This window comes from Mytilus californianus, unplaced genomic scaffold (assembly GCF_021869535.1).
Source record: "Mytilus californianus isolate M0D057914Y unplaced genomic scaffold, xbMytCali1.0.p SCAF_3, whole genome shotgun sequence".
Classification (NCBI taxonomy): Eukaryota; Metazoa; Mollusca; class Bivalvia; order Mytilida; family Mytilidae; genus Mytilus; species Mytilus californianus.
The window spans coordinates 24,542,891-24,614,979 of NW_026262679.1; the positions used below are offsets into that span (position 1 = coordinate 24,542,891).

Here is a 72,089-nt window from a genome sequence, read left to right on the forward strand (position 1 = left end):
AACCTGATACCAGCCTCATAAAGAGATACTTCTGCTGGTGGACTATCAGTCCCCGATGGTATCATCAGCTCAGTAGTCAGTACTTCGGTACTGACATGATTTATAACAAACCTTTCTAAAATTGTCTGTTTATAAATTTTGAAATTATAAAGAAACTAAGGTTTCAACTCCCTCAGGCAAAGTTGACCTTATATGAATTTGGCTATTTGTTTTAGGTATTTTTGTCATATAGCTCTTCAACTGTTTCGGTACTTATACATCCCTCGGATTTCAAATGTTTGGCTTTGAGCGTTCCCGATGAAGGTAAATCCAGAAAAGCGCTTCGGACGCATGAAATTATTTAAAGTGTTGTTTTCAATTTTTTAGACAACAACAGATGTAGTCTAATACTAAGGTAAGGTACATGAACCTGATACCAGTATCATAAAGATATACTTTAGACAACAACAGATGTAGTCTAATACTAAGGTAAGGTACATGAACCTGATACCAGTATCATAAAGATATACTTTAGACAACAACAGATGAAGTCTAATACTAAGGTAAGGTACATGAACCTGTGGCTGCGTTCAACTAAATTTTTAACACCGAACGCTCCATATTTTAATCTCGATTAGCGGAATAACCATCAGGTACAAAGTAAAGCTCAAAATCAAAATGCAGAAAGAACGCTTTACTCTATAATACCTGATTAATAGACAGCTAAAAAATGAAACTATACTATTTCATACCATATTAAAGCATGGATTTGCTTCAGATATGTTGAACGCGTATTTCTGATAATCGGACGTATGTTCTTCAATAACTTCAGTTATAATACTACATTTTTGTCATTAACTGTCTTGCCATCTGTGTAATATGCTTAGAATGTTTGATGTTGTTTGATTGTACTATGTGTTGAGCTGTTTTCCCAGTTTTCTACATGCGATGTTTAATTGTCATTTTAGTCCTTCTAAGTTTCATACAACATACCGTCTATAGATATAAGAAGATGTGGTATGAGTGCCAATGAGACAACTCTCGATCGAAGTCAAAATTTAAAAAAGTAAACCATTATAGGTCAAAGTACGGTCTTCAACACGGAGCCTTGGCTCACACCGAACAGTAAGCTTTAAAGGGCTCAAAAATTACTAGTGTAAAACCATTCAAACGGGAAAACCAACGGTCTAATCTATATAAAAAACGAGAAACGAGAAACACTTATGAACCACATCCACAAACGACAACTACTGAACATCAGATTCCTGACTTAGGACAGGTGCAAACAAATGCAGCGGGTTTAAACGTTTTAATGGTACCAAACCTTTCACCCTTTTTCTGAAACAATAGTGTAACATCACAACATAGAAAGACACACTATAAAATATCAACTGAAATAGCTTAACTCAATCAAAAGACATATTAACACCAGCGAACATACACTGAACGAATAAATTTGACCTATGATACAATGTAAATACAAAATAAATAAACTAAGGGAAGAATAATAAAAGTAACATGTTATATCGGTATGAAATGTTAAACAAATGAAGAAAAACAATATGCTCGAACAAAAATATCAGCCATTTACAATATCTTTAAACACAGGTAAATGAAAATAATTGTGTTGTTAGGTATACGTGTACAGTTCCAATAGAGAAAGGAAATATTTTTACAAAATAAATAATTTTGTTGTCCATAGTACGAAGTGAAAATTTATAGTAATACCAAACACTTATCAAAGCTGGTATATAGACCAGATATAACCCTGAATAACATTAAATAACAAAAAAGCATTACAATTAGTATCAACAGGTCGAATAAACAAGAAAGTTCGATTTGAGAGTACTCGCAGTTACAGCTAGTTGAAAGCCAAAACAATTAATAATAAAAAATCATGCATCAGAGACTAAAATCAACTAAAACACATCCCAGGGATTTAGTATTTTAACGTCATGGACAGTCAAAGAAGACATGACGTGTGCAATGCCAAGTATTCTTCAGCTCCTCTGTGACAAAATTCAGTTGAGCCCTAAAATATAATTAAAAATTACCTGATCATAATATTCCAGATTATGTCTACTATTATTTTTGAATTACAGGCAACAGTTGCTTACCGATGTTCAAATCTCATAAATCGATTTGGAAAATTCCAACCAAAGTGACAAACAAAAACTATGGAATCACATGAACTCCAAAATGTAGCGAGACCATGTTCGTCGACAGGGAAACAAATGTCTCCTGTTACCAAGGATCACCCGCCATGCGAATTCACACTAAGTCGAAATGTCACAATCGGGAATAAGACCCTACTGGTAAATTATTATCCAGACGACTATTCTGGTATCAAAACATCTAAGATCGTATAAACATGTCGCAAGTGAGTTAGACACAGACCTATCGTATCGGACGATGATCGTTAAACTCATGAAGTGTCGAAATCAGCAGTTCTTCCGCATAACACTATTGGGGCAGTTTTGTGTAAGAAGCACATCCCCGCAAATGATATGATATCAGGATAACTGAATATGCAAGACTATACCGTATTAGTTGAGATACAAGTATGTAAACGCAATACGATAGGGCAGAAGGTATGCTACTGAAACTCAACATATACCTCCACGACACTTACCAAAAAGGAAATTCTGAACAATCATAGATCTGTTTTGTGTTCCTTTTGAATTTCAACAAAAGATGCAGAACTAAACCTTATTTGACTGTATTATATACATAAGCTACATAAGTGTCCTTGCACTTACTTTATATTGCTAGGTCTGTCAAATGCCCAGTTTCTATGTAGCAACATTCCAGCAGAGCCTGCATATGGAGTATATACATGTATCTCCAAGTTGATGCGATATGCCAGAGTTTGCTTTTCCTTTCACTATTTGCTTGATAGAGTGTTGCTGCATACAAGGAAGCTATTGAAGTAGGGGTTTCATATGCTAAAGTTGAAAAGAAAATTACACGGACTCAAACACGAATTGATTGACCGTTATGGAACATTTATGTCACTGATGACCACGGATATGTTCAAATTGTCGTTTCTACAATCCCGTCCTCTTTTCATCGACTGTGACATCAACGAATAAGACTTCTCACCGAATTTGTACATAAATGATCAACACGATGGGTGCCACATGTGGAGCAGGATCTGCTTACCTAATCCGAAGCATATGATATCACCCCCGGTTATTGGTAGGGTTGGTGTTGTTCAGTCTTTGGTTTTCTATGTTGAATATTAATAGTTTATTGATTTATCTTGTTGCGTTACAAAACCAAAGAACAAAAACCAAAAAAGACCAACGATGACTCATGATCCTCGAAAACAGTTGTAAACTTAGTGTGTATGATTATGATAATATTTCGCTTACATTCCCACAGAGGCAACGATTATGCATTCATCAACATCTTACATATCACTTAAACATTTATGACAATCAATTTACATATCAATGTATATGTGTTGTCTTTTTTATAGATTTTAAATTGAAGTAAATATCTAATTGATATGTAAAGTACCACCCGGCTTCAGTTGATGTAGTATTGATTAAGGAATGCACCATTGGAATTAAGAAACTCATGTGCTATTCATTGTTGTAAATGTTGATCAAGACTATAAATTGAAAGAAATGATTGAAACAAATAATGTTACTCTGGAAAAAGACGCTGTCATATTAAAAGAAGATTAGGGTTCTGTAGTGGAGTGGCCCTGATAGTCGGTGGAATAATAGGTAATGTACTGTTCTTCTCAGCGAGTATATTGATATGTCAAAGAAGTATTATTTTTTTTTCGACATATGAACATAATGTGACCAGCCTTGGCATTTTTGGGCTCGTGAAATTGTACGTTATTGTTAGAAAGCGGACCTACAGGGTAAACAATACGTCAAATGATGTATGGGGCCATTTGTTATATCTTTATTACAAATTTGAAGTGTGGACATTTTTCAACTTTACATTATATATATAACCAGCAAATTTAATGTGTACCGGATCGACTAGAATAGACGATGCTGCGCAGATGGGGAAAAATATATATAAGTCTAAAGATTTGCACAACGGTACTAATATAATATGGTAATATACGAAGATGATGTAATAAAATCGTGTTGACAAATATTTTGGCTTAACAAATAGCCTTCGTCAGTGTCAATAATTTTTACAAATTGGTAAGCCGAAATATTTGTCAACACGATTTTATTACATCATCTTCGCACATTACCATCTTATATTAGTAATGTTGTGCAAATCTTTAGACTTATATATATATATATAGATCTAACATTGGTTGGCTAAATTTGAGACAAATTATATATATATTATGGTGTTAGCCCTGTATAACCACGTATTATCCGATGGAGAATGTCTGTCATAAAGTTGTGACATGTTAAGACGTGTATAATAAAATTAAAATTTGATGTGGCGGCATGATAATCAACATTATCATCCTTTACGACAGACAAAATAGCTGATCTAAAAAGGTACACCATCTACTTGCCACTATACATCATGATCTGTGTTACAACCCTAGATAAAGCCGACGATGAAAGGCATTACACCGACCACCTATATTTTTATGTAGCCTAGGTGGTCGAGTGGTCTTGTTGGAAGTAACGCATAAACGTAATGTTCTCGCTGCCGCTATTCATTGTAACGTCACCTAAGTGTGACGTATTGAGATCAGATTTTATATAGAGATCCATACATGCTAGACGCCTTTGTTGCATTGTTAGCCTTATAGTTGCCCGATCTACCCACTAAACAATAGGTCTAGGGCGCTGGATACGGTGCAGGCGATGTGCCACGATGTCACAGAAGCAAGGGTTCGAATCCCGCTGAGGGAAGAACAAAAATTTGCTAACGCAAATTAAAAGATCTAACATTGTTGGGCTAAATTTGAAACTTTGGCACCAAATGGGATCAATGAAATTGTGTAGTTCTAATTCGCGCAGTTCTTTTCATTTGGGTTATATTACATATTACTACGCAGTCTCTGTTGCAGCTATTCCTTTACCTTTGTCTACTCTAAAATTGCAGAATTATACCAATTTAAATCGCAGGGTACAATATTCATTTGGGATGGATAAGTACGCAGTCACGTTCAATTACTTAACCTTTGTCAAAATTATTATTATTATTCTCTTTTTTAATCATTATCAAACTGCTATTTATTTGGGATGTTTAAATACGCAGCCTCTGTTGTAATTACTTTACCGTCGTCAAATTTGAAATATTATACCAGCTCAAATCGGTCAGTGCTGTTCATTGGGAATGTATTTGTACGCAGTCCTTGTTGTAATATCTTAACTGTCGTCACCTTTCAAGTTTTAGAAATGTACCAGTTCATATCGCACATTACTATTTTTCTTAGAAGCATTTCTATGCAGTCTCTGTTGTAAATACCTATATAACCTACGTCATTTTTGAAATTTTAGAATTGTACAAGCGTTGTTGTATTCGGTTTTAATTGTATAAATTTCAAGATTGTTATAGTTAAATCAGAATACATTGATATGATTCATTTTACATCATAATCATACTGATGAAGGATATCTGTTATCCGAAATATTTATAGATACTTACATTTATTGTTTCCTTTTTTTTTTTATTGATGTTGTTTTGTACACTTTTTAGGAGTTTATATATATATATATATATATACATATATATAAGATTTAGAAACTTAAGAAAAGAATTATACGGTGGCATGTAGTTGTGACGTTTTGAAACATGAAAAGTTCAGCAACGAAAAAAACATATTGTTTTCACGTTATCTGCATAATATTATTTAAATAACCATCAACATAGCTATAATGCTGATGATTGTAGAATTAGATCTAAGTACAGCGATTTATTAATTTGTATTGGACATAACCAGCTCGTGTTTCGTCAACCCGAAGAGTAACCAACCTGTTTGATTGTAATTAACTGTTTGCTTTTACAGATTGTAAAGTGTTTCTTTTATAAGTTTTTTTTATTTTCGAGTACCTTCTAAAATAATAAAACCAATTGCAACTTAATAAGTTTAACCAACGAATGGCAATCCGAGTGTGTATACATTAAATGATCCTTCGAGATTTTAAACAGAATGTAAAATGTTTAAGTATTTGCAGAAAAGGTGAAATAATTCTTATTTGGCAACTATTTTGCCTTTCTTGCTAACCGTTGTATACTTTTCTTATATTTTCAAGTCTAATCATTGGGAAAAAAGTAGAGAAATTATCTTCCCACAGAAAATACTAATAATACATGATGAGCCATTCTTTATCCAACCGTTAATTTTCGTATATCATATTTTTTATGATTATTTATGTAGGTTCTGGTATCTTTGTATCACCTAAGGGAATTCTAGCAAATACCGGGTGTGTTGGTCTTAGTCTGGACATATGGTGCGTATGTGGATTTATATCAATACTTGGTAAGTTCTCGTTTTAGTCGGTTTTTTAAAAAAAGTTCTTTTTAAAAAAGAATGTAATACAAAAAATAATTTTAAATCAGAATGAATACATAGGATTCATAACTCTCATATTCAACCATTTCAACAAATATTTTATTTCAATTTGCCATTACTTGCTTCCGTCTTTCGGTCTCTTAAATCAAATATCCTTTGCATTTCAACACTTGAATGTTATGGTTTAACCGGCGTTCTTACCTGTTATATATACTAGTACTTTATGTTGAAAAAATTATCATGCTCCTATTACAGCGGCGTTAGTGTTCGCAGAGTTGGGTGCGCTTGTTCCAAAATCAGGTGGCGACTTAGGTTATTTGTTGGCTGTCTTTGGCAGGTTTCCAGCCTTTATGTATATGTGGTCCCAATTAATCACAGGACCATCGGGACAAATAATTCTAGGTCTTACAGTAGCAGAGTACATGTCAAAAGCTATATTTGACAACTGTGGTCCGTGTTTTCTGTTCAAACAGATAGTGGCCGTAGCAGTGATAAGTGAGTAAAATGACTACCTCAGAGTAATATGTAAATAATAATGTAAGATTATTTAACATCAATTAGTTTGGTACACAGCAAATGTTTTGAGATTGTCTAAATTTCTCATTTGTTCTAAGTTTTTTGAGATTTAGCAGTGACCTTAACGTTAAACCCAAATTCTTCACTAATTGTATTCACTGATGAGATTTCTGAAATGCTAAAAACCAAAAATTATCGAATTAAATACCAGATGTCTCCACTACGCTGTCTTAATATCAAATACACGTTATGAAATCTACAATCTTTTACCTGACCCTAGGTATTCTTTTATTACAGTGACAGCTGCTGTATCAAACTGTATCAGTGTAAGACTTGGAGAAGCTACACAAATTATTTTTACTGTATTCAAAATTTGTGGTCTGGTCGTTATAGTCATTGGTGGATTCGTCATGATGAGTCGAGGCATGTAAAGTCATTGGCGGATTCGTCATGATAAGACGAGGTATGTAAAGTCATTGATGGATTCGTTATGATATGTCGGGTTATGTAAAGTCATTGGTGGATTCGTCATGATAAGTCAGGGTATGTAAAGTCATTGGTGGATTTGTCATGATAAGTCGAGTCATGTAAAGTCATTGATGGATTCGTTAAGATATGTCGGGTTATCTAAAGTCATTGGTGAATTCGTCATGATAAGTCGGGGTATGTAAAGTCATTGGTGGATTAATCATGATAAGTCGAAGTATGTAAAGTCATTGGTGGATTCGTCATGATAAGTCGGGGTATGTGAAGTCATTGGTGGATTCGTCATGATAAGTCGAAGTATGTAAAGTCATTGATGGGTTCGTTATGATTAGTCGAGATATGTAAAGTCATTGATGGATTCGTTATGATATGTCGGGTTATCTAAAGTCATTGGTGGTTTCGTCATGATAAGTCGAAGTACGTAAAGTCATTGGTGGATTCGTCATGATAAGTCGGGGTATGTAAAGTCATTGATGGATTTGTCATGCTAAGTCAAAGTATGTAAAGTCATTGATGGATTCGTCATGATAAGTCGAGATATGTAAAGTCATTGGTGGATTTGTCATGATAAGTCGAGGTATGTTAAGTCATTGGTGGATTCCTGATGATAAGTCGAAGTATGTAAAGTCATTGATGGATTCGTCATGATAAGTCGAGATATATAAAGTCATTGGGGGATTCGTCATGATAAGTCGGGGTGTGTAAAGTCATTGGTGGATTCGTCATGATAAGTCGAGGTATGTAAAGTCATTGGTGGATTCGTCATGATAAATCGAGGTATGTAAAGTCATTGGTGGATTCGTCATGATAAATCGATGTATATACAGTCATTGGTGGATTCGTCATGATAAGTCAAGGTATGTAAAGTCATTGGTGGATTCGTCATAAGTCGAGGTATGTAAAGTCATTGGTGGATTTGTCATGATAAGTCGAGGTATGTAAAGTCATTAGTGGATTCGTCATGATAAGTCAAGGTATGTAAAGTCATTGGTGGATTCGTCATAAGTCGAGGTATGTAAAGTCATTGGTGGATTTGTCATGATAAGTCAAGGTATGTAAAGTCATTGGTGGATTCGTCATTATAAGTCGAGTTATGTAAAGTTATCGGCGGATTCGTCATTATAAATCGAGGTATGTAAATTCATTGGTGGATTTGTCATGATAAGTCGAGGTATGTGAAGTCATTGGTGGATTTGTCATGATAATTCGAGGTATGTAAAAAAAAGAATTTAAATTCTTTATTAATGGTCCTTAACAATATTGAGAGCTAGAAATCAAATGGGATAGTTCTGATCATAACCATCAAATGTTTTCAGTAAAGAATGCTTTCAAAAAATGTAAATTACAAGGCATGAAGTTCTTTTTTTAAAATTAGTAATTTTGTCAAACCTTCATGGAAATTTGCGAAACTTGGACAGAAATGTTTTCAAGATCAAGCAAGAAACATCTAGATCAGATTTGAAAATAGTTTATTTCTTCGTATTTTAATGAGAAATGAACTTAGTGTTTCTGACAATTAACATTTAGATACAGTTTGGGGTTACAGTTTTTTTTAAGACGTCAATAACTTTATCAAACCTTCATTTAATATTATGAAACGTGGACAGAAGCTTTTTCGTGATTAAAAGATAGCATCTAAAGCAAAATTTTGTTAATATTTTCTTTTCTTTTTCCGTATTTTATTGATGGATGAACTAACTTTTTTTGCAGTTAATATATCTATACAGTCTAGTGTTGAAGTTTTTAGACATCAGTAACTTTGTAAAACCTTTATGGAATTTTACAAAACTTTTACACATCAAGAGATAAAATAAAATTTAGAATGTATAGTGTGTGTGGACCATTGTTTGTCTATTCGTCGTTTTTCTTTTGGCCGGGGTATTGTCTGTTTTTCTTCTACTTGTGATGTCTGATTGTCTGCTTTGTATATTCGTTACCTTTTTTCATTGCGAAATGGAGAGCTCCAGCAAGTCATCTACCTTCAACACTGTAAAAGCGTCGAACCATAACATGACAACTTCAAATCGACTCGGAGTGAAGATACATTATGAATTATTATAATACGTTATTCCCTAATAGCAAAACATACACGGAGCAAAAGTGACTGACGAAATTCCTATCTTTGGACATGCACCTAAGGGTATCATTCGACAGAGTATATACAGTTTGTGAGGACTTACCCTCACACAGTTAAAAAGCACAATAGCAAATGAAAAAAAAAGGCCATTTACTAAAAAAATATCGATGATATCGTCTATAATCCTATTAAAGAGTGCTTGCAGTAAATAAAAGCAAGTTGTCATCACTGTATCTGATGATAATCAAAACATTGCCTTCCTGATATCAGTGCTTCTACATAGGATTGATAAATGTCATAAACATTGTCATAAAAAGTTATTGTGTAATGCCCTAAAAAATTTCTTTTGTTTTTGCCTTCTTTTTTATTATTTTGTTTGTTTAAAATGTTTTTATCTATTCATTTGATTTGGATTTTTCATTTTCTTATATGTTTTTCCATTCATTGATGAAATTGATTTTTTTTTTAATTCTACAGGTACATATGGTAGTCTAGCGACGGGTTTTGAAGGATCAGAGAAAAATCCGTTGGTATAGGTATCAGCTATATATAGCAGAATGTGGGCTTTCGGTGGATGGTAAAATCATATGCATCTATGTTTGAGGGCTTGTATCTCTAAATAAAATAAACTAAAACACATAAACAGAATTGTAAATAATTATTGGGCTTCTACCTTTTCTACAAATATTCACCAAAGTTTAAATGAAGTTGATGTAAGCAATTATAGGCAACCGTACGGCCTTCAACAATGAGATAAACCCATACCGTACGGTCGGCTATAAAAGGCCCCGACATGAAAAATAATTGCTTACATCAACTTCATTTGAACTTTGGTGAATATTTGTCTCATTGGCAATCATACCACATCTCCTTATTTTTATATTGAATTTTAAAGAAAATAATCTAGTATAATGTGTTTTTAATTTATGTCAGAAAAGGTAGAAGCCCAATAAGGTTCTGCTTTACTAGGCTGTATTGTATGTGGTTGGCCATCTCGACATTGAAAATTGTAATAAATAGATAGTTGTGTTACAATAACAAACGGCATGGTTCTTTTTATCAAAACAAATCAACATTTAAGGATTGTTGTGTTGCAGTAAAAAGATAATTATTTACAATTCTGTTTGTGTGTTTTAGTTTACTTTTTTTAGGGATACAAGCCCTCAAACATAGATGCATATGATTTTACCATCCACCGAAAGCCCACATTCTGCTATATATAGCTGAGACCCATACCAACGGATTTTTCTCTGATCCTTCAAAACCCGTCGCTAGACTACCATATGTACCTGTAGAATTAAAAAAAAAATCAATTTCATCAATGAATGGAAAATCATCAGAAAATGAAAAAATCCAAATCAAATAAATAGATAAAAACATTTTAAACAAACAAAACAAAAAAAGAAGGCAAAAACAAAAGAAATTTTTTAGGGCATTACACAATAACTTTTTATGACAATGTTTATGACATTTATCAATCCTATGTAGAAGCACTGATGTCAGGAAGGCAATGTTTTGATTATCATCAGATACAGTGATGACAACTTGCTTTTATGTACTGCAAGCACTCTTTAATAGAATTATAGACGATATCATCGATATTTTTTTAGTAAATGGTCTTTTTTTCTTTTGCTATTGCGCTTTTTAACTGTGTGAGGGTAAGTCCTCACAAACTGTATTTACTCTGTCGAATGATACCCTAAGGTGCATGTCCAAAGATAGGAATTTCGTCAGTCACTTTTGCTCCGTGTATGTTTTGCTATTAGGGAATAATTTATTAGAATAATTCATAATGTATCTTCACTCCGAGTCGATTTAGAAGTTGTCATGTTATGGTTTCGACGCTTTTACAGTGTTGAAGGTAGATGACTTGCTGGAGCTCTCTATTTCGCAATGAAAAAAGGTAACGAACATACAAAGCAGACAATCAGACATCACAAGTAGAAGAAAAACAGACAATACCCCGGCCAAAAGAAAAACGACGAATAGACAAACAATGGTCCACACACACTATACATTCTAAATTTTATTTTATCTCTTGATGTGTAAAAGTTTTGTAAAATTCCATAAAGGTTTTACAAAATTATTGATGTCTAAAAACTTCAACACTAGACTGTATGGATATATTAACTGCAAAAAAAGTTAGTTCATCCATCAATAAAATACTGAAAATGAGAAAAAATATTAACAAAAATTTTGCTTCAGATTCTATCTTTTAATCACGAAAAACCTTCTGTCCACGTTTCATAATATTAAATGAAGGTTTGATAAAGTTATTGACGTCTAAAAAAACTGTAACCCCAAACTGTATCTAAATGTTAATTGTCAGAAACACTAAGTTCATTTCTCAGTAAAATACGAAGAAATAAACTATTTTCAAATTTGATCTTGATGTTTCTTGCTTGATCTTGAAAACATTTCTGTCCAAGTTTCGCAAATATCCATGAAGGTTTAACAAAATTACTGATTTTTAAAAAAAGAACTTCATACCTTGTATTTTACATTTTTTGAAAGCATTCTTTATTGAAAACATTTGATGGTTATGATCACAATTAACCAATTTGATTTCTAGCTCTCAATATTGTTCAGGACCATTAATGAAGAATTTAAATTTTTTTTTACATACCTCGACTTATCATGACAAATCCACCAATGACTTTACATACCTCGACTTATCATGACAAATCCACCAATGACTTTACATACCTCGACTTATCATTACGAATCCACCAATGACTTTACATACCTCGACTTATCATGACGAATCCACCAATGACTTTACATATCCCGACTTATCATGACGAATCCAACATTGACTTTACATACTTCGACTTATAATGATGAATCCACCAATGACTTTACATACCTCGACTTATCATGAGGAATCCACCGATGACTTTACATACCTCGACTTATAATGACGAATTCACCGATGACTTTACATACCTTGACTTATCATGACAAATCCACCAATGACTTTACATACCTCGACTTATCATGACAAATCCACCAATGACTTTACATACCTCGACTTATCATTACGAATCCACCAATGACTTTACATACCTCGACTTATCATGACGAATCCACCAATGACTAAAACGACCAGACTACAAATTTTGATTACAGTAAACATAATTTGTGTAGCTTCTCGAAGTCTTACACTGATACAGTTTGATACAGCAGCTGTCACTGTAATAAAAGAATATTTAGAATCAGGTAACATATTGTAGATTTCATAACGTGAATTTGATATTAAGACAGCATAGTGAAGACATCTGGTATTCAATTCGATAATTTTTGGTTTTTAGCATTTCAGAAATCTCATCAGTGAATACAATTAGTGAAGAATTTGGGTTTAACGTTAAGGTCACTGCTAAATATTAGAAAACTAAGAACAAATGAGAAATTTAGACAATCTCAAAACATTTGCTGTGTACCAAACTAATTGATGTTAAATAGTCTTACATTATTATTTACATATTAACTCTGAGAAAGTCATTTTACTCACTGATCACTGTTACGGCCACTATCTTTTTGAACAGAAAACTCGGACCACAGTTGTCAAATATAGCTTTTGACATGTACTCTGCTACAGTAAGACCTAGAACTATTTGTCCCGATGGTCCTGTGATTAATTGGGACCACATATACATAAAGGCTGGAAACCTGCCAAAGACAGCCAACATATAACCTAAGTCGCCACCTGATTATAGAACAAGCGCACCCAACTCTGCGAACACTAACGCCGCTGTAATAGGAGCATGATAAATTTTTTAACATAAAGTACTAGTATATATAACAGGTAAGAACGCCGCTTAAAACATAACATTCAAGTGTTGAAATGCAAAGGATATTTGATTTAAGAGACCGAAAGACGGAAGCAAGTAATGGCAAATTGAAATAAAATATTTGTTGAAATGGTTGAATATGAGAGTTATGAATCCTATGTATTCATTCTGATTTAAAATTATTTTTTGTAACTCATTCTTTTTTAAAAAGAACTTTTAAAAAAAACCGACTAGAACGAGAACTTACCAAGTATTAATAAAAATCCACATACGCACCATATGACCAGACTAAGACCAACAGACTTGGTATTTGCTAGAATTCCCTTAGGTGATACATAGATACCAGAACCTACATAAATAATCATAAAAAATATTAACGGTTGGATAAAGAATGGCTCATCATGTGTTATTAGTATTTTCTGTGGGAAGATATTTTCTCTACTTTTTTCCCAGTGATCAGACTGGAAAATATAAGAAAAGTATACAACGGTTAACAAGAAGGGCAAAATAATTGCCAAATAAGAATTATTTCACCATTTCTGCAAATACTTAAACATTTTACATTCTGTTAAAAATCTCGAAGGATCATTTAATGTTTACACACTCGGATTGCCATTCATTGGTTAAACTTATTAAGTTGCAATTGGTTTTATTATTTTAGAAGGTACTCGAAAATAAAAAAAGCTTATAAAAGAAACACTTTACAATCTGTAAAAGCAAACAGTTAATTACAATCAAACAGGTTGGTTACTATTCGAATTTACGACACACGAGCTGGTTATGTCCAATACAAATTAATAAATCGCAGTACTTAGATCTAATTCTACAAACATCAGTATTATAGCTATGTTGATGGTTATTTAAATAATATTATGCAGATAACGTGAAAACAATAGGTTTTTTTCGTTGCTGAACTTTTCATGTTTCAAAACGTCACAACTACATGCCACCGTATAATTCTTTTCTTAAGTTTCTAAATCTTATATATATGTATATATATATATATATATAAACGCCTAAAAAGTGTACAAAACAACACCAATATTAAAAAGGAAACAATAAATGTAAGTATCTATAAATATTTCGGATAACAGATGTCCTTCATCAGTATGATTATGATGTAAAATGAATCATATCAATGTATTCTGATTTAACTATAACAATCTTGAAATTTATACAATTAAAACCGAACACAACAACGCTTGTACAATTCTTAAATTTCAAAAATGACGTAGGTTATATAGGTATTTACAACAGAGACTGCATAGATATGCTTCTAAAAAAAAAAGTAATGAGCGATATGAACTGGTACATTTTTAAAATTTCAAAGGTGACGACAGTTAAGATATAACAAGAAGGACTGCGTACAAATACATTCCCAATGAACAGCACGGACCGATTTGAGCTGGTATAATATTTCAAATTTGACGACGGTAAAATAATTACAACAGAGGCTGCGTATTTAAACATCCCAAATAAATAGCAGTTTGATAATGATTAAAAAAGAGAATAGTAATAATAATTTTGACAAAGGTTAAGTAATTGAACGTGACTGCGTACTTATCCATCCCAAATGAATATTGTACCCTGCGAATTGGTATAATTCTGCAATTGTAAAGTTGACAAAAGTAAAGGAATAGCGGCAACAGAGACTGCGTAGTAATATGTAAATGAAAAGCACTGCGCGAATTAGAACTACACTTTTTCATTGATCCCATTTGGTGCCAAAGTTTCAAATTTAGCCCAACAATGTTAGATCTTTTAATTTGCGTTAGCAAATTTTTGTTCTTCCCTCAGCGGCATTCGAACCCTTGCTTCTGTGACATCGTGGCAACACCACCTGCACCGTATCCAGCGCCCTAGACCACTCGACCACCTAGGCTACATACAAATATAGGTGGTCGGTGTAATGCCTTTCATCGTCGGCTTTATCTAGGGTTGTTACACAGATCATGATGTATAGTGGCAAGTAGATGGTGTACCTTTTTAGATCAGCTATTTTGTCTGTCGTAAATGATGATGATGTTAATTATGCCGCCACATCAAATTTTAATTTTATTATACACGTCTAAACATGTGACAACTTTATGACAGATATTTTCCATCGAATAATACGTGGTTATACAGAGCTAACACCATAATATATATATAATTCGTCTCAAATTTAGCCAAACAATGAAAGTTCTATATATATATAAGTCTAAAGATTTGCACAACAGTATTAATATAAGATGGTAATATGCGAAGATGATGTAATAAAATCTTGTTGACAAATATTTCGGCTTACCAAATTGTAAAAATTTTTGACACTGACGAAGGCTATTTGTTAAGCCGAAATATTTGTCAAAACGATTTTATTACATCATCTTCGTATATTACCATATTATATTAGTACCGTTGTGCAAATCTTTAGACTTATATATTTTTTCCCTATATGCGCAGCATCGTCTATTCTAGTCGATCCGGTACACATTAAATTTGCTGGTTATATATATAATGTAAAGTTGAAAAATGTCCAGATTTCAAATTCGTAATAAAGATATCACAAATGGCCCCGTACATCATTTGACGTATTGTTTACCCTGTAGGTCCGCTTTTTACCTGACAAATCAATATACCCGCTGAGAAGAACAGTACCTTACCTATTATTCCTTCGACTATCAGGCCACTCCACTACAGAACCCTAATCTTCTTTTAATAGGGACAGCGTCTTCCCGTTCTGTAATCACTCTCAACTCTTTTTCCAGATTAACAGTATTTGTTTCAATCATTTTTTTCAATTTATAGTCTTGATCAACATTTACAACAATGAATAGGCACATGGGTTACTTAATTCCAATGGTGCATTCCTTAATCCATACTACATCAACTGAAGACGGATGGTACGTTACATATCAATTAGATATTTCCTTCATTTTAAAATCTATAAAAAAGACAACACATATACATTGATATGTAAATTGATTGTCATAAATGTTAAAGTGATATGTAAGATGTTGATAAATGTCATAATCGTTGCCTCTGGGGGAATGTAAGCGAAAGTATTATTATAATCATACACAAGTTTACAACTGTTTTAGAGGGTCATGAACATAGTTGGTCTTTTTTGGTTTTTGTTCTTTGGTTTTGTAATGCAAAAAGATAAATCAATAAACTATTAATACACGAAAAGGAATTGCTAAGTAAAAAACTGTTTGATTTGTTTCACATTTTTTATGTCGGGGGCTTTTATAGCAGACTTATTCGGTACTAGATTTTCTCATTGTTGAAGACCGTACAATGACCTATAATTGCTTATATCTTCACCATTTGAACTCTGCTGGATAGTTGCTACATTGGTAATCATATCACATCTCCTTATTTTTATATTGATAAAAAATCTTAAACACACACATTTTCTTGAAGGGGTGCTTGACCAAAGCGTCTGGCAAGGATATACAAGAGTAAACTATATTGTCAATAAACGTTGTTATTGAGTTGCTATTTCATAACTGTCTATCATTATGTATTAAGGTAACAACAACAATCGCAGAACTGCACAAAATTCACAAAATTAACATGATTAAAGGGAAAAAATTTCAAGTTTAACAATAGTTTCAATAATAAAATTTTTAAATGTAGATGTTTTTGCATTGTTAAAATATGTTAAAAGATATGTTAAAAAAAGTCGCAGAAGATGTCTGGTGTGTCTTGATAATTCGTATTTCTATCTTGTGAAAAGGAATTAAAATTGTAATATGATATGTTTGATAAACCTGCTGTGTACTCTCTGACAAATCAACAACCAGGTATTTATCAACACATTATTACCTACCCATTCCTGGCAACTTAATTTGAAGAAAGCAAAGGGAACGTAGAGAAAAACTCCTACGGCCAAAAATCCAACTGCATACCAAAACTCAGTCTTTACAGGTTCTAGAAACGGTGCTACCACTAAATATATAGAAAAAACAAGCACCACAACCGAAACCACTATTGGAACCTGAAACAGTTAATTATTACACTTATTTCATATAACTTGGAATTTAAAATTGTTTTGTTCTTGGTTTATGATATTGGATATATAATACACGAACTTAAAAACAAATAAGTAAACGAATAAACAAATAGAAATACATAAAATTGAATAATCGAAGGAGTAATCAAAGAATCTCTTTTCCTTCATTAACATATAGAGTTTTTTATTTACATTTTGCAATTGGGGGAAATGTATTTCTGACTTACTTTCAATGGTCTATCTACATCTTTCATCCTGTATCGGAGCACAATGTGAACTATCATACTAAGACCATAAAAGAACCACCTTAGAAACTCCAGCATGTTCAGCAGAGACTTGATATCTGAGGGCATGATCAGCGCAAAGCTGATATACTCTGCAGTAAAAATATCAAAGATGAATTTGATTTTATTTTCGTATTTAGTATAAGCTTGACTGAATATTGTATCCTTTTCTTCTTAAAAAAAAGATTGACCAAAGGCTTAATATATAAATAATTATATTACATATGATGAAGCATTCTTCTTTTTTTTTGTGTTAATATGAGCACGTAATTCAAAGGGTATACCATGTACCTGAAGCCTTGTTTCTATTTCTACGTATATTGAAGCTATGTTCTATTTATATATATATTGACGGTCAATATTAAAAAATTTGCAAAATACAATGTATAATAGACAACAAGAACATTAGAGTCCATTTCCATAATACACTATTTAAATATGTAATATATAAAAGACTTTCACTCAGTCAATACATTATATATGGACATGTTAGATTATATTGACCCTCGGACTTCGTCCTTGGTCAAAGTAATCTGAACAGGTCCATATATAACGTATTGACCTCGTCAAAAGTCTATAGTCGATCAATAAGCCCTGTCACTTTAAAGAAAAGCGAAATACATTTCTCGAGAAGGCAATTCTGAAAAATGTCCAAAATCAATCTGATGAAATACGGTACTTGATGACGCGAAATCACTGATTGGAAGTTGATGATTTGATTAACATGACCAAGATCATAAGAAAAATACAGACACATTATAATTTTCTTGTATCTTGATAGGAAAGAGAAAATGCAATACACCATTTCAAACAAGTCTGCCGTTTACTTGTGCGATGTACACAATAGTTTCCTCTTTCGTTCTTACCAAACTTGCAAGATGCATTACTCCCCTGAGAAAAAAAGTTCATGTTCAATTTTACATTCATCTCTCAAACAAGTCATGCTTGCTAAACTGTATCTCGCGAACAGTTGACATATTTTATTCTAATTTGTAATCAATGATAAAATAACTGTTTACTTGTTATGCAGGGTGCTGTAAACCCTTATTTTTTTGGATTCCAAAAGATGTTTTTATATCATTTGAGGTCTTTAAGGAATGCAAATAAAATGAAAAGCCATATCAAATTGTTTTTCCCAATTGCATAGATACCAGTTCCCTTTCCGACCAACCGGTGCATGAATATTATGCGATTATCGTTCTAAAAGCGTATTTATTGATTGGTAAAATGGTTCTTCAAACCTTATGTAATGCTCGATTTCTTGACCGTTCTTGATATAGCAAATAGTTGTCATCTAAGGGATTCATACTTCTCGTAGCATCTAAGACGAACAAAACAAAGACATAAGTGTTCAAAACTTACTATAAGTATAGTTGATGGTACCGGGATATTTGTGTTGATGTTAAGGTAACTAAGACATTCTGGAAACAATTGTTCACGCGCTGTTGCAAAAACTATTCTGAAATAAAATAATAGAAACATTTGCACCAAAATGGCGTAATTCTTTTTTGCGACGAAAAAATATGATTTGAAATGCCGGTACATTTGTACATATACAAGATTTAATAAGTTAAAAATAAAACAAAATTCAAAAATGGTCTCAATCTATTCTAAAAACTTTGATATGTGTATCGTTCGAAATCAGAACTCAATTTGTAAACATACCTTCCGACAACCAACCCTGCTCCATTCATTGAACCATATACAGTGCAGGCTACAGTGATGGGAATGATAACAACTGCTCCAGGCAAAACATACTACGCCCAAGTCTATATATAAATGTAACACTATGATTTATATACTGAAACTTATAAAAATATATTAAAGAAATCATTGCAGATTTTCTAATTTTATTGTGATAAAGTCCAACAGTAGCTCCTTATGTATTCATATCCTAGTTGTTAGGAAATTCCAGTGCACGATTTTCTTAAAATAGTAGCTGTTTACCAGGGTTCTTTGATAGTCAACCTGAAGTCATTTTCTCGAAAGTTTTTTTATCACCGGTAAACTACTGTCGCCTTAATGACAGTCGCTATCATGATTTGGTTGACCGTTATGGAAAATCATTGTTTAAGGTGGTAACGGCATGTTCCAATTGTGATTTTCCACAGTTCCCCTTGCATTCCTCCTTTATAACACATCAAATGTGACTTACTATCGAAATGTTGCTTGTCATGAGTAGCAATGGGTGTCACTAATGAAGAGGAAATTGCTTACCATTCTGGAGTATAACCTCGGTTTAATGTTGTTCAATCCTTAGTTTGTCCGCTTGTCTTTTTCGTGTTGTGTTGTCTGGTTACCTTCGTCCATTGATTTAATTGCCCCCCCCCCTTTGGAATCTTAATCTCCTCTTTCTTTTCCCAAATTAAGCACACCAAAGCACATTTCACACGAAGCGCACAGGCGCTTTTTGCAAACAAATGTGCTGATATTAATTGTTTCATTAAAAGATGCCATAACTATTATTATTGATGGTTTTAATTATAAATCAGGCCGTTGGTTTTGTTTCAAATAGGTGGCCTGTAATTGTTCACATCTTTGTTCATAGGCCTTTTATAGACATTTGTCTCAATGGCTATCACATCTCCTTATTTTTATATCAGTATAATATAACGGTTAACGCATACAATAACAGTCTGGATACGCGTACACTACCGGAGTCTCATCTCATTTTTGGTCACAACTAAATTTGATGGGTATGTATACAGAAGTATAGTAGCAGATAATACCAAATACTTTGTACAGATGGAAAAGAAATCAGCTTTTATGTGATACTTATGAACCAATACTAAGTAAATTATGATAGTTCATACCGCTGCCACAGCCCATGACGATACAAATTCCCCCTTGGTTAAAACCGTGAAGTAGGACACATTCACCATGAAGTATACAACAAGTACCAGAAATACGGATGTTATAATCCATAATGGCAAGTTTCTGGAATGAAAAAAAAATGTTTCTCCGTTAAAGTGCCTGTACCTGGTAGTAAATTGGTATGCCATAATGAGAATCGTGATCTATTTTTTATTAGATTAGTTTGGATATTAACTATCTGTAGAAATAGGAGTCTAATACCCACTTTTAAAGTGTATTTATGATACTCATTTTCTATGAAGATATTTCAAACTGAAAATACATATTAGTAGAAAACTATTTTTGTAAACTGTCCTGTAACTAAATTCTTTCTCTCTTGTCAAATCATTGCTGATTTATGATTCAATGTCAATTATATGTCCATATCATGGTACATTTGCCTCTTTTAAACACACGAATGAGGTTCAAAGGGGGAAAACTTACCTTCTGAAGTTTTTCAACTACAGATATTTACATGAAATTCCACTGTTGAATGAAATTAGCTCCTCCATGGGTACCCCTAGAGGCTTGGTTTTGGTATATGTTGTTCATGTGCCTATTATCTGCAAAAGGGTGTCTCAGATTTTAAATAGAATGTACAGAACAGATGTTACACCCAATTAAACATTGTATACTTTATGATGTTAGAATGGTTACACTAATTAGATATTTAAGAGGGAATGAAACATCACAGGAAAAATCTGAGACACCCTTTTGGAGCTCATACTGTGTTGAATCAGATTGGGTTAAAACTTTCTGTATGAAGATAAAGAGGATAAAGCTAAATTCATTCAAGTGAACTGACTAAGATTTTGTCACTAATTACATCATAATTGATTACATAATGGTTGCATATCATAAAAATTGCAGTCATTTGAAAGATTAATCTTTTATTTATCCATAAATACCTCTTTTATTAATTTCCATGCATCCGTTAGAAAGTTACAGCATTTAGAAATTGGGAGATTGGAGGTATAAAAATCTTTGTATTGTGCTACCTTAAATGATTGCAGAGAAAATAATGTGAAACCTCAAATATATCTGCATTTAGCACAAATTACAAAGTTCATAACTATAACTGGAAAGTAAACAACTATATGCTAAAAATGTTTGATAGGTAAACAGATAGCTATAATATTCATAAGCTAAAGTCATGGAGAACGACAAAAGTGGAATACCAAATATAGACACGGTTCCAGTGACACACAGACTTGGATTTTCAGTGGTGTTTCCATTATTGTTGGCTCAATAATTGGTAAAGTATTAATCATGTTTAAACACTGTAAAAGCTTTTCCATAAAACACTAAAGAATTTGACCTAGAAAAGAATTTGTATATCATTTGAAACATGCTATTGTTTGCAAACATGTTTAGAAGAAAATTCTCCTGCTAGTAATGCAGTATTAATTGGATAAATAAGCTCGAGATCGAACAAATCTCTAATAGCACCAAATGAAGTTCGAAAGACTGCATTTAAATTTCGTGGTTAAAACAGTTAGTTTTAACATTTATGGACAATTGAAAATAAATCGTATATAATGATAAAGGGGTAGGTTTCACAAAGTGTTGAAATTGACCATAATTGTTTTAGCTTTTAAATCTTACAAATTTTACATAGAAATAGTTATATTTTACAGCACTGGGTCGATACCTCTACTGGTGGACTGAGTCCCCGATGGTATTGTCAGCTCAGTAGCCAGTACTTCGGTACTGACATGATTTATATCAAACCTTTCTAAATACATCCTTTTCTTCCACATATTCGGCTCTGAGTGTTCCTGATGAAGGTTAATCCAGAAAAGCGCTTCGGACGCATGATTTTATAACGTGTTGTTTTCATTTTTTACAGCACTGGGTCGATACCTCTGCTGGTGGACTATCAATCCCCGAGGGCATAATCAGCTCAGTAGTCGGAACTTCGGTACTGACATGATTTATAACAAACCTTTCAAAAATTGTCCGTCTATAGATTTTGAAATTATCAAGAAACTATATTATAAGATTTCAACTCCCTCAGGCAAAGTTGACCTTAGATAGATTTGGCTATTTTTTTTAGGTCTTTTCTAATCATATAGCTCTTCAAATGTTTAGATTTTTATACACCATTGGCTTTCAAATATTAGGCTTTAAGCGTTCTTTATATAGGTAAATTCAGAAAAGCGCTTTGGACGCTTGCTTTTATTACGTGTTGTTTTCATTTTTTTGGTGATGAAAACTTGTAATACAAAATAACATCTTGAAGGAATATTAAATAAACCGTTTTTTTATTTTATGAGATTTTCATAACTTACAACAGTTTTTTTGCATAGATAACTTTGGCCTAAACCCCTGATCCAGGAGTTTGTTGTGTCCCGGGATTCAACATAAACCCTGGCATCTTATGGGAGCAGAACCTTTTTTTTGTAGCGACCAAAATGTTCTGATTTTTTTAAAGTAAAAAATTGCACAAAATCATCGTGTTTTGACAATATTCCAAAAACATGCTGCCTTTTGAGAATATAATGTACTCTTATGAAGATATTTGTTTTACTTAGCAATAGGTTTTTTGAAATAGACCTAAACTTTGTTCTATCGAATTATTTGTCTTCGTCACAGGAAAATACTATATTCTCTTCTTGTATGTTAAATATGAATGGAATAAGTATTTATAGATTTTTTTTCATAGGTTCAGGTATATTTGTATCACCAAAAGGAGTTTTGGTAAATTCTGGGTGTTGGACTATGTCTTTTGATATGGTTTGTCTGTGGATTAATCTCGGCATCAGGTAAGCATCTATGAATACATTATAAAGTTAAGATATTAAATTAGGTAAAAATCTATGACTACATTATAAAAGAAAAAAAAATTATTACAATAGGAAGTTTTTTTTCAAACTTTATTACATTTTTTGCGTGAACCCCCTGAGGAGTTTTGGAAGTGTCTATGGGCCACTCGATATACCTTGGAATCAAGATTCTCGGAACGTCTCGACAATTTTCGATCATTTATACAGGTAGTTTTCTATGTCTTTGATACGGTCCCTCTGTGGATGGGCTAACACGTGACATTGTATATTTCAACAATCAAAGTTCATTTGTAGATTGGAAAGTAAAACAATAAAGACTATAAAAAAGAAGATGTGATATGATTGCCAATGAGACAACTCTCCACAGGAGACCAAATGACACAGAAATAAACAACTATAGGTCACCGTACAGCCTTCAACAATAAGCAAAGCCCATACCGCACAGTTAGCTATAAAAGGCCCCGAAATGACAATGTAAAACAATTCAAAGGAGAAAACTAACGGCCTGATTTATGTACAAAAAATGAACGAAAAACAAAAAAGTAACACATAAACAAAAGACAACCACTGAATTACAGGCTCCTGACGTGGGGCAGGCACATGCATACAGAATGTCTTGATTCATTCACATTATACATCATCCTGTTCACACGTCCACTATCACAAAAATTCCGGATAAAATGTCAATGAATCCGGAGTCAAAACACTTGAGGTAGGTAGTTTGACATCCCAATTCAACTATTATATTAATGCGATGACGCAAATGTGTATTCTTATCCAGAGTATCAATGCGAATGCTTTCTATTTACTATTTTATGGACAAAAATACCACGTGCATGCATTAATATTAATTTCACTCGTGAATGAGAATTTTCGCTTTTCTTATTCAAATTCAAGACACGGCAGTAAGCGATTGACATGTGACTTTCAAGCACGGTCATCATGTAACTTACGGTATTCTGACCTCTAGCTGTTTCTCTTTTGTTTTGTTTTGAGTCACTGTCCTATTATTAGCTGTGACAATTTCGATTTTTATTCGAGAGTCACTGATGATTCTTTGTAGACTTAACTCGCGTATGGCGTACAACATTATAATCCTGGTATCGTTTTATATCTACATATCTTTTATATAAATTGTTTCTTTTGAGAATATGTTCAGGTATTCATGAAACTTCATAAATAAGATATTCTTCAAAACCAAGTTTCTCTGTAGAATATTTGGATTGATTTAAGTAAAATCAAGAAATCCTTAAAATTTGATATGTTTTATGAGACTAAAATAAGTCTCTATATAAGAGGGCCCAATGAAGCTGGTGTGTTACTCTTAAGAAAAATAAACGAAACCTTCTTATGAGTTGCATGCCACAGGGTTCCACTTCAAATGGAAATTAGACTTTAAAATTATCTATACAACATCTACCATGAGTTCATACAGCTTCAATAATGAGTTGAGAATTTGAAGGCATCCATGCAAGAAACAAAATATAAAGATATGACAGATAAAAATAAATGCATCCAGATTATAAAGCAAACTGAGTGCTTAAATTTATATTGCTATTGGTTTGTGCAATTTGCATTAGACATCTGGTTTGTAGAAAGTGGGATTTGCAAAAGGGTTATGAAAAAATTATGTATATTCCCAGGGAATAAATAAAATAGCCGAGCTTTAAAATGTATATTCAAATAGTAGCTGTATACATACACTTTTTTATTCACAACTATCCAGCATTGCTTTCAACTGACTTGTGCAAGAATGTACACACAATTACATAGTTTTAATAAAGGTAGTTTAACATCATCATTATCTTCTTCTATTCACAGTCAATTATTTCAGTTCAAAAGCAAACAAAAATTCAGCAACAATCTTTTGGTGACCAGCGATCTTAGGTTCACGTATTGCTTTTCTTTTTTTAAAGAAAGCAACTTGTTTTTTATATTCATTTATATTGAAGAACATTATTATTCCGTTGTACTGAATTCATGAAATGTACTACTCTCTTGCGTCGATTAAAAAAAAAACAATCTGAAGTCATATTATTATCAATTATGAATGATGAACTAAAACTGAAATGTAAATGATTAGACTTTTTATGGGGAAAATCTAATCAATTCTCACTTACTTCAATTTTCAATAAGTTATATCATACAATTTCGGTCTTCAGGATCAGGAAATATAGAATCTGTTAATCTCTCATCGTTTATAACATTTGACGCCTTTTAGCTCTGAAAAATAACTGAATTTAAATTTAACATTTATTTGGTATTAAACTTATCATGAGGACAATAATTGATTATTACAGCCAACAATACCAAAAACGATCATACACAAGATTTACAGTAATAAATAAACATGTTTTCCTTCAGGTGCCGTGATTTAGGTAGAACTTGGATTGTTGATACCAAGATCCGGTGGTGACTTTAACTATTTGTTAAAAGTATTTGGGACATTTCCTGCATTCATGTTTGCATGGTGCCAGTTTTAAATTCTGCCAGTTTCATCAGTTGTATTGAGTTTAACTCTAGCAGAATATTTCTCAAAAGTTATAATTGATGACTGTGAACCAAATAATCTGATTCTGAAATTGTTTGCCTCTGCAGTAATTAGTACGTATACGTGTTCAGTTAAACGGAACAATCTAAAGAATATTTCCCGTTAAACATTGATTGGTGAAATATAAAATTAAAGAAACTAATTATAAACACATATGCGACCTGTGCAGCAAAATATTTAACACTGTTGTTAGTCATACAAGAGGATACTTTATGTGTTGCTGTTAAATTTTTTGCTAGGATAAAAATCGGTTATTTATGAAACAGAAAAAATTAAAATAAATTTAGTACAGCTTATTTATAAATGATTTTAAGCATTTAGATATATTTTGATAGAATTAAACAGTTAGTCAATTGTTTACAGTTTTAATCTCAGAGGCTTTGTCCTTCCATAATACCAATGGATCAAAACACCTTTTCAATTTGCAGTGAAACAATCTATTCATATGATCAACTGGTGAAAAAATTTCATCACATTGCTAGAGAAAAGTTTTAAGTATAAACCAAGTGCATTATGTAATGTAACTATTCTTATCGTCCAATTCCCATAACTGACTTTGAACACCAATTATCAGACATACAAGTTAAAAAAAATAAACTGAAATTGAAAATTTCTATCATATTGACAAATTATTATGAATTTGTTCTCAACATTGTTTTTTACTTGAAGTTGAAACAAAGAGAACTCGCCATGGAAACGCAGTATCAATCACAACATTAAAAATAAAACAGAGAAAAATTCATCAACGATAAAGCGGAATCTTTATATAAACAGGAAAAGAAACAATAATTGTGTTTGCACGTATGAAAGCTTTTTTTTTTATTGCAGTAAGCACTGGAATAATAAACTGTATCAGCGTAAGACTGGCAGCAAGAACGCATATACTGTTTACGGTTTTGAAAGTTGCTGGATTACTTATGATAATTATTGGAGGATTAATCAAGATATACAAAGGTAGAAACTATTTCGTTAATTTGAACTGTGGGTTGAAGGGTTATGTTGGAGGAAGTACTGCTGAAGTGTCATGTTTGATCGAAATATTGAGATGTTATTTGGCTAAAATGGTTTTTTTTAATAGCTACCTTTTTTATAAAACAACAATCTTATATATGCTATTGATTAAAGAATTTAGTGTTTTTACAATGACAGACATACAGGAAATACTTTCGGTATTTTGATGACAAAGACCCACTTTAAACGTTCAGAAACACGATCCAAGAGTTAAGGGATTTTGATTTCTTTTACATTTCACTCAGAACGTCTTTGAAAAGTGAAGCAGGACTGGTGGTTACGTTGGATAAGTGTAAAACTCAAATTAAGTCTGCATTTATAAAAAAAGGAAAAACAAAAACTTCAAAACAGTATGGAAAAAGGTTGTTTAATTGTAGGTGAGTTTGGAAGTATGTCGTCGGGATTTGAAGGAAGTTCCACAAATCCTACAAGCATTGCTATGGCAATCTACAGTGGATTATTTACATATGGCGGTTGGTGAGAACATTCTCATTAAACAAATAAAAGTATGTGAGGTAAAATTCAAAGAAACAACGAATATTTATCACATGCAGTATCCAAACAGGAAGTTCGCAAGAAAGTCATATAAAACAACTTTTTATAAAAAAAAAAATCATCTTAGCGCTGCGAATCACTTAACATAACACATATATTATTTATCTTTCTTATACTTAAACATAAACACCATACGATATTCGGAAATATTGAAAATATCAGTCGAAGATCGATCTTATTCTTTTAAAATTTGTACATTATAATATCCAGGTCCAGATAACGTTTATTATTTATGCCGGGATTCATTAATAAGTTAAAGTGGAGGATTTTACCGGTAATTTCAGAAGAAACAGGGGTTATTAAAGGGAAAATTCGCGATTTTTTACTTATCATCTTATTATGTTCATAATACCATTAAAAACATATTCACCAAGTTTAATCTGGATATGAAAACTAATAAAGAAGAAAATTGGGAATTATTAATTCTATTTATTCAAACTTCCTGACTTATGTGACGTAGTTTAAGTCTTTTTGCATGCCGGGAGTGGATTAATCTCATTTAAAGTCTTGTTCGTTAATCATCTAATAACGCGATTTAAAGCGCATCAACGACTTTTGGTGTAGCTATTAACCAACTAACAATTCAGAAAGAAAAGTGATCAGCCGTGCATTTTTTTAAATTAAAATTTACGATTTATATTTTAAGGATTTTGATATAATTATAGTAATAAAAGCAAATCATACAATCGAATTTTTTTATGATTTTGTTTTCGACGGATATGTTGAACAACATATATAAATGATAGTATAATAGAAATTCACGTTTGTATTCTCCCCTATTACTTCAGTCGAGAATTTGTCTTACTATACAAATCCTGGCTTCAGTCTAGTACTGTGTAAATACAATGCATGTGTATTATGCTAACACCACCTGGTAAAGGCGTGGTTAAATTCACGGTAATTAAAAGATTAGCATTATGTAATTTTAATCCTTTGATCTTCACTAGAGTGGTGTTTGTCCTCAAGGGTTCACCGTTGAAGGTATGAGACAGATTTTTTTTTAATTATTAAGGGAGGAATATGGTGGCAAAATACCTTAATCGCCGTTATATATATATTTTTTTAACATTTTGCATTTGGTCAGTTTTTAAATAAATAGGTGAGTATTTTGTTGTAACATCGAAATTCTGAATCACTTTTAATAAAATAATTATATAAATATTATAAATGGCCCACGAAAACGAGCGTATAAATCAAAACAGTACTATTTTAAATTATCATCGGTAACCTTGAATATTTAAATGTGCAGAGAAAATTATCAGTTACGAAAATATAGTTTTGTCGTCCAAAGCGATCTTCATTTACCTAATCAGGAATGCCCTTATTGAAATATTATAAATCTCACAACGTATTTATATAATTCTTAAGCTATTTGACCAACGATGTTTAAAAAAATTAACAGAATCAATCTAACGTCAACTTTCCTTTTTTAAATGTAGACAGAACGGCGAAATCAATTTTCAATGTGCTTGATATCTTGTACCTTTGTAAGACTTATCATTCATTCATAAACCCACTCTAAACCAGAGACATATATATACGTCTGTTTAAACTGACAAGAAAACTCCTAAAGCGGACAAGCAGTATATTCTGTAAATTTCTGAGATTTAATACAAAGAAATAAAAAAAATCCCGAAATTAATTTGATCCTGGAAAATATTCACATCCTCATTCGGTCTGAAAAAAAGATACGAATTTGGTATACAGAACATGCAGAAGTGTGAATGTTATAAAACCTAATTGTTATATCAGAAACCATTATAAATATGAACATGTATACGTAAGACCTCATGGGACGTCACCTAACCACATTCAGGTAATATACAAGTAGCTCTGTTATACCCGGAAATGTCAAGGTTAATCATAGATAGATAGGCATGACCTCAGACCCCCCCCCCCCCCCCCCCCCCAAATCGAGGAACAGTATATCTTACAATGTGTATATTCCTGCAAAAATAAAAAAAAATGAGAAAAAAGAAAGAGATGAACGGTAAGTCACATCAGATTCAGATATTTATATAGTTGCTTGTCGTTAAATAGAGATCTAGTGTATACATGTCTCTGCGTTAACTTATAGAAATAAAAGGAAATAATAAACTTGACATAGATTTATGATGAATACTTTGCAACTGCGACACCCCTTTTTATCACAGCGTACATGCATGCATTTAAATGACTGTCCGTTATGCGATTAAGAATGACAATCGTACGTACAATCCTATAGTTCATGGTGAGTCCTTTTCTATCAGATATGCGACTTTTCGTATTTATATTTTCTCTTATATTACCGGTACTGTCATTTAATATCTAAAGCATAAGTGCAATATTAAGAGTGGTTAAATCCCCTACAAGCTAACTAAATAAATTAATCAACCCTCTAGCTGACCAGACGTTAATACAACTACCATCAGTCTATCCTGAGTGAAGTTTCTTTATTTCTTCAAATAGGCTTTTGGGGATCATTAGTGCACGTCCAGTGGCATATATATATAACATGCATGTCGGACCAGGAAAATGTGATGATGACGAATTTCTTAAACTGTTCAAAATAATCTTATTGAAATATAAATCTGTGATCTTACTATGTCTATAGCTTCGATGAACCAAAGCAAGTTAGATATCGACCTGTATTTAAATCAGATTGGTTCTGGATGTTTCTCTCGTATATTCAATATACTTGTATGATATCAGTTCTATATTGCGACTATCCATAGTCCCCTATAAACCTTCCATCTAGGCGTGTAAACCAATGATCGACAAGTGCCGCACATTTTGTTAAATCAATATTTGTATGTTTCAAAATGTCCATAATTATTGACAACGAGTATATACTTACATTTTCCCCAATTTACCCTTGGAAAATGTGTTAATAGATTTTTATTTCATCAAATCTTTTTTTTTTTTTTTAATGATTTAAATTTTCATAAATATCATTCTTTACACCAAAAATGTTATTTATAAACAAGCGTGTGAGTTTAGCAATGACTAGTATATCACTATCGGATACGCTAGACAAAGTTGTATATTACACCTGATAGATTCAAAATGGAAGTTACATGTTATCGGCCGTGTACACTGATCAATACCCCCAGAAAAAAAGTGATGCACGAACTTGTTTTATGTAATTGTGTAATAACAGTTTTAAAGCCCGACAGGAAATCGCTTGAATACCTGTACGTGTCACCTCACAATACCTCTGGGAACAATTCCTTTAGCCATTCTGGTGATCAGATAAGTGAAGGTCCGAATTTATTTTAAAAAGTTTATTACATAAAACAATTATGAACAAACTAGATTTTCAAAAACAATTTTACACGGAACACTTATTTATGACTTTGAACTTTGACTTTTTAACTAATTTCAATTTCTTGTTTTAAATACTTCGTAAACAAAACAGTTTCAAAACGACAGACCATACTATTAGTACTAGTTATTTAAAAAATAATATATATAAAATTACATTTTCCGTATCAAGTTAGTTAGGAAAGGTTGCACAACTATGTCTATCATAATCTTTTTTGTGACCCGGGAAACTGTTTATGCTTTCCCAGAGACATGTATTATATGTCTCTGGCTTTCCTTGTCGGATAAAACAACCGTACGCTTGACAAGATATCGACACTCTATTACGGCTACGTTAGGTTACTGCTTGTTTTGGTCCTTTGTGGTTTATAGATATATCGTGGTCAATATTCGGGGAGGATGTCAAAATGGCCGCATGTGGAGAATTGATACTCTAAATTTAAAATCGATGGTGATCTCTTAACTTACAGAATAAAACTTTAATATCTATGAATTTGTGCTTTTTTATACATAATGAACAGAATATGAATTATTCATTTTTTTGCGAAGTTTCCCTTTAAGACAGAAAAAACATCATTAAAGTATATATTTCATATATTTATCTTATTTTTAATTCCTACTGCTTGATGTTTTTATAAGTAAACATTCATACAATACAAAGTAAGTATATATCAATATCTTTTTTTTTTATAAATGCGATTTATAACAGGTAGTATAAAAAAAGGTTACAGTTTGCCATGTCTTCAATCCATGAAGATATAAAATTTAATTTTCTCAATGGTTCATAGAACAACGTATATTAAAATCAGGGCAGAAAAGCACTTCTCTATTATATTGGCATACTAGGAAAGTAAAAGAAGAGGTGCAAGAAAACATTGATAGATAATACCGAATCAATGAATGCACGTAGCTCAAAGTAAGATCCACGATGTGTTTATGCACAGTACAAGTACATATCAAGAACACTCATATGCATTTTATTCCAGTCTTTGCCTTTTTATATTGATTTACTTTAAGTTCAAATTGTAGGCAAAACTTAAATCATGAGTTGGAGGAGCTAGTCAATCCTAAAAGGTAAGAGAACACTGTTAATATTCTCTATCAGCGAAAGACAACAATCAATATACATTTGGTTTATATCCTCTTCCTGTTATTGTCATATTAAATAGGCCATCAAAAATTGAATGTGAGATACATATTTTGCCTATCTTTCCAAAATAAATGTATTATTTTTTTCCAATAAGAACATTTTTCATTAAAATGAAAAATCAATGAAACTAAATTTGTTAGTCAAACATGTTAATTTTAACATGATGATGATGCAGTTATGACCCATGTAACACTTGAAGTGTCGGATAACATCAATGTATTCATTTACTAATGTAAGATAATTCTTAAAGGGTTTAGGGATTTTGAAAGATACGATCTTCTTTTGGGTGGATTGGCGAACATTGCTCTTTATATACAAAAGTGAGAAGACGACACGAAGGTAGTCAAAATCACAAGTCAAAACGGGAAACAACTCCATGGCCAACAGAAAAAAGACATAAAATAATACACAGAAAAATGATTGAGAAACATGAACTACACAAAAGCCAATTGTGATCTCAGGTCCTCCGGACGGGTAAACAGTTATTGGCTATGACAGATGGAACATATCCACGGTCATTTGTGGATACTTTCCGTAACCATCAACCATGTGTTCCTAAAGTAAAATATTTCATCTCTCATGAGCTTCTCTTGTTAGCGGCAACCCTATATCAAAGAAAAGCATGATAGGAAACAGAAAATATTGATGACACAAAGCTGATTATTTGCAGAATTATTATATATTAGTCAATAGTGCCGCACATTTTGTTAAATCAATATTTGTATGTTTCAAAATGTCCATAATTATTGACAACGAGTATATACTTACATTTTCCCCAATTTACCCTTGGAAAATGTGTTAATAGATTTTTATTTCATCAAATCTTTTTTTTTTTTTTTAATGATTTAAATTTTCATAAATATCATTCTTTACACCAAAAATGTTATTTATAAACAAGCGTGTGAGTTTAGCAATGACTAGTATATCACTATCGGATACGCTAGACAAAGTTGTATATTACACCTGATAGATTCAAAATGGAAGTTACATGTTATCGGCCGTGTACACTGATCAATACCCCCAGAAAAAAAGTGATGCACGAACTTGTTTTATGTAATTGTGTAATAACAGTTTTAAAGCCCGACAGGAAATCGCTTGAATACCTGTACGTGTCACCTCACAATACCTCTGGGAACAATTCCGTTAGCCATTCTGGTGATCAGATAAGTGAAGGTCCGAATTTATTTTAAAAAGTTTATTACATAAAACAATTATGAACAAACTAGATTTTCAAAAACAATTTTACACGGAACACTTATTTATGACTTTGAACTTTGACTTTTTAACTAATTTCAATTTCTTGTTTTAAATACTTCGTAAACAAAACAGTTTCAAAACGACAGACCATACTATTAGTACTAGTTATTTAAAAAATAATATATATAAAATTACATTTTCCGTATCAAGTTAGTTAGGAAAGGTTGCACAACTATGTCTATCATAATCTTTTTTGTGACCCGGGAAACTGTTTATGCTTTCCCAGAGACATGTATTATATGTCTCTGGCTTTCCTTGTCGGATAAAACAACCGTACGCTTGACAAGATATCGACACTCTATTACGGCTACGTTAGGTTACTGCTTGTTTTGGTCCTTTGTGGTTTATAGATATATCGTGGTCAATATTCGGGGAGGATGTCAAAATGGCCGCATGTGGAGAATTGATACTCTAAATTTAAAATCGATGGTGATCTCTTAACTTACAGAATAAAACTTTAATATCTATGAATTTGTGCTTTTTTATACATAATGAACAGAATATGAATTATTCATTTTTTTGCGAAGTTTCCCTTTAAGACAGAAAAAACATCATTAAAGTATATATTTCATATATTTATCTTATTTTTAATTCCTACTGCTTGATGTTTTTATAAGTAAACATTCATACAATACAAAGTAAGTATATATCAATATCTTTTTTTTTTATAAATGCGATTTATAACAGGTAGTATAAAAAAAGGTTACAGTTTGCCATGTCTTCAATCCATGAAGATATAAAATTTAATTTTCTCAATGGTTCATAGAACAACGTATATTAAAATCAGGGCAGAAAAGCACTTCTCTATTATATTGGCATACTAGGAAAGTAAAAGAAGAGGTGCAAGAAAACATTGATAGATAATACCGAATCAATGAATGCACGTAGCTCAAAGTAAGATCCACGATGTGTTTATGCACAGTACAAGTACATATCAAGAACACTCATATGCATTTTATTCCAGTCTTTGCCTTTTTATATTGATTTACTTTAAGTTCAAATTGTAGGCAAAACTTAAATCATGAGTTGGAGGAGCTAGTCAATCCTAAAAGGTAAGAGAACACTGTTAATATTCTCTATCAGCGAAAGACAACAATCAATATACATTTGGTTTATATCCTCTTCCTGTTATTGTCATATTAAATAGGCCATCAAAAATTGAATGTGAGATACATATTTTGCCTATCTTTCCAAAATAAATGTATTATTTTTTTCCAATAAGAACATTTTTCATTAAAATGAAAAATCAATGAAACTAAATTTGTTAGTCAAACATGTTAATTTTAACATGATGATGATGCAGTTATGACCCATGTAACACTTGAAGTGTCGGATAACATCAATGTATTCATTTACTAATGTAAGATAATTCTTAAAGGGTTTAGGGATTTTGAAAGATACGATCTTCTTTTGGGTGGATTGGCGAACATTGCTCTTTATATACAAAAGTGAGAAGACGACACGAAGGTAGTCAAAATCACAAGTCAAAACGGGAAACAACTCCATGGCCAACAGAAAAAAGACATAAAATAATACACAGAAAAATGATTGAGAAACATGAACTACACAAAAGCCAATTGTGATCTCAGGTCCTCCGGACGGGTAAACAGTTATTGGCTATGACAGATGGAACATATCCACGGTCATTTGTGGATACTTTCCGTAACCATCAACCATGTGTTCCTAAAGTAAAATATTTCATCTCTCATGAGCTTCTCTTGTTAGCGGCAACCCTATATCAAAGAAAAGCATGATAGGAAACAGAAAATATTGATGACACAAAGCTGATTATTTGCAGAATTATTATATATTAGTCAAAAAAGATTCTAACGCAATAAATATTGTTCACATATTCAATAGTAGTTACATGTCTCTTGAACAGAACCAAAGCACACTGATAACATTGAAGTTTTTTTCAACTTTTGTTTCAGAAATCTGCCATTATGTGTGATAACATCAATTACACTTGTGACTGCGATCTATTCACTTGTCAACATAGCTTACTTTTCTGTATTAACAAAAGATGAATTCCTATCATCATGGGCAGTAGCAGTGGTAAATAGAAAATACAAAATTGTAAAAGGAAGCAAGTTTACTTTAAAAAGTACATTTTTATCTCTTCAAAAACTAGAAATTTCCATTTATTTCATGATCATTTCATAGTCAGTATATCATTTTATCCGTTATGTAAACTCTTATCTGAATATGTGTCATAATTGACAATATGATGAGAATAACCTTAATGTACGTGGAATAAGCCTTTTATCGCGGAAGACATGTTTTAAGAATTCTTATTAGTATATTCAGCAAAAATAATATAAGATACTAAGGGGAAATTAGATTCGTAAATCAACATAGGCCTTGAAACACCGTGGCAAAAGAAAAAGATTAAAAAGATAAAAATAAACCATAACGAAAAAACAAATAAACGAAAAGACAATAACAAAATAAAACTGAACAAAACAAACCCCTACAATCGGGGTTGACAAACAAGTAAACTTAATCTTCTTTAAATATTCTTGTTGTGGTATTGTGATTTAAAAAAATATATAAATAGCAATGAGAGATAAACCCGATGACATAATTAAACATCAAAAGACATCTAGATCAAAATATAAGTGACTATAACATATGTCAACCATTTCATTTAAGTAATAATATTTTCATACATAGTCGACGAATTTAGATTAAATGACATTAAGTTAGACATCCGTATATGTCTGCCTATATATTTTAGTAAATTACTTTGATTTTTTATATTTCAGACATGGGCAAAGTACGAAATCAACTCAGCTGTTATTATTGTCCCTATTATAGTGGCATGTTCAAGTTATGGAACATTAACGATAGCCTTCTTTATCAGTAGTCGGTAAGTGAATAGGTCGCCAATTCAGGATAACTGTTTTTGGTAATTGAAAATCAATGTTTTTAAAAATTATTTATGAGTCATATTTGTTTCACGAAAAATTTACCAACCTGGTTAAAATCGGTTATTATAACTTTAAAAGCTACATTCAGCTTATATATTGTTTTCGTTTTCAGTTATTTTTGCAGAGACTACAGTACTTTTTTTTCTAGAAAAACATCTTTAGTCCGCTAGATATGTGCCCTCTTTTTCATTACCTCGTCTGAAAAGTCAAGTCGAAATAAATTAAAAAGGAATTATGGATAGAATTAAGGCGACAATATATACCTATGTTCAAAATTTGAAAATCGATTAGGAAGAAACAAATTAAGATATAAAACAAAAACTGAAATAATCGCAGGAACTCCCAAAGGAGCGATACCGGGTGCATCGACAGGTTTAGTGTACCCTGTTATGTATGCATCACCCGTCATTTGAATTCACACCCAGTAAAAATGTCACAATTGGGAAGGTTTAAAATTCTTTCTCATTCCACTCCTTTTCAAATGATAAAGTGACTTCCAATGTAATTCTTGATTCTTATTGATCAATGTTTAAATCTCATTTGCTATAACAGTACATGGCAAACTATTTGACGGCTTAACAGTAGTGATGGTAAGAGAACCATGTACAATGATTTCTCCTTCCAAGACTACGATGGCCTTCTTTACGAGAAAGGGACTCAAAAATATTCACATTATCAGTAAATCTACTTGGTTATATTACGTGTTAATTTCTTTAGAAATAGTAGTTAAACCACCCAAGGATTTTGTTTCTTCTAATACCATAAGTCGTCATGAACTGCAGTGTAGAATCATACTAATAAGATTGTGTCATTTATATTATTTCTAGGCTTTCTTCTGCTGCAGCTCGTGCGGGTTTATTCCCCAGAAATTTTGTCGTACTTGAACATACACAGTAATGTTCCAGTACCGTCAACTGTTTTAATTATGAGTATATTTCCTGATGAAAAATTAATGGTGGATAACAACTTTATTAATTAGCAACATGTTATATTTTTGTCAGTTTGTTTTCGATTTATGATTTTGACTATCCCTTTGGTTTCTCCCGTCTCTCTTTAATGGTAAATATTTCCTTTCTTCGAGTTTTTTTTGTGTTTTCAATATCCAAGATTCGTTATTTTCTATACTTCCTGGAGCCAAATCTTTTATTTGACAACCCAAATGGTTGAACGCTTTAAGGAGGACAGCTAGATATGCATTGACAACTTTATTATTAATCAATCGTTAATAAAATCGTGAAATGAAAACAAATAGATAGAAATTGAAAAAAAATCATTTTGGGCTTAATATCGTTAAGGCACATTTTTTTTCATATGTCTTACTTATCAAACGATTTCGTTTCAGGTAATAATATCGGTTGTAATGACAATACCAGCAGACATTGGCATGGTTATCAATGTTATAAGCTTTATATTTTGGATCTTTCTCGGCGTTGATATGGTAGCTTTTATGATACTGAGATACAAAATGAAGGATGTTAAAACCTCTATAAAGGTATTTTACATTATCAAAGAAAAAAACCCAACCACTTTTTTAATCATGCAATACATACTTTAAAAATGCATTTTGTTAAAAAGGTGTCTGCATCTCTTTCATCAAATACTTATCCTGGATTTGTGTTTAGCGTCATTTTCTGTCGCAGAGATCTAGTTTAAACACAGTTTATTGTCTCAGACATTTTTTTTGTGCACACATTGTACAACTCTGAATTGTCCTTTCCGATCTGGTCTTAGATATCTGCTTTTTGTTTTTCGTTTTTTTAAATGTTCTCTATCCACATGATTAATGTTAACTTCAACAAAACAGCCCTGTAGTTCAACGAATGCCAAGTTTCAAGCCGAAGATACGGAATAAACAATACATTTACAGTACCAATTTTATTGCACCAGATGCGCATTTCGACAATTAATGTTTCTTCAGAATGCACGAGGCCAACATATTTGAAAGTTCAAAACCTAATACAACATTGAAGATCTGATAAAACCAAAACGGGACTAAAGTAAAGCCAATGCCTGACAAAGAATCACAGCTATGCATAAACTATTGAAATATCGAGAAAAGTATACACATGGAGCATTTTAAAAAGAAATGGGTTTAGAAAAAACAATTAAAAAGCATATAAACAGCTTACACCTAAAACCAAAGCTCTAAGTAATACCGATTCCCATCAAAACCGTGACTGATATATGTATATACTTTTTAAAATAAAAGTAATGTAATGTGAAAGTGTACTTATGATCATCAAGTAAACTGTTAAGTTGTTTGTAATTTTTTTTTTGACAATTCACGAACTTATTAAGTCTTATTGATTACCACGTTCCATTATTAATGCCTTTTATATTGCTGTTGATATGCATCTTCCTAGTTGTGGCACCATTCCTAGAACCTGTTCGAACAGAATTCTGGTATGCATTGGGTTATCTTGTACTCGGAGCTATTTTGTATATCCTATTTGTGTTTTTCCGTTTTCGTTTACCGGGTATTGGTAAGTCAATTTTGTTTTTTATTTTAGCATTTTATCGAAAGAAAGCCGAACAAACAAGAATCAAAGCTTACGATATCAAAAGCCGACACTTTCTTTTCATCAGTTTTCTTAAAAATAAGGAATTTTAAAGTTTGAATGTCCCTCTGGTATCTTTCGCCTCTCTTTTAAACTCATCTTAGAATTTTAATCTAGACAGATGTATAAAATGTTTCATTAAGTCAATAGAAGAACCTTAAATCAATCTCTACCTTATACTTTTATTCACAGTTTTTCTTTCAATCCTAGAAGGAGGGTACAAATTCTCTACAATTAGGAGCAATGTTAAGCAGCAGTATGAAGTTATATGTGAATTGTCTTTAAGCATATAAATGAGCGACTTCTATATATTTCCTTATATTTTTTCTTCCTAAAAGGTGCTAGTGAAATTCAATAAAGAACTGCACCATGAGCGCATGATACACCCGTCGCCCTTTTAGTTCGTCTTTATGCTAAAAAAAATTTATATGATCAACTAGAAATACTATGAGCACTGCTCAAATAGACCCCCTTTTGAACGAATAAAATTCTATAACCGTCCAAAGTGTGAAAAATGGACAGTTTTTTCAGAAATTTATAAAAGACAAAGAGGAGCTTATTTCAACAGATATAAACAATCTGCCAAAGTTTCACGAAAACTGCTGAAAGCATTTTTGAGTTATAGTCAGAAAACTGGAAAATCTCCTTTATTTTTTACAAATAATATCCCATAAAATGGAAACATAAAATATAAAATTTATAAAAATCGAAAGGAAGCTTACGTCAACAGATGTAAACAATTCACCGAAGTCCCATGCAAATTGGTGAAAGAGTTTTTGAGTTATTGTCCGAAGTGTTGATGACGGAAGGATATACGGACAGACGGATGGAAAAAAGGTATACTATAATACGTCCTGTCTTTAAAGACGGGTTTATAAAAATAAAATTTTCACAGATTACATTTTTTTCCAAAAGATAACATACTTTCATCCTACTAATGGAAAAAATAAAGGCCGGTCGGCGTGCTTGTTAACGAGGAACAAGCATCCAAAAAATTACAATTAATGACCGCAAAATATGTCTGCATTTACTTTGAAATATATTGGAAGACATGTATATTAAACTGTAAAATACATATTAGAAATAAATTAAAGCAAATAGTAGATTACCAATGTTCAAAGCTCATTAATCGATTTAGAAGATACAAACCCAGGTAACAAACAAAAATTGAGGGTTTTGCATAATCCTCAAAAACAGCGTGACAGGGTGCGTCGACAGGGTAAGCATGCATGCTATGTCTGCATCATCTGACATGCAAATCCACACGGAGTCAAAATGTCAAAACAACATTAGCATTCCATATAAAATCTTCAAATAATATTGCAATGAGACTATTCATGTTTTGTTAAGAAGAGCACAATTGAAGGTTTTTATGGTCAGAAGCTGTCTTATGAAGAAAAAAGAACGATTTTTTAGGTAAACATGAAGGTAATTATATAGGAAAATTTTCAGTGTTATTTGCATTTTTCATTGTTAAACGATCATATTTGCATCTACATTTTGTTATGATCTCGGCATCTTAGTTTTGGTATGTACATTCTGTTCAATACAAATAAAGTAAAAAAAATATATTTATAATAATCTATCTTTTAATTGTAGAGGACAATTGTATTTTGTAAATTGGAAGAGATATTATATTTGTTAAATTTTTTTTTTCTTTTTGTCTTAAATGGAGTAACTAAATTCTGCCAGTCTTTGATGATTGTTGCACCACCGACAAAACCTAGCGAAATTTCCTAATTCAAGGATTGTCTCCTCATTCTATAGAAATGACTATGTAAACAGAGACAATCCTATTTCTTTATTTTTACCAGGAAGGAAAACACACTATTACATAATTTGACACTAGCACTCTTGGTAAATTACTTTGAAAATACGTCATATATAAGCCAAATATAAAGTGTTTATTGCTCTTCATTCATGATGTATTAACATGTATAGTTCCATCTATCCCGCTAAGCTTACAATAATCGATATTACAAATGCGTTATGAATTTCTCTTTATATGTACCATTGACTGGCAATGGTCAATAAAGTTGTAGTGCGACCGATCGGTCCTTTTCCTCTCGTCATTTAGTAATTTCCCGTTTACCCTATACTATGGGTAAACTAATATGTTTGAGCACTAATAGCTCACTTTTTCGGGCACCTAATTCTAATCAAATTGGTTTTTACAATAGTTGTCGATTTTAATTGAGGTCTGGAGCTGGCATGTCAGTAACTGCTACTAGTCCTTTGTTAATTTATGTTGGTCATTGTCATTTTGCTTAGTTTCTTCTGTTACCTATTCTAACATCGGACTCGGACTTCTTTTAAACTGAGTTTTACTGTGCGTAACGCTGTGTGTTTGTTTATTCTACATTGGCTAGGGGTATTAGGGGGCGGTTGAGATCTCACAAAACCTGTTAAACCCCGCTGCATTTTTGCGCCTGTCCCAAGTCAGGAACATCTGCCCTTTGTTAGTTTTGTATATTGTTTTAATTTAGGTTCATTTATATGTTTCGGAGTTTAGTGTGACGTCCATTTTCTCTGAACTAGTATATATTTTTGTTTGGGAGCCAGCTAAAGCCCGCCTCCGGGTGCGGGATTTTCTCGCTGTGTTGAAGACCAATTGGTGGCCTTGAGCTGTTTTCCGCTCTTTAATCGAGTTGTTGTCTCTTTGACACATTCCCCGTTTCCATTCTCAATTCTATTTGTGTCAATCACAATCAATATTATGAATGTAAAATAGCAAAAGCAGAAGAAATACAGAAAACCACGGTCAAAATAAAAGACGATCAAACATAAGTAAAAAGAACATTACACAGAAAAAACCTCAGACTGAACAACACGAAGCCCATCAACAACTTTGGCTGAACTCGGGTGGCCTTGATGGGTAAGCAGTGAAGAGGCCTTCTTCGTTTTGCTGATGTCATGTAAAATCATGTTTTTCTTTTGACTTTGGATTTGGTAGGATTTGCATATCTTCTATGGAGGCAGTGTTGCCATTGATATCACAACTGCATGAGTTTGAAGCTTGAAGCAATTTAAACAGTAGATTAATGTATTATCTTGATTAAAAATATATATATTATAAGGTAAAAATATTTTTTTCTTATTGGTTAATCCTCCGCTGTATATTCTCGAGGCGGGGCAACATTCATTAAGGTCTGTACAAACATACTAAATGCCCCTGAAAGTATATAAAATATGTCAACAACTCTAATTAATTGCATTTGTGTATTGATTGTAGTTGCATGGAAAAAGCTGAACATGCATATGTTGTTGTTACCTCTTTTACTAAAAGTGCACAAGTAGGTCAAAGTCTGCTGGTAGACTGTTAATCCCCGAGGGTACCATCATCTCTGTAGCCAGTACTTCGGTACTGGCCCGACAATACGGATATTGTTTTATTGAAAATTGGTGTAAGAAAATGTTTGCAATTGATTTAAATTAAGGAATATAATTATCTACTTCATAGAAAGCTCTGATTCCTAGCCAGGCTTCGTGAATACGTTTTGGATTTTCAAATATTTTGGCCTCGAGCATTACTGAAGAGACATTTATTGTCGAAATGCTGGTGCAATAAAATCAGTACTAACGTTATTACAATCATAGTTTCATGCTTAATATGTCAGCTGTCTCAGTTGAAAACAGGTGAAACACTTTTGATGTATATTTTTTTATTTTATAAAGCGTTGTAGTAATGTGTACTGTCATTTATTCTCCTGACTGATTTCGTTGATTGGATGCATGGATTGACGGAATATCAGATATATGAGTGATAGTTACAAGATTTATCGTAAAACTAAGTGCGTACTAACCTATTCCGGGTAGACGAAGTTTGAAGAATACAAACGGAATGTATAAAACAACACCAGCTAAAAGGAACGATAAAGCATACCAAAACTCTGTCTTTACAGGTTCCAGGAATGGCGCTATCAATATGTACAACACAAAGATGATCACGATTATTGGTACAATTATAGGGACCTGAAATTATGACAAATCAGTGGGTTTATTTTCATACAATAAAAAATGATAGAATATGGAGTAAATGACCATTGAATGGAAATACATAAAAACATTAAGTACGTTAAGTGAACATTGTAACAAACCCGAGACCACATCAAAAACATTTTAGTTTCTTTTTATTTGCTTTCCCCATTTTTATTGTACATTTTAAGTTTTTAACAACAATGATTTTGCTTTGCTTCCTTCTGCTGATACAATGCCTATACATTTTTGTCGTATTGTTTGTCTTGGGAAGGAATTCAATCAATGGTTATTGTTCACACCATTTTCTTAGACAATTATTATCAAAACTGTAAATTATCGGTTCTCGAATGGGCCACTGTCGATAACCATACAAGGTTTAGATTAGTTGCATTATGTGAATCTATTTTGCAAAAACAATTAATATATTCGATCGATAGAAAACTATATGACTGTATTAGCTTTACCTTGAAAGGGCGCTCAACATTCTTCATTCTAAAATGTAGAACTATATGTACTACCATAATTAAACCATCAAATATCCAGCCGATGAATCCAACTAGATTTAACATCTTGCTGAGATCAGCCGGAATCATCATGACGAAAGCAAGAGCCATCTACAATATTGAAAAAAAGACAATAGAAAGTCAGCCGGTATCATCATGACGAAAGCAAGAGCCATCTTCATTTTTTAGCCGGTATCATTAATTTAATTTAATTTTCTTTCTTTAAAAACATTACTGATAGATTTATATTGTGCTTTTCTTTTGAATGTTCTCCTGTACAGATTCATAATGATGATGCACGCATGTATTTATTTCGGAATAACCATTAAAACGAGTCTACAGTGAAAAAAATCCTTCATGTATAACACTTTGTCATTCATCACAAAAAGAAAAACACTCATTTGCCATTGAAAGAAAACGATGAGTATGTTCTCATCTTCATTAGAGTATAATCTTGGTAGAGTATGGCCCAAGTACGTCGCCGATTATCCGATGCATTTATAGGTCAAATAAACTAACTAATATAGTGGACCATTTTAGTGAATTGCATCTTTGTATCTAACTACTTCCCAACGAGCGGGACTGCCTGTCAAATTGATTCTCAGATTTCAAAGGAATGACTAATTAGATATACAGTTGTTAAATTGAACTTTTTTTGTTTTTATACTCACAAAGGTGAAAATAGCAGGAATCGGAACATTATTATGTATGTTAAGATAGCACAAAAATTCTGGGAATAGCTCCTCTCTAGCAGCAGCAAAACATATCCTGAAAAAGAACAAAACAAGTAAACAAACGGTAAGTTTCCGAGTAAGTTTATTAATTTATACATTTGGGACGCAGCAAGCACCGTACGATTAAGTTTTACCTTTTTTTAATATTTTTGCTGAAAATCGGTCATACGTGGAATTAAGATACGAGGTTTAGCACGAATTGTCAAGTGTATGAATACGCATGGTAAAACGCTTGTATTCTGTTTCTAAGGGAAGCTACATTTTGTTCGTTAACAAGCGTTACAAACAGGGTGTGTGTACGGTTTGGAGACCCCATTTACTTATACTGTTGCAGCGAGTGTTTGCTGACCAAAATAGACCCCAGACAACTGATACTTCTTACTTTAGACAGTTCGAAACATGTTTCATTTACACATACGTATGGTACACTTTCGAAATGTAGATTCAGGAAGTTGTGAAAGACCTAACCTTATGTGGGATATTTATTCCTCTTGTCGTGTCGGTTTATTGCTAGTGTTGGTTTAATTTATAGAGTTTTATAGTTTTTGTATTGGTATCATTGTTTTACACTCATTTGTTAATGCTTTTTAAATTTCAAGAAACTGGTACGAATTCGAGCTTATAAAAATGAGAGGCTGGTAGCTCGCGTAACACGTTACATACCAAAAACAAATAAATACACTATGAATTAAAGCGGTGAAATCATTTGATATGCAAAGTGAATGGTCTTTTGGTAAAAATCATAAGGTTAATTTCTGTATTGAATTAATACTAATACTTATTCAGAAAACATTGAAAAGAGCTCACAAATTCACGACCCGATTGGTATACATGGCAATGTTTTGCTGCGTAAAAACCTAAAAATATTTAAAGTTTCATTAAAGTATAGGAAAATTTGTGGATATAGGATGTCTACCCTTTTATTGGTTGCGAATTCAGGATATCTACTTCGAACATGCAAATTGACAGCACAATCGCGATACCACCGCTTCAGTTAGCAGGAGTATAACAAAGAAGAACTATGTTTTTACCTTGCTGAAATAAAACTGCCTCCGTTCATTGATCCATATACAGAACAAGCCACAACAATGGGAATGAACACAACTGCTGTAGGGATAACGTATTCAGCCCAAGACTGTAAAAACAATGATAAAGTTAGTCTGCTACCAAACTGTTCTGTTCAAGAGTTAACTGGTGATTAAAACAATATGAGATGACGTACAAAATTATGTTGCTACAACATGGCTTTCTGTATTTTTCTTATCACTTTGATATTTATGGAAAAAAACCATTTCTAAAAGGAAGACAAAATGACTTACAAAAATAAGAATTTACAAAGGGTCATTAGAAAATACCAAGTCAAAGATGGTCAGACAGTCCTCAATAGAATGCCATGACAATACACAAATTAAAGATAAATACGCAAAAATGAATGATTGTGGAAACATAAAATGTACGCTCTTACAACGAATTTTTGAAAGATCATTTATTCCTCGGAATAACTGAAGAAAAACATCTACAATCGTTTGCTGACCTTATTTCAAACTTTATATCAAAGTTCACAATAAACATACAAATCTCTCGTTAGGATACAGAAAGTTCGTGCAGTGTTTTACAAACGTATCATTAATCCTGATTTTTTTATAGCGATTTTAGGAAACTTTTACAAACTTCTGGGATTTTTTACACAAATCTAAGTTTATTGATTCACATTTTGCATTACACTATATTGATCTAATTGAAGCCTCACCTTTTTGTTGCCAAATAGTGTTAAAAGCAGAATTTCGCTGGATCAACTTAAGCTGTTAACTAGGTTTGTGGTGTTGCTGGAAAATTGATGATGATGGATGGGTGTTTAACGTCCAGCGGCAAATTAATATGCATATTCATTACGAGAACATGTTAATGTAATATGAATATTTACCATGCTTTGTACCACACTGACACGCTGAGCCGGATTTTTAACGTGCTAGTTCACAAGGTAGCAGTCCGCAGGAAGACATGTCACCTTACCCGGACACATTATTCTGACTCCGAGCCGACCAGTCTTTGCACTTACTCCTAATGCAGCGTGCTTAGCGGGGAAGCAACAAATACCCAATTTTAAAGTCTTTGGTTCGAACCCAGGACCTCCCGCACTCGAGGTGAACAGAATACCACGAGACCACCGAGGCGGTGCCGAAACATTGAGCGCATCAGGAAGATTAATAGAGGTTTCGTCAAAATATGATTTACGATGACATGTGCGAAGACATTATATATCCTACTGTTACCCTGTTCTGTGGAACACTAAGAAAAGGGTACCAGTGGCAATTTATTTAATTGCATGAGAAAACAGAAATCAACATTATATATAATACGTTCAAACGGTCATGCTTGTCAATGAATGAATAAATAATAATAATAAACTTACAACACCCGTTGCCCACGATGATAAAAACTCTTCTTTGGTCAATACAGTGAGGTATGATATATTAACTAAGAAATACAAGATCAGGACAGTCAATATGGAAGTTATGATGCACAAAGGTAGGTTTCTGAAACATAGTATGAAAACGGAAAATATAGTTGAAAATGAATATTTGAAGATAAAAAAGCGGTTTATAAATATATAATGTACAGGAAGAACTGGATGAACTTGTATAATAAAACTTAAATCACCAGAAGAATTTTTGAATAAGTATATTGCTCATTACAGGTTAGATGTGATCAATTTGAAAAGTTGTAACTCTGCTGGATAGTTGTCTCATTGACAATCATACCACATATCCTTATTTTTATGTTCAAGTAGAATACATTTCTAGTGGTGATCGTCCAAGTCTAATGATATATATAAAAGAATGTCCAATAAACATTAAAAAAGCGTAGTTATCTCCAGAAAAATAAAGTAAAAAATTATATTCCTAACATTTTTCATTTCTTTTAAATTACGATTATTGTCTATTAGGTTATGTTTTCCCGACTTTTTGGAACTTACTGTCTGTGCTCTACTTTCATATCTTACCGTTTTGGATTCTGAAGTTCTTCTATGACAAAGTTTAGATTAGACCTAAAAAATTAGTATCATTATTCTATCTACAAGGAAAGATATTATGAGCATACCAAACATAGATAGATCTATACTAGTAGTAATTTTTGTTGACTGCCTAACATTTTTACCGAAAAACCGGTGATGAATATTGAATTTCAAAGAAAATAATCCAGTATAATGTGTTTTTAATTTATGTCAGAAAAGGTAGAAATCCAATTAGGTTCTGCTTTACTAGGCTGTATTGTATGTGGTTGGCCATCTCGACATTGAAAATAATATTGAATAGATAGTTGTGTTACAATAACAAAAGGCATAGTTCTTTTTATCAAAACAAATCATCATTTAAGGATTTTTGTGTTGCAGTAAAAAGATAATTATTTACAATTGTGTTTGTGTGTTTTATTTTCTTTATTTAGAGATACCAGCCCTCAAACATAGATGCATATGATTTTACCATCCACCAAAAGCCCACATTCCGCTATATATAGCTGAGACCCATACCAATGGATTTTTCTCTGATCCTTGAAAACCCGTCGCTAGACTACCATATGTACCTGTAAAATTAAAAAAAGTGCAATTTCAACAATGAATGGAAAAACATATAAGAAAATGAAAAATCCAAAACAAATAAATAGATAAAAACATTTTAAACAAGCAAAATAAAAAAAGAAGGCAAAAACAAAAGAAATTTTTTAGGGCATTACACAATAACTTTTTATGACAATATTTATGACATTTATCAATCCTAATTAGAAGCACAGAAACTGATATCAGAAAGGCAATGTTTTGATTATCATAAGATACAGTGATGACAACTTGCTTGTATTTACTGCAAGCATTCTTTAATAGGTTTATAGACTATCGATATTTTATAGTAAAGTGCCGTTTTTCTTTTGCTATTGTGCCTTTTAACTGTGTGAGGGTAAGTCCTCACAAACTTTATTTACTCTGTCGAATTTTCCCGTTAGATGCATGTCCAAAGATAGGCATTTCGTCAGTCACTTTTGCTCCGTGTATGTTTTGCTATTAGGGAATAATATATTAGAATAATTCATAATGTATCTTCACTCGAAGTCGATTTAGAAGTTGTCATGTTATGGTTTCAACGCTTTTACAGTGTTGAAGGTCGATGACTTGCTGGAGCTCTCCATTTCGCAATGAAAAAAGGTAACGAATATACCAAGTAGACAATCAGACATTACAAGTAGAAGAAAAGCAGACAATACCCTGGCCAAAAGAAAAACGACAAATAGACTACAACCATTTAAATCCCGTTTCATCTCTGCATCTAGTAAGTGTTCTACTACTAATCTGCCAGTGCTTCTTACTACCTTCCTTACTACTATCAAAAAACTTGTTATTAACTTTTGTAATAAAGCTTATGAAAATAATGGTATTAATTATTTTTGGAGTGTTAAAAATTCATTAGAGGTTTTAGATAAAATACGTGCTTTTGATGGTCCTTTTAATCCTGTTGACAGTTATGATTTTTCTACTCTCTACACTACACTTCCACACAATCTTATCAAGAAAAAGTTTTCATTTTTAATTAAATGGTATTTTGAAATTCTCATTGCAAATTTATTTGCTGTAACTCGTTCAAAGCCTTTTCTGTAACGAAAAAGGAAAGTATGCTAGATACACTTACTGGAAATGTGAAGATATGATTGAAGCTTGAAATTTTTTCCTGGACAACATATATGTACGTTTCGGCGATGAAATGTATCGACAGGTAATATATGGGCACTAACTGTGCCCCTTTAATAGCAGATTTATTCCTGTATTGCTATGAATCTCAGTTTTTGACCAAACTCAGTAAAGACACGTCATTGTTACATTTAGTTGATACATTCAGCAATACCTACCGTTACCTTGATGAGATTTTTCCGTTAAATAATCCAGAGTTCTCTAAATATACTACCGAAATTTATCCAAAGGAACTTACTTTAAATAAATCTAACATAAATAGCAGTAGCTGTCTTTTTCTAGATTTAGACATTTCAATTTTTAAAGGGAAACTCCATACTAAAATTTACGAAAAAGAGACGGTTTTTCATTCCCTATTGTTAATTTTCCCTTTTTAGACGGCGATGTTCCTTTTGCTCCATCATACGGTGTTTATATATCCCAACTTGTTCGTTATGCCTGTGTGTGTAGTGGTGTGATAGATTTAACGAACGTAATCAATGCATCACTGGTAAATTATTAAGGTAGATTCACTGTATACTGCCATCTTGGATTGTACAATAGCAGAACATAATCGGTCTAGTTCTTTACCTAAATCTGTAAATTTTGAGACAGATTTGCAATTTATGTGTAAGACTGTTTATTTCTATATATAAAAATAAGGGATTTATTACATAATCCAAAATGTTTGAACAAATACCAAATACTTGTGTTTTTAGAATCAATTTTTTCAACTGAGCCGTTTAAAGGGAGATAACTCTTATAGTAAAAAATTTATACTGGAATGATAGTGATATTTCATTTTTTTACTTGTAGCAAGAAAACAAGTTCGGTGACACCATTTTTTCTTTTGATTTTCTTTAAGCATTTTAAAAAACCTATTTTCTCATATTTTAATTCAAAATTCTATCTCATAGATTTCTTTTTATTCACAAAAATGTGTTTTTTCATGAACAATCTATGCAAATTTGTGCAATTGTGCACGACTTGTAGTTTAAAAAATAGAACGGTGACCCATACTTTTTATTATATTTTTGAAAAAAGCAAAGTAAAAACTTCATTTTGGCAAAGTTAAAGAAAATTCTATCTGACGAAATGTATACATTTCACATCCTAAATTTAACGTTAATATTGTACTAAAAGCGCGGAAATCACTATGTGATCCGTGTAAACTCATCGAACCTTTAAACAAACTTTTTAGTAAAGGTTATCTAACCAATGTTGTAATTAGATCTTTGAATATAGTTGACGTTGGCACAAATATAGATTTTGTCATCAGCAAATTAGAATATAACTAAATTTGTATTCTTTTCAAACGGTTTTTTGGGATGTATAAATACACATCCACGTTCATTTTGTATATAGAGATTACTCTATCTATATATTACATTATACATATTTATTAACAGGTTAACTATCATATTGCCTGTCGAAACTTTGATTTTGGCATTGCACAAGTCATGTCTTCTTTGACTCTCCATGACGTAAAAATACTAAATCCCTGGGATGTGTTTTAGTTGATTTTTGTCTCCGATGCATGATTTTTTATTAATAATTGTTTTTTGGCTTTTAACTACCTTTCAGTAACTGTGAGTTCTCTCAAATCGTACTTTCGTGTTAATTTGACCTGTTGATACAATTTGTAATGCATTTTTGTTATTTAATGTTTACTTATTCAGTGTTATATCTAGTCTCACTATTTTTAATATATAACACCTTTGACAAGTGTTTAGTATGACGATAAATTTTCACTTTTGTTCTCGTACTAGGAACAACAAAATTATTTCCGTACTCCATGTATACCTTACAACCAAATTATTTTTATTTGCCTGTGTACGTTATTTTATTTGGCGGCATTTTGTCCAAGGTTATGGTTGTCTTTCTGATATTGTTTTACATCTAACCCCCTTGTTTTATTAATTTTGTATTAACATTGTGTCATAGTTCAAATTAATTCGTTCAGTGTATGTTCACTTGTTTTTGCTTATATGTCTTTTGATTGAGTTAAACCATTTCAATTGATATTTTATAGTGTGTCTTTCTATGCTGTGATGTTAAACTATTGTTTCAGGTAGGGTGAAGGTTGGCGCCTATTAAAACGTATAAACCCGCTGCATTTGTTTGCACCTGTCCTAAGTCAGGTCCTCATGTTCAGTGGTTGTCGTTTGTTGATGTGGTTCATAAGTGTTTCTCATGCATTTCTCGTTTTTATATAGATTAGACTGTTGGTTTTCCTGTTTGAATGGTTTAACACTAGTCATTTTTGGGGCCCTTCATAGCTTGCTGTTCGGTGTGAGCTAAGGCTCCGTTTTGAAGGCCGTACTTTGACTTATAATGGTTTACTTTTACAAATTGTGACTTGGATGGAGAGTTGTATCATTGGCACTCATACCACATATTCTTATATCTATAAACAATAGTCCACACACACTTTACATTCTAAATTTCTGTTTATCTCTTGTAAAACTTTTGTAAAATTCCATAAAGGTTTTACAAAGTTATTGATGTCTCAAAACTTGAACACTAGACTGTATGGATATATTAACTACAAAATAGTTAGTTCATCCATCAATAAAATACGGAAAAAGAGATGAAAAATATTCACAAAAGTTTAGTTCAGATGCTATCTTTTAATCACGAAAAAGCCTCTGTCCACGTTTCATAATATTAATTGAAGGTTTGATAAAGTTATTGATGTCTAAAAAAACTGTAACCCCAAACTGTATCTAAATGTTAATTGTCAGAAACACTAAGTTCATTTCTCAGTAAAACAAAAAGATATTCATACCTTTATAATTTACATTTTTTGAAATCATTCTTTATTGAAAACATTTGATGGTTATGATCAGAATTAACCCATTTGATTACTAGCTCTCAATATTGTAAAGAACAATTAATGAAGAATTTAAATTCTTTTTTTTTTACATACCTCGACTTATCATGACGAATCCACCAATGACGTTATATACCTTGACTTATCATGACGAATCAACCAATGACGTTATACACCAATGACTGTACATACTTTGACTTATCATGACGAATCCACCAATTACTTTACATACCTCGACTTATCATGACGAGTCTACCAATGACTGTACATACCCCGACTTATCATGACGAATCCACCAATGACTTTACATACCTCGACTTATCATGACGAATCCACAAATTACTTTACATACCTCGACTTATCATGACGAGTCTACCAATGACTGTACATACCCCGACTTATCATGACGAATCCACCAATGACTTTACATACCTCGACTTATCATGACGAATCCACCAATAACTTTACATACCTCGACTTATCATGACTAATCCACCAATGACTGAACATACCTCGACTTATCATGACGAATCCACCAATGACTGTACATACCTCGACTTATCATGACGAATCCACCAACGACTTTGCATACCTCGACTTATCATGACGAATCCACCAACGACTGTACATACCTCGACTTATCATGACGAGTCTACCAATGACTGTACATACCCCGACTTATCATGACGAATCCACCAATGACTTTACATACCTCGACTTATCATGACGAATCCACCAATGACTTTACATACCTCGACTTATCGTGACAAATCCACCAATGACTGTACATACCCCGACTTATCGTGACGAATCAACCAATGACTGTACATACCCCGACTTATCGTGACGAATCCACCAATGACTTTACATACCTCGACATATAATGACGAATCCACCACTGACTGTACATACCTCGACTTATCATGACGAATCCACCAATGACTGTACATACCTCGACTTGTCATGACGAGTCCACCAATGACTGTACATACCCCGACTTATCATGACGAATCCACCGATGACTTTACATAACTCGACTTATCATGACGAATCCACCAATGACTGTACATACCTCGACTTATCATGACGAATCCACCAATGACTTTACATACCTCGACTTATCGTGACGAATCCACCAATGACTGTACAAACCCCGACTTATCGTGACGAATCCACCAATGACTGTACATACCCCGACTTATCGTGACGAATCCACCAATGACTTTACATACCTCGACGTATTATGCCGATCCACCAATGACTGTACATACCTCGACTTATCATGACTAATCCACCAATGACTGTACATACCGCGACTTATCATGACGAATCCACAAATGACTTTACATACCTCGAACTATCATGACGAATCCACCAACGACTTTGCATACCTCGACTTATCATGACGAATCCACCAATTACTTTACATTCCTCGACTTATCGTGACGAATCCACCAATGACTGTACATACCTAGAATTATCATGACGAATCCACCAATGACTGTACATACCTCGACTTATCATGACGAATCCACCAATCACTATAACGACCAGACCACAAATTTTGATTACAGTAAAAATAATTTGTGTAGCTTCTCCAAGTCTTACACTGATACAGTTTGATACAGCAGCTGTCACTGTAATATAAGAATACCTAGGGTCAGGTAACAGATTGTAGATTTCATAACGTGTATTTGATATTAAAACAGCATAGTGAAGACATCTGGTATTCAATTCGATAATTTTTTGTTTTTAGCATTTCAGAAATCTCATCAGTGAATACAATTAGTGAAGAATTTGGGTTTAACGTTAAGGTCACTGCTAAATATTAGAAAACTTAGAACAAATGAGAAATTTAGACAATCTCAAAACATTTGCTGTGTACCAAACTAATTGATGTTAAATAGTCTTACATTATTATTTACATATTAACTCTGAGAAAGTCATTATACTCACTGATCACTGTTGCGGCCACTATCTGTTTGAACAGAAAACTCGGACCACAGTTGTCAAATATAGCTTTAGACATGTACTCTGCTACTGTAAGACCTAGAATTATTTGTCCCGATGGTCCTGTGATTAATAACGACCACATATACATAAAGGCTGGAAACCTGCCAAAGACAGCCAACAAATAACCTAAGTCACCACCTGATTTTGGAACAAGTGCACCCAACTCTGCGAACACTAACGCCGCTGTAATAGGAGTATAATAATTTTTTTAACATAAAGTACTAGTATATAAAACAGGTAAGAACACCGGTTAAAACATAACATTCTAGTGTTGAAATGCAAAGGAATATTTGCTTTTAGAGACTGAAAGATCGAAAGCAAGTAATGGCAAATTGGAATAAAAATTAACTCCATTAAAAATGATAATTAAATATTTGTTGAAATGGTTGAATATGAGAGTTATGAATCCTATGTATTCATTCTGATTTAAGATTATTTTTTGTAACACATTCATTCTTAAAAGGAACTTAAAAAAAAACCTTCTAAAACGAGAACTTACCAAGTATTGATATAAATCCACATACGCACCATATGACCAGACTAAGACCAACGGACCCGGTATTTGCTAGAATTCCCGTAGGTGATACAAAGATACCAGAACCTACATAAATAATCATAAAAAATATGATATACGAAAATTAACGGTTGGATAAAGAATGGCTCATCTTGTATTATTAGTTTTTTCTGTGGGAAGATAATTTCTCTACTTTTTTCCCAATGATCAGATTGAAAAATGTAAGAAAAGTATACAACGGTTAACAAAAAAGGCAAAGTTGTTGCCAAATAAGAATTATTTTACCTTTTCAAAAGATTAAAAAAATAGTCAGATTTTTTTTTTATATTTCAAAACCGAAAATAAAACAGGGATACAGGATCCGATACTATAGCTGTATACGGATGTGTTACTGTGACTATTTGTATCAATGAAATTATTATACCAACGTTACCAACGTTGGATAGTTTTTAATTCATTTTCATAATTTCTGACAACAACCAATGTGACTGTGATGTTCTGATTAATATAAAGATTGAGGTAGCTGTATTTATCTTAAGCTTTGATGATTTAAATCTTGGTTTTGACTAACGCAAATAAGACTTTGATGTTTTCCTACAGTCATAAACTTCATTTAGAAATCGTAAAATATACGTCTACATAGTTTAAAATAAAAGATTGCTATCTACCGAATTAATGCACACATCGCTTTATTATGATGACCTTTTCCTTCTGTTGTCGATTCCTTAAGACGAATGACTGGTAGCTGATATCAGAAATATGAAATAAATCATAATAATTCCAGAAAAAACTATATAAATGTGACTAACATGAAACTTCAAGGTGTATATAAATTGCATGAAGTCTTAATATATATACATTAGCATACTTGGTTCAGTGGGAAATCTAGTGACAAAATATTACCTCCCCTGTAAACACTGAAAACTAGATCTTCTCAATGTTTGTCCCATTTTAGCAAGGACGCTATCAATTATGGATTCACGGGAAAACGTTCTGGTAGATAGTTAAAATAGAAATAAGTTGAAATAAAAACAAAACTTCCATTCAATGTTATCTTTTTCCTCCTTAAGTAGCAAACGACGAGTACAGCAGGCTATAGAAGCTTGGTGTAAAATTGGTTTAAAATGTTGCTATGCGAATAAATTTCTTAAGTACAAACTTCAATTTATTTTTTTACTGTGTGTATACCTCTCTGGAACATGCTAATTATTCGTATATATACAGCTAGATCAGAGAAAGTCAGGGAAAAAATTCCAAAAGGAATCGATTGATATGCAGCAAAGATTGGCACTTTTGAAATCAAGTTACTAAGCAAATTCAAGCAGACCTCATCTTGATGTAAACATTGAATGTAAATAGATCGAGAAGACCGCAAATACTTGTACAAAACTCGAGACGACCTTTTCTTAAAATTGTAAACAAAATAGTAGAAAGATACCTAATTTATAAAACTAATAATCTTTAATTTTTTAACCTGCACAGACAGACTTAAATTTTTATATTCACGAAAAGACAATATTTCTCTATTGAATGTAAATGTGACAAGAGCAGACCGGTGTGCTCGATAACTCAGTTGTGAAAAAATAAGCATATTTTGGGAAATTATAACATGCTAAGGACTTTTTGGAACACTCCGAAAATTTGTAACCCGAAAGATCTTTCGATTTTGTATGTACATGCTTTTTTTCCAATTTTTTTTATCAATATGCAGCAAAGATTGGCATTTTTTAAATTTCAGATTCACAAGCTTCTAAGGCAATTATCTCGATAAATACTGAACTTAAACATCGTGTATTTGCATGTATATTTTTAATAAAACATCACACAGTTTAACAAATAATTTCTTTAAAATGTACAATTATTATTTAGAAATAACTTTTGATCAGTATCGTCACCGGTATTGTCTTATTATTGACTTTCTCGACTCTATCATAAGAAGAGTGAATTTTCTTTTGTTTTCGTTCACTGGACATCCCACTGTGTATATATAGTGAATGTACTTTATTGAACAAACGGACTAACTATAAAACTTTATAGACCAGACTATAATTTTACATCCTTAAAGTGACAGTTTTTGGTAAACATATGTGTTATCATGAAGTTAACATTCAAACAAAAACATAACACTATTTTAGAACTATAGAACTATAAAACTTTATAGACCAGACTATAATTTTACATCCTTAAAGTGACAGTTTTTAGTAAACATATGTGTTATCATGAAGTTAACATTCAAACAAAAACATAACACTATTTTAGAATGCATGTACACGTCAAGAATAAATGTTTATGTAATGCACCATATATGAAGCTACACCATCGTATGTACGTAGATCCCTCCGTTATTCGGAGCACACCTCTAGAGCTGCGAGGGTACAGTGGAATCCGTGTACACTCCCTATCGGGATTAATGGAGATGTGTCACTAACGCATTTACAACAATATTTACAAGGACAATCCTCACACCAACACGAAGGGAGTGTTAGGACACTGGGAAAAGTCATTATGGTGGAGGAAGCCGAAGTACTATCGGAGAGAACCACCGGGCTGTTCGGCGAGGGAGCAGACAAACCGAAGAGATATCAGCAGATTGATCTCCAGGTCAAAGTCGGGGGCAACTTTGACCAACCGAGGCCCCAAATATATCTTCCCATATACGTGGATAAGACACTTAAGCAACAATTGAATCAGAAAAAATTGCTGGAACTATACATATAATTATGATTCATAAACACAACAATGCATTACAACTGTTTTCTCATGTTTGATACACAATGTAACAATAATTTATCAAAAACTAAATCCTGCAAATACTTAAACATTTTACATTATGTTTAAAATCTCGAAGGATCATTTAATGTATACACACTCGGATTGCCATTCATTTGTTAAACTTAATTTCATTATTTTAGAAGGTACTCGAAAATAATAAAATCTTATAAAAGAAACACTATACAATCTGTACAATCATTTTTTTCACAAGCAATCAGTTAATTACAATCAAACAGGTTGGTTACTCTTCTGGTTGACGAAACACGAACTGGTTATGTCCAATACAAATTAATAAATCGCAGTACTTAGATCTAATTCTACAAACATCAGTATTATATCTATGTTGATGGTTATTTAAATAATATTATGCAGATAACGTGAAAACAATATGTTTTTTTCGTTGCTGAACTTTTCATGTTTCAAAAATATATATATATATAATCCCTGCGAGGGAAGAACAAAAAGTTGCTTCCTCAAATTTGCTGATTTAACATTGTTGTGCTGATATTTAGAGTAATTATGTATTTCAATTTAGACTTGTTTATATATATATGTATATATATATATAAATGGATGTAAAAGTACCAAGCCACGTTCAACTAGTTAACCTTAGTCAAAATTTATTATTATATTTTAACGGCACTTTGTTTGCGATGTTTAAACACGCAGACTCTGTTGTAACTACTCTACCGTTGTCAAATTTGAAATATTTACAAATTTAGATCGTGCAGTGCTGTTTATTTGGAATTCTTATTTACGCAATCGTTCTTGTAACATCATAACTGTCGTCACCGTTAAAGCTTTAGAATTGTGCTAGTTCATATCGCACATTATTATTTTTATTTAAAGCATATATTTGAACTCTCTGTTGTAATTAGTCATATAACCTATGTCATGTTTAACACATATTTAGAATTGTGCAAGCGTCTTACCTGATGTTCGGTTTGACTTTTTTATTGTATAAATTTCAAGATTGTTATAGTTTAATCTAAGTAGACTGATATATGATTCATTCAACATCACAATCATATTTACTGATGAAGGATATCTGTTATCCGAAATATTTATAAATAATTACATTTATAGTTCCTTTTTTTTTGTTATTGGTGTTGTTGTGTACACTGTTTAGGCGTTTATATATATATATATATATTATATAACAATATCAGCAGGGTTTAAGAACATTTGTTGTTCGACCTGTTAGTCAAATGCGTTTTGTTAAAATATACTTTTTCACTTTTTTGGTCTTTTGGAAAATGTTGTTTTTGCTGTATTTAGACCCCTCTATCAAGAAATTTGTTTTGCATGCACACGTATAAAAATTGCGGGTTGGATAAAAACCATAATTTTTATACGTTTGCATGCAAAACAAAATTCTTGGTAGAGGGGTCTAAATACAGCACAAACAACATTTTCCAAAAGACCAAATGAGTGAAAAAGTATATTTTAACAAAACGCATTTGACTAGCAGGTCGAACAACTGATGTTCTTAAACCCTCCTGACTGCAATTGGCGATTGCCAAATAAACGGACCACAAGATGTAACAAAATGGATCTTATTATTAATTTATTACCAAACAGAAAACAATAAACTGGCGGAAAAGATGGTATACTGCAAACATGAGGTGCAAACATTTGTACACCATATCCGGATTTCGACAATTAATGTCTCTTCAGTGATGTTAGGAATCGAAACGGTATTTGGAAGGCCATATAATTTACCTCAATTTAGGATAGACTCTTGAATTTTGAAAGAGTCAAAATAGGATGAACGGATCATATAAACCCGAAGGCAAATATAATACAAGCCCAAACGAAAAAATATAAACAAGTCTGAATTGAAAACAACGTTCAAACCTATGATTGCGTTGGATAAAAACCATAATTTTTATACGTGTGCATGCAAAAAAAATTCTTGGTAGAGGGGTCTAAATACAGCACAAACAACATTTTCCAAAAGACCAAATGAGGGAAAAAGTAAATTTTAACAAAACGCATTTGACTAGCAGGTCGAACAACTGATGTTCTTAAACCCTACTGACTGCCATTGGCGATTGCCAAATAAACGGATCACAAGATGTAACAAATAGATCTTATTATTAATTTATTACCAAACAGAAAACAATAAACTTGCGGAAAAGATGGTATACTGCAAACATGAGGTGCAAACATTTGTACACCATATCCGGATTTCGACAATTAATGTCTCTTCAGTTATGTAAGGAATCGAAACGGTATTTGGAAGGCCATATAATTTACCTCAATTTAGGATAGACTCTTGAATTTTGAAAGAGTCAAAATAGGATGAACGGATCATATAAACCCGAAGGCAAATATAATACAAGCCCAAACGAAAAAATATAAACAAGTCTGAATTGAAAACAACGTTCAAACCTATGATTGCGTTGGATAAAAACCATAATTTTTATACGTGTGCATGCAAAACAAAATTCTTGGTAGAGGGGTCTAAATACAGCACAAACAACATTTTCCAAAAGACCAAATGAGTGAAAACGTATATTTTAACAAAACGCATTTGACTAGCAGGTCGAACAACTGATGTTTTTAAACCCTGCTAGCTGCTATTGGCGATTGCCAAATAAACGGATCACAAGATGTAACAAAATAGATCTTATTATTAATTTATTACCAAACAGAAAACAATAAACTTGCAGAAAAGATGGTATACCGCAAACATGAGGTGCAAAAATTTGTACACCATATCCGGATTTCGACAATTAATGTCTCTTCAGTGATGTTAGGAATCGAAACGGTATTTGGAAGGCCATATAATTTACCTCAATTTAGGATAGACTCTTGAATTTTGAAAGAGTCAAAATAGGATGAACGGATCATATAAACCCGAAGGCAATATATACATGTACATATAATTCGTCTCAAATTTGGCCCAACAAATTTTTAAATTTGCGTAGGCAAATTTTTGTTTTTCCCTCAGGGGATTCGAACCCTTGCTTCTGTGACATCGTGGCAACACCGCCTGCACCGTGTCCAGCGCCCTAGACCACTCGACAACCTAGGCTACATGAAAATATAGCTTTCGGTGGTCGATGTAATGCCTTTCCTCGTCGGCTTTATCTAGGGTTGTAACACAGTACATGATGTATAGTGAAAGTAGATGGTGTACCTTTTTAGATCAGCTATTTTGTATGTCGTAAAGGATGATAATGTTAATTAACATGCCGCCACATCAAATTTTAATTTTATTATACAGTGGCGGATCCAGAACTTTTTATAAGGGGGCCCACTGACTGCCATAAAGGGGGGGGGGGCGCTACAGTCATGCTTCAGTGATTCCCTATATAATCAACAAAAGGGGGGACCAGGCCCCCAGCCCCCCCCCCCCCCTGAATCCGCCTATGTTATACACTTCTAAGCATGTGACAACTTTATGACAGACATTCTCCATCGGATAATACGTGGTTATACAGGGCTAACACCATAATATATATATAATTCGTCTCAAATTTAGCCAAACAATGTTATATCTATATATTCCATCTTCATGTCTAATATATCATGTACTGTGTTACAACTCTAGATTCTACTGACGAGGAAAGGTAAAACTAGACCACCGAAAGCTGAATTTTTTAGTTCAGTCTAGGTGGCCGAGTGGTCTAGAGCGCTGCACACAGTGCAGGCGGTGTTGTCACGATATCCCAATAGCATGATTCGAATCCCGGCGAGGGAAGAACAAAAATTTACTTCCGCAAATTTGCAGATTTAACATTGTTGTGCTGATATTTAGAGAAATTATATCTATACTACTAAAGGAAGAGACCGATTTCATTGAGCCGCAACTCCTCTGAAACCATACAAAGTCAGAAATATTTGTGATATGACGTATAAATGTATTGTTTTGTACTTCCTAAATTTGTCTTTGAAACAATCTTTTTTCCACAGAAAACGCCAACTTTTGAGAAAATATCCAAATTCGGAGACCGTTATCGATCCGTGTCTTATACGCTTTCGCGCATGCTCAGTCGACGTACTGCCCGACAACTCGGCCCACGGCCAACTCGCACCACTCAAACACTCTCACTAATGATTACAACTTGCATCACTTTATCAAACTCGCACCACTCAAAAAAAGAAATATAACAAACTCGAAGAAATGTGTTTAATCATTAGATTGTTTTTCTTCTTCTCTTAGTAAATTCCTCCTTTTTTGGAGCAGCCGTGTCACACAGAGACAGAACTCGCACCACTCGAGAAAAAAAATACTACAAACTCACACCACTGAAGAATGTTTTAAATCATCAGAGAGTTCTAGATTGTCTTCTTCTTCTCTGAGTTATTTCCTCTGTTCTTGGATCACCCGTATCACACAGAGACGGAACTTGATTCGCACCTTTCGAAGAAAAAAAAAAGAAATACTACAAACTAGCACCACTGAGAAATGTTTTAATCATCAGTGGTCTAGGTTGTCTTCTTCTTCTCTGAGTTATTTCCTCCGTTCTATGAGGACCTGTGTAACTCCGAGACAGAAGCTACTAATTGGACATTCAAACTCCTATGGAAGAAGAACTGACAAACTAATAAAAACTATCAACATAATGCATCAGTGCATAAAAACAGTTTGAGAAATACGAACCCAAGCTGTGAATCACCATAAACATTTCAAGTAGCCTCTGGCCATTGTTAGTCTTGTATCATTTTTAATTTTAGTTTCTTGTGTATAATTTGGAGTTTAGTATGACGTCCATTATCACTGAACTAGTATACATATTTGTTTAGGGGCCAGCTGAAGGACGCCTCCGGGTGCGGGAGTTTCTCGCTGCACTGAAGACCCATTGGTGGCCTTCGGCTGTTGTCTGCTCTATGGTCGGGTTGTTGTCTCTTTGACACATTCCCCATTTCCATTCTCAATTTTATTCAAGCCGCGCTTGCGAGGGTTTTTTCTAGTATATATATAATGTAAAGTTGAAAAACGTCCAGACTTCAAATTTGTAATAAAGATATAACAAATGGCCCCGTACATCATTTGACGTATTGTTTACCCTTAGGTCCGCTTTCTAACAACACTTTGACGAGCCTGAAAATGCCAAGGCTGGTCACAATGTGTTCATATGTCGACAAAAAACAAACAATACTTCTTTGACAAATCAATATACCAGCTGAGAAGAACAGTACCTTACCTATTATTCCACCGACTATCAGGGCCACTCCACTACAGAACCCTAATCTTCTTTTAATAGGGACAGTGTCCTCCCGTTCTGTTATCACTCTCAACTCTTTTTCCAGAGTAACATTATTTGTTTCAATCATTTTTTTCAATTTATAGTCTTGATCAACATTTACAACAATGAATAGCACATGAATTACTTAATTCCAAATATGCATTCCTTAATCCATACTACATCAACTGAAGCCGGTCGGTACGTTACATATGAATTAGATATTTAATTCGTTTTAAAATCTATAAAAAAGATAACGCATATACATTGATATGTAAATTGATTGTCATAAATGTTAAAGTGATATGTAAGATGTTGATGCATAATCGTTGCCTCTGGGGGGAATTTAAGCGAAAGTATTGTTATAATCATATACACTAAGTTTACAACTGTATTCGAGGGTCATGAAAATCGTTGGTCTTTTTTGGTTTTTGTTCTTTGGTTTTGTAACGCAAAAAGATAAAGCAATCAACTATCAATATATGAAAAGGAATTGCTAAGTAAAAAAATGTGTCTTCTTCTTCTCTGAGTTATTTCCTCTGTTCTTGGAGCACCCGTATCACACAGAGACGGAACTTGATTCGCACCTTTCGAAGAAAAAAAAAGAAATACTACAAACTAGCACCACTGAGAAATGTTTTAATCATCAGTGTTCTAGGTTGTCTTCTTCTTCTCTGAGTTATTTCCTCCGTTCTATGAGGACCTGTGTAACACAGAGACAGAAGCTACTAATTGGACATTCAAACTCCTATGGAAAAAGAACTGACAAACTAATAAAAAAAACTATCAACATAATGCATCAGTGCATAAAAACAGTTTGAGAAATACGAACCCAAGCTGTGAATCACCATAAACATTTCAAGTAGCCTCTGGCCTCTGTTAGTCTTGTATCATTTTTAATTTTAGTTTCTTGTGTATAATTTGGAGTTTAGTATGACGTCCATTATCACTGAACTAGTATACATATTTGTTTAGGGGCCAGCTGAAGGACGCCTCCGGGTGCGGGAGTTTCTCGCTGCACTGAAGACCCATTGGTGGCCTTCGGCTGTTGTCTGCTCTATGGTCGGGTTGTTGTCTCTTTGACACATTCTCCATTTCCATTCTCAATTTTATTCAAGCCGCGCTTGCGAGGGTTTTTCTAGTATATATATAATGTAAAGTTGAAAAACGTCCAGACTTAAAATTTGTAATAAAGATATAACAAATGGCCCCGTACATCATTTGACGTATTGTTTACCCTTAGGTCCGCTTTCTAACAACACTTTGACGAGCCTGAAAATGCCAAGGCTGGTCACATTGTGTTCATATGTCGACAAAAAACAAAACAATACTTCTTTGACAAATCAATATACAAGCTGAGAAGAACAGTACCTTACCTATTATTCCACCGACTATCAGGGCCACTCCACTACAGAACCCTAATCTTCTTTTAATAGGGACAGTGTCCTCCCGTTCTGTAATCACTCTCAACTCTTTTTCCAGAGTAACAGTATTTGTTTCAATCATTTTTTTTCAATTTATAGTCTTGATCAACATTTACAACAATGAATAGCACATGGGTTACTTAATTCCAATGGTGCATTCCTTAATCCATACTACATCAACTGAAGACGGATGGTACGTTACATATCAATTAGATATTTCCTTCATTTTAAAATCTATAAAAAAGACAACACATATACATTGATATGTAAATTGATTGTCATAAATGTTTAAGTGATATGTAAGATGTTGATGCATAATCGTTGCCTCTGGGGGGAATTTAAGCGAAAGTATTATTATAATCATATACACTAAGTTTACAACTGTATTCGAGGGTCATGAAAATCGTTGGTCTTTTTTGGTTTTTGTTCTTTGGTTTTGTAACGCAAAAAGATAAAGCAATCAACTATCAATATATGAAAAGGAATTTCTAAGTAAAAAAATGTGTTTTTTTTTTACATCTTTAGGCTACTGTGAAAACAGTACATCCCACTTAGGGTAAACAATACGTCAAATGATGTACGGGGCCATTTGTTATATCTTTATTACAAATTTGAAGTCTGGACGTTTTTCAACTTTACATTATATATATATATACTAGAAAAAACCAAACATTTCAAGTAGTCTTCAAGCGCGGCTTGAAGACTACTTGAAATGTTTATAGTGATTCACAGCTTGGGTTCGTATTTCTCAAACTGTTTTTATGCACTGATGCATTATGTTGATAGTTTTTATTAGTTTGTCAGTTCTTCTTCCATAGGAGTTTGAATGTCCAATTAGTAGCTTCTGTCTCGGTGTTACGCATGTCCTCCAAGAACGGAGGAAATAACTCAGAGAAGAAGAAGACAACATAGAACACTGATGATTAAAACATTTCTCAGTGGTGCTAGTTTGTAGCATTTCTTTTTTTTTTCTTCGAAAGGTGCGAGTCAAGTTCCGTCTCTGTGTGATACGGGTGCTTCAAGAACGGAGGAAATAACTCAGAGAAGAAGAAGACAATCTAGATCTCTCTGATGATTTAAAACATTTCTTCAGTGGTGCCAGTTTGTAGTATTTTTTTTCGAGTGGTGCGAGTTCTGTCTCTGTGTGACACGGATGCTCCAAAAAAGGAGAAATTTACTAAGAGAAGAAGAAAACAATCTAATGATTAAACATATTTCTTCAAGTTTGTTATATTTCTTTTTTTGAGTGGTGCGAGTTTGATAAAGTGATGCAAGTTGAATTAACTAGTGAGAGTGTTTGAATGGTGCAAGTTGGCCGTGGGCCGAGTTTTCGGGCAGTACGTCGACTGAGCATGCGCAAAAGCGTATAAGACACGGATCGATAACGGTCTCCGCATTTGGATATTTTCTCAAAAAGAGGCGTTTTCTGTGGAAAAAAGATTGTTTCAAAGACAAATTTAGGAAGTACAAAACAATACATTTATACGTCATATCACAAATATTTCCGACTTTGTATGGTTTCAGAGGAGTTGCGGCTCAATGAAATCGGTCTCTTCCTTTAGTAGTATAGATATAATTACTCTAAATATCAGCACAACAACGTTAAATCTGCAAATTCGCCGGGATTCGATTCATGCTACATGTATTGGGATATCGTGACAACACCGCCTGCACTGTGTCCAGCGCTCTAGACCACTCGGCCACCTAGGCTGAACTAAAAATTCAGCTTTCGGTGGCCTAGTGTTACCTTTCCTCGTCAGTAGAATCTAGAGTTGTAACACAGTACATGATATATTAGGCATGAAGATGGAATATATAGATCTAACATTGTTTGGCTAAATTTGAGACGAATTATATATATATTATGATGTTTTATGGTGTTAGCCCTGTATAACCACGTATTATCCGATGGAGAATGACTGTCATAAAGTTGTCACATGCTAAGACGTGTATAACATAGGCGGATCCAGGGGGGGGGGGGGTGGGTGGGAGGGGGGCTGGGGGCCCGGTCCCCCTTTTGTTGATTTTATAGGGAATCACTGAAGCATGACTGTAGCGCCCCCCTTTTATGGCAGTCAGTGCTCCCCCCCCTATAAAAAGTTCTGGATCCGCCACTGTATAATAAAATTAAAATTTGATGTGGCGGCATGATAATTAACATTATCATCCTTTACGACATACAAAATAGCTGATCTAAAAAGGTACACCATCTACTTCCCACTATACATCATTTACTGTGTTACAACCCTAGATAAAGCCGACGAGGAAAGACATTACATCGACCACCGAAAGCTATATTTGTCATGTCATGTAGCCTAGGTTGTGGAGTGGTCTAGGGCGCTGGACACTGTGCAGGCGGTGTTGCCACGATGTCACAGAAGCAAGGGTTCGAATCCCGCTGAGGGAAGAATAAAAATTTTCTTACGCAAATTTAAAGATCTAACACTGTTGGGCCAAATTTGAGACGAATTATATATATATATATATAATTATAAACAAGTCTAAATTGAAATACATAATTACTCTAAATATCAGCACAACAATGTTAAATCTGCAAATTTGCGGAAGCAAATTTTTGTTCTTCCCTCGCAGGGATTATATATATATATATATATATATATATACAAGTCTAAATTGAAAACTACGTTCAAACCTATGATTGCGTTGGATAAAAACCGCAATTTTTATACGTGTGCATGCAAAACAAATTTCTTGTTAGAGGGGTCTAAATACAGCACAAACAACATTTTCCAAAAGACCAAAAAAGTGAAAAAGTATAATTTAACAAAACGCATTTGACTAACAGGTCGAACAACAAATGTTCTTAAACCCTGCTGACTGCCATTGACGATTGCCAAATAAATGGATCACCGATGTAATAAATGGATTATATCATAAATTTAATACTAAACAGAAACCAATAAACTTGCGGAAAAGATGGTATACAGCAAACAAAAGGTGCAAAGGTTTTTGTACACCATATCCGGATTTCGACAATTAATGTCTCTTCAGTGATGTTAGGAATCGAAAAAGTATTTTGTAAGCCATACAATTTACCTCAATTTAGGATAGACTCTTGAAATTTGAGGAGTCAAAATAGGATGAACGGATCATATAAACCCGAAAGCAAATATAATACAAGCCCAAACGAAAAAATATAAACAAGTCTAAATTGAAAACTACGTTCAAACCTATGATTGCGTTGGATAAAAACTATATATATAACCAACCTGTTTGATTGTAATTAACTGTTTGCTTGTGAAAAATATGATTGTACAGATTGTATAGTGTTTCTTTTATAAGATTTTTTTATTTTCGAGTACCTTCTAAAATAATAAAATTATGTCTAACAAATGAATGGCAATCCGAGTGTGTATACATTAAATGATCCTTCGAGATTTTAAACAGAATGTAAAATGTTTAAGTATTTGCAGGATTTAGTTTTTGATAAATTATTGTTACATTGTGTATCAAACATGAGAAAACAATTTTAATGCATTGTTGTGTTTATGAATCATAATTATATGTATAGTTCCAGCAATTTTTTGTGATTTAATGCTTAAGTGTCTTATCCACGTATATGGGAAGATATATTTCGGGGCCTCGGTTGGTCAAAGTTGACCCCGACTTTGACCTGGAGATCAATCTGCTGATATCTCTTCGGTTTGTCTGCTCCCTCACCGAACAGCCCGGTGGTTCTCTCCGATAGTACTGTTGAGAATACCGCGGGAGTTAAGACGTCGCGTTTTACCTATTGTATCTAGGGTTGACGTCAATGCGGGACGTAGCCTTAGCAGCTCTAATATATATGAAGTAAACGTTAAACTGTATGGTTGTGTTCTTTCTGTATAACGATAGTTGAGTTAGCCCCGACATTTATGGTGCCGTAACCAAAGGATTACATCGAAGATGGAGAAGTTAAAGAATATAAGAACTGGAAATAGAAGTGCAGTGACGAGACTTTTCCGTAAATTCGAGGAGGCGAAGGAAAACACGGACTTCGACAGAGATGAACTACTTGCAACATACGATAATCTTACGCAAAAGAAGAAATTATTAGAAAAACTGAACGAACAGATATTGGAAGCAACGGATTCAGACAACGTTGAAAGTGAAATAGTAGATACAGATGAGTATTCAAATAATTTAGACACTAAACTTAGACATTTTCGTAATTTCATACAAATTGGTCAAAACCGTACACCAAGTTCCAATGTAACACAATCTTCATATCAAGTACTCAATGTAGAAAGCCCTCCTTTCCGCCCGGCAAATGTTGATAACTTTCAAAACGCAACACCATTCTATGCTTCATCCGCCGCTCAACCACAGACAAGCTACAATGGCTCTGATACAGGTCATATTGCTCCACAAAATATAGCTAGTACTAGTAACCATCGTTTACCCAAGTTATCACTACCGAAGTTTAATGGCAACATTTTAGATTGGCAAACGTTTTGGGACTCGTACGAATCTGCTGTACATTTTAATCCTACTTTGACAAACATTGAGAAATTTAATTATCTGAAATCGCAACTTGAAAGCGAGGCATTAAATACGATAACTGGATTTGCGCTTACAAATGGTAAATACATGGAGGCTATAAATGTACTCAAGGAACGGTTCGAACAAACACACAGAATTACGGAAGCCTACTTACAGGCACTTTTAGATATTGCCCAACCACGATACACCTTGTCAAGCTTAAGATTATTTTATGACCGATGTGAAGCCTACGTAAGAGGTTAAGATTCGCTCGGACAACCTGAGACGTCATATGGAACTTTACTGGTACCGATTATCATGAGAAAGTTACCAAGTGAAATCAGACAACACATAGCAAGAGAACATGGACCGTCCAGTTGGAATTTGAAAGATCTGAGAAGGAGCATATTGAATGAAATTCAAATCATGGAGGCAGGACAAAATACAGGTACATATCTCGAGTCTTTAAACCGTCAGTTCGCAACTGCATCTACTTGTACATTTCATACAGGAACCGAATCACCACGAGAAAACACATCACACAACGCGAAGAGCCAACCCCGGAATATTACAGAAAGACCATGTGTTTTTTGTAAAGAGATACATGCACCAGCACACTGTACCAATGTTAGTAATCATAAAGCTCGCATGTCTATCGTAAAACGTGATAATTTATGTTTTAATTGTTTAGGTAACCATCATGCTAATGAGTGTCAATCGAAACGAACGTGTCGACACTGCAACCAGAGACATCATTCCAGCCTATGTAGTGCAAGTAGCAATGTTAACAGCGAAGGTTTAGCATTCATTACAAGCAATACCGATAAACAGATTCAATCTATACCCGTCAATCTTATAAATGACACTGAAAACGAGGAAGATACTAAAGTTTTGCATTCATCGACACAGATGCATACAAATGTGCTATTGAAGACTGCTGTAGCTCCTGTATGGTCAGGTAATATATGTATGGATACGAATGTTTTATTTGATGAGGGTGCACAAAGATCTTTTTTAACTGATGATCTAGCGAAAAAATTGAATTTGAAAACTGAAGGAGTTGAAATTGTACATTTATCGGCATTTGGAAAGGATAACACCAGCACGAGCGAACTACGTAAATCCACCGTACACATTGAAACAGAGAACAGGCGTAAATTTCCTATTGAAGTCCTTATTGTTCCTACTATAGCAGTTCCAATACATAATCATATGCGGTACGTAAACCGAAATATGGATTATCTCAAAGGATTAAGACTCGCTCATCCAGTTACTCGGGACGATTCTTTTGAGATATCGTTACTTATTGGTGCCGACTACTATTGGAACTTTATCGAAGACAAAGTAATAAGAGGAGACGGACCGATCGCGGTTAAGTCAAAGCTTGGATACTTACTATCAGGACCCTTACAACCAGGAAGGGTACATTCGTCTACGACATCCAGCATCTTGAACGTACTGGTTTCGAATAAATCAGAGGAATTTGGCTTAAAAGAAATGATAAAGGAACAGACACGTCGCGGATTTATCGAGAGAGATGAGGAAGCAGGACCGACAGGGAAAATATTAAAAGATGGACTGAATGATACGTATCTAATGAACTGTTGTGACTTATTATGGACTGTTACGAAAATGTTTGATTTATTGACTTACTTTCAAAAACCTATAATATGATACTATTTCATTGAAAAAAGGAACAGGTGCACGGAAAATATAGACATACTGTGATTTGTGTATACGAGATAGACTCATTGTGATTTAATTCGAAGATAACTAATCTGGGAGTTAATGACTGTGCTAAAGTTATTAAGTTAAAGTCAAGTTTAGATTTGATAGACAGTAATTTTCATTCATTTTTACTTTATTGTAATTTAATTTTAATATTTACTTTTAGCGGCCCGGAGAATGTTGAGAATACCGCGGGAGTTAAGACGTCGCGTTTTACCTATTGTATCTAGGGTTGACGTCAATGCGGGACGTAGCCTTAGCAGCTCTAATATATATGAAGTAAACGTTAAACTGTATGGCTGTGTTCTTTCTGTATAACGATAGTTGAGTTAGCCCAGACAAGTACTTCGGCTTCCTCCACCATAATGACTTTTCCCAGTGTCCTAACACTCCCTTCGTGTTGGTGTGAGGATTGTCCTTGTAAATATTGTTGTAAATACGTTAGTGACACATCTCCATTAATCCCGATAGGGAGTGTACACGGATTCCACTGTACCCTCGCAGCTCTAGAGGTGTGCTCCGAATAACGGAGGGATCTACGTACATACGATGGTGTAGCTTCATATATGGTGCATTACATAAACATTTATTCTTGACGTGTACATGCATTCTAAAATAGTGTTATGTTTTTGTTTGAATGTTAACTTCATGATAACACATATGTTTACACAAAAAAACTGTCACTTAAAGGATGTAAAATTATAGTCTGGTCTATAAAGTTTTATAGTTAGTCCGTTTGTTCAATAAAGTACATTCACTATATATACTCAGTGGGATATCCAGTGAACAAAAACAAAAGAAAATTCACTCTTCTTATGATAAGTCAATAATAAAACAATACCGGTGACGATACTGATCAAAAGTTATTTCTAAATAATAATTGTACATTTTAAAGAAATTATCTGTTAAAATGTGTTATTAGAAATATACATGCAAATACACGATGTTTTATGTTCAGTATTTATCGAGATAGTTGCCTTAGAAGTTTGTGAAACTGAAATTTAGAAATGCCAATCTTTGCTGCATATTGATAAAAAAAAATGGAAAAAAATCATGTACATACAAAATCGAAAGATCTTTCGGGTTACCAATTTTCGGAGTGTTCCAAAAAGTCCTTAGCATGTTATAATTTCCCAAAGTATGCTTATTTTTTCACAACTAAGTTATCGAGCACACCGGTCCGCTCTTGTCACATTTACATTCAATAAAGAACTATTGTCTTTTCGTGAATATAAAAATTTAAGTCTGTCTGTGCAGGTTAAAAAATTAAAGATAATTAGTTTTATAAATTAGGTATCTTTCTACTATTTTGTATGCAATTTTAAGAAAAGGTCGTCTTGAGTTTTGTATAAGTATTTGCGGTCTTCTCGATCTATTTACATTCAATGTTTACATCGAGATAAGGTCTGTTTGAATTTGCTTAGTAACTTGATTTCAAAAGTGCCAATCTTTGCTGCATATCAATCGATTCCTTTTGGAATTTTTTCCCTGACTTTCTCTGATCTAGCTGTATATATATATACGAATAATTAGCATGTTCCAGAGAGGTATACATACAGTAAAAAAATAAATTGAAGTTTGTACTCAAGGAATTTATTCGCATAGCAACATTTTAAACCAATTTTACACCAAGCTTCTATAGCCTGCTGTACTCGTCGTTTCCTACTCAAGGAGGAAAAAGATAACATTGAGTGGAAGTGTTTTTTTATTTCAACTTATTTCTATCTTAACTATCTACCAGAACGTTTTCCCGTGAATCCATAATTGATAGCGTCCTTGCTAAAATGGGACAAACATTGAGAAGATCTAGTTTTCAGTGTTTACAGGGGAGGTAATATTTTGTCACTAGATTTCCCACTGTACTAAGTATGCTAATGTATATATATTAAGATTTCATGAAATTTACATACACCTTGAAGTTTCATGTTAGTCACATTTATATAGTTTTTTTTCTGGAATTATTATGATTTATTTCATATATCTGATATCAGCTACCAGTCATTCGTCTTAAGGAATCGACAACAGAAGGAAAAGGTCATCATAATAAAGTGATGTGTGCATTAATTCGGTAGATAGCAATCTTTTATTTTAAACTATGTAGACGTATATTTTACGATTGCTAAATGAAGTTTATGACTGTAGCGAAACATCAAAGTCTTATTTGCGTTAGTCAAAACCAAGATTTAAATCATCAAAGCCTAAGATAAATACAGCTACCTCAATCTTTATATTAATCAGAACATCACAGTCACATTGGTTGTTGTCAGAAATTATGAAAATGAATTTAAAACTACCCAACGTTAGTAGCGTTGGTATATTAATTTCATTGATACAAATAGTCACAGTAGCACATCCGTATACAGCTAGCGGCGTTAGTGTTCGCAGAGTTGAGTGCGCTTGTTCCAAAATCAGGTGGCAACTTAGGTTATTTGTTGGCTGTCTTTGGTCGGTTTCCAGCCTTTATGTATATGTGGTCGTTATTAATCACAGGACCATCGGGACAAATAATTCTAGGTCTTGCAGAAGCAGAGTACATGTCAAAAGCTATATTAGACAACTGTGGTCCGAGTTTTCAGTTCAAACAGATAGTGGCCGTAACAGTGATAAGTGAGTAAAATGACTTTCTCAGAGTTAATATGTAAATAATAATGTAAG

At 33.1% G+C, this 72,089-nt stretch overlaps 2 protein-coding genes and 1 long non-coding RNA gene across 3 annotated transcripts; 1 reads left to right on the plus strand and 2 right to left on the minus strand.

Annotated features, from left to right (window-relative positions):
* The first annotated feature begins 1,934 nt into the window (after positions 1-1,934).
* Positions 1,935-36,877, plus strand: LOC127733425 (b(0,+)-type amino acid transporter 1-like). The gene is made up of 8 exons (XM_052242789.1): positions 1,935-1,972; positions 3,646-3,713; positions 6,299-6,400; positions 9,990-10,042; positions 25,602-25,699; positions 34,982-35,105; positions 35,816-35,919; positions 36,808-36,877. Exons 1-8 carry the CDS (start codon positions 1,935-1,937, stop codon positions 36,875-36,877), a joined length of 657 nt encoding a protein of 218 aa, XP_052098749.1.
* Positions 36,878-42,336: 5,459 nt separating this feature from the next.
* On the minus strand, positions 42,337-43,122 carry LOC127733426 (b(0,+)-type amino acid transporter 1-like). Its single transcript, XM_052242790.1, has 2 exons — positions 42,981-43,122; positions 42,337-42,510 (listed from the first exon to the last, which is right to left on the minus strand). The coding sequence occupies exons 1-2, from the start codon at positions 43,110-43,112 to the stop codon at positions 42,337-42,339; spliced, it is 306 nt and encodes a 101-aa protein (XP_052098750.1). The 5' UTR covers positions 43,113-43,122.
* A 1,676-nt stretch (positions 43,123-44,798) lies between these two features.
* Positions 44,799-52,923, minus strand: LOC127734209 (uncharacterized). Its single transcript, XR_007997469.1, has 5 exons — positions 52,815-52,923; positions 47,286-47,338; positions 46,758-46,802; positions 46,167-46,290; positions 44,799-44,888 (listed from the first exon to the last, which is right to left on the minus strand). It is a non-coding gene; the product is annotated as an uncharacterized LOC127734209 (long non-coding RNA).
* Positions 52,924-72,089: the final 19,166 nt, after the last annotated feature.

What these genes read in the sequence shown, in the direction of transcription:
- LOC127733425 (XM_052242789.1), top strand. Translation starts at nt 1,935, where the DNA reads ATGGACAGTCAAAGAAGACATGACGTGTGCAATGCCAA. An exon ending in GATAGTCGGTGGAATAATAG is followed by an intron (nt 3,714 to 6,298) that starts GTAATGTACTGT and finishes TTATTTATGTAG; the next exon opens with GTTCTGGTATCTTTGTATCA. An exon ending in TGGATTTATATCAATACTTG is followed by an intron (nt 6,401 to 9,989) that starts GTAAGTTCTCGT and finishes TTAATTCTACAG; the next exon opens with GTACATATGGTAGTCTAGCG.
- LOC127733426 (XM_052242790.1), bottom strand. Translation starts at nt 43,112, where the DNA reads ATGATGATTCCGGCTGATCTCAGCAAGATGTTAAATCTAGTTGGATTC. An exon ending in ATGTTGAGCGCCCTTTCAAG is followed by an intron (nt 42,511 to 42,980) that starts GTAAAGCTAATA and finishes TCATAATTTCAG; the next exon opens with GTCCCTATAATTGTACCAAT.